This window comes from Elaeis guineensis, chromosome 12 (genome assembly GCF_000442705.2).
Source record: "Elaeis guineensis isolate ETL-2024a chromosome 12, EG11, whole genome shotgun sequence".
Classification (NCBI taxonomy): domain Eukaryota; kingdom Viridiplantae; phylum Streptophyta; class Magnoliopsida; order Arecales; family Arecaceae; genus Elaeis; species Elaeis guineensis.
Genome location: NC_026004.2, coordinates 27195870 through 27256817, shown reverse-complemented (window position 1 = coordinate 27256817; position 60948 = coordinate 27195870). Strand labels below are relative to the sequence as shown.

The 60948-nt window shown below is 39.4% G+C and overlaps 1 protein-coding gene across 9 annotated transcripts; it reads left to right on the top strand.

Annotated features, from left to right (window-relative positions):
* Nucleotides 1–1326: 1326 nt before the first annotated feature.
* Nucleotides 1327–28815, top strand: LOC105054599 (probable transcriptional regulator SLK2). Of its 9 annotated transcripts, none has more exons than XM_029267447.2 (12): nucleotides 1327–1456; nucleotides 1797–1836; nucleotides 1925–2899; nucleotides 3010–3117; nucleotides 9079–9127; nucleotides 12137–12351; nucleotides 12489–12557; nucleotides 17446–17546; nucleotides 19136–19229; nucleotides 19322–19391; nucleotides 25282–26124; nucleotides 28269–28815. In XM_029267447.2, exons 3-12 carry the CDS (start codon nucleotides 2183–2185, stop codon nucleotides 28331–28333), a joined length of 2331 nt encoding a protein of 776 aa, XP_029123280.1. In that variant the 5' UTR covers nucleotides 1327–1456; nucleotides 1797–1836; nucleotides 1925–2182; the 3' UTR covers nucleotides 28334–28815. The 9 variants fall into 9 exon arrangements, with proteins under 9 accessions (XP_029123280.1, XP_029123278.1, XP_073102440.1 ...); XM_029267445.2 differs by having other exon boundaries at nucleotides 3010–3144; XM_073246339.1 differs by having other exon boundaries at nucleotides 1913–2899; nucleotides 3010–3144.
* Nucleotides 28816–60948: the final 32133 nt, after the last annotated feature.

The window sequence follows — 60948 nt, the reverse complement described above, 5'->3', positions numbered from 1 at the left end:
GGGTTATACTCTTAAATCTTAGTATAATATAATATAATATAGTATAATATAATATAGTATTATATAATAAAATATAATAATACAATATATTATTATAATATAATATATCATATAATACAATACTTTGATATAAAGTATTATTATTACATATTAATATATTATTACATGATATAATATTATTACAATATATTCATATGATATTATAATAAATATCAATATAGTCATTTTCACTTCTCTATACATTTTAAGTATGTCTCCATGCATCTGTGTATCTTTGCAGTTGCTATTTCCTTTTTTTTTTATTGTGCCCACAGCATCTCTCTTGGATCCATGATGCCAATGGATAATTTCAACTCATGTTTGACTTATGAATTCCACGGCTATCAGAGAACAGTATTCTCATTTTCTTTTCAATGTTCCTCTCTCAACTGAAAATAAAGTAGCACTTCTCATTGGTTTGTTAAATAATTTCTAAGAAAGCGATCACAATGGTTACTTCTAGAAGAAGACTAGACAGTATAGAATATTTAAAACCCTTGGAAAGATATTATGATTATTGAATGTATTAAACAATAGTGTCTTGTGATGGGCATTGGCTAATCACATATTATTTAAAGATGGAGCAATTTAATAAATGCATTATGTAGCAGAAAATTCCAATGGTTCACAAATTGGGACCCTCCACATAAATTTTAAAAGGAGAACCTTCTCCTAAGCAATCGGTCGGTCCTTAATCATGATTGACAGAAAATAATATGATTGTCTATGTTACCAATGGATAAAATACTTCTTTAAGATTCTTTTACAATTTACAAGCTCTTCTAAACACAATATCCAATGCCTATTGAACAAAATTAATTAATATATCCTCCTGCTATCTATCCAGATTCTAGAGGCAGATCTAGGACAAGAAATATGACAAAATAAAACAGTTAAAATCTGGAACCCCTAGTATTGAAAAAAAAAAAAAAAAAAAACTGAACTCCACGTGCGCAGATATGCTTGGTGAAAAAGACCGCAGGCCCCAATTGTGCACCCCTTTACTTCTCCGGGGGCGCCAACTGATGTGGTCCCCACAGTTCTAAAACAGGGTTTTCGTTTCAGTCACAAAGTGTGTCTCTATCTATTATCGGATTCACGTGGTACCGTATCGTTCTCCCGCTCCCGGTCGGTTTCCATGCCTTTTTACCCAGTTACTGATGTCCACGTGTCAACATCTGAAGTGGAACTTGCCGCATGGACGTCCCTTGATCTCGACATCTCGTAGATGACTGGTAACTGCCGGTGGTATAGGGCGGCTGAGGCGGTTGCTGCCGGTCACCCCATCGGCTATATAACGGCAGCTCGTCGAACGAAGCTAGCCTCAAGAAAAGGGGCGAGAAAAGCGAAAGAACCGGCGCGACGTCTCCGCAATTCTTCATCTTTTGCTGCAAGAATTCCGGCTCGAACTTGAAGGGTAAGTAGAGAAATTACTTCTTTGATACAATAGATTTGTGTGGTATTTTTTTCAGATAATTTTCTCTGTTTTTGATCAAGTAGCAAAAATTGCGATCTTTTTTATTATTTGAACGGTAATTTGCATCTTTCTGTGAGTTCTTGGAATTGAAGATGAGTTTTTCTTTCTGTTTCTTGAAATTTCTGTCGATTTTCGGAATTGGTTTCAATGTTTTTTTATATAAAAAAAATTGAATTGGAAGGAAATTAGGGTTTTTCCTTTCATTTTTTGGGTTATTGCTGTATGGAATTTAATCATATATATTTATATATATATTTTTTGTTATTTTGCCTCGTTTCAGCTTCTGCTGGTTGGAATTAGAGGCTTTTGAGGCGATTAAGGTTCGATCTTTCTCGATAGAAATTTAAGGGTACTGTTTCATTTGCTTAATTTGGTTCGTTTTTTATTTCACCTTAGTTTTTGGTGCAGTTGGCAGAGGAAAGACTTGATTTTTATTGAATGCGCCAAGATTAGGGCTTGAATTCTTTCAGCGGAGGGTTGGTTTTTGTATCTTTTTCCAGGGTAACGCTGGTTCTTGATAGCTATCTGGATTTTAGCCCCCAGTTGGGAGCCACCCCCTCAGTGGTCCTGTCACGGATCGCTGGGGGTGGAGGCTAGTCTCAGTCTTCCTCGGCCTCTGGAATATTATCTCAAGGCGATTGCCGGAGTCTAGCCCCAGTGAACTCCATGTCAGGGACCGGGCGATCTGGTCTCGGTCTGGCCTCTGGAGACATGAACCATGGGGTTCTCAACAGTGCTGCAAACTCCTCTGGGCCCAGTGTCGGTGCAAGCTCGCTGGTTACGGATGCCAGCTCGGCACTCTCTGGCAAGCCTCAGCTACAGAGGAGCGCCAGCATCAACACTGAGTCCTACATTAGGCTACCTGCCTCACCTATGTCCTTCACATCAAACAACATATCAGGTTCCTCTATGATGGATGGTTCCTCCATTGTGCAGCAGAGTCCGCACCATGACCAGGTGCAGAATCAAGTGGTGTCCAGTGCAATGTCTCAGCCGACAGCTCAGGAGGTGGGTGATTCATTGAATGCCCAGAAGAAACCACGCCTTGATATGAGGCACGGGAGTAATTATCAGCAGCCGGTAATCCAGAAGCGTATGCAGACGCATGAGCCATTGCAGCTGCAGGGGCATCAGAATCCAGAATTACAGGCTATGATACAACAGCAGAGGTTAGCACAGCGTCAAGCTCAGCAGCAGCAATTGCTGCAATCCTTTCCACAGATACAGCAAGCCCAGACAGCCCACCAACAACAACATCAGGTGAGACAACATCAGCAGCAGCAGACAATGCAGCCAGTTACCCTTGCAAAATGCCCCACGGATGGAGGGATATGTGCTCGCCGTCTCATGCAATACATGTATCATAAGCGTAATCGACCAGCTGTGAGTTGATTGTTTCATATGCACTGCTAATCTGACATGTTTGTTTGGATGATGTTTCTAATGCTGTTTTCTCATAGCCAGCTTGTCTAACGGTACTTGCTTCACTGCAGGATAATTCCATACATTATTGGAAGAAATTTGTGATGGAGTATTTTGCACCACGAGCTAAGAAGAGATGGTGTTTGTCGTTGTATGATAATATAAAAAGCAACCATGACGTAGGTGTTTTCCCACAAGCTAGTATGGTTAGTGTCTCACTAATATTGTTTTCTGTATTCCTTTTTTACTGCCTTAATGCATATTCATAGAGTTCTTGTTGCACCTGATGTATTCTGTATCCAAATTGTAGCTGAATCCATCAATCACATGAACATGCATACATATGCTGATATTCGTGCTCTTCCGAATGCTGTATTTAGAATAATGATAATGCAAGTTGTGTCTATGGTTTGTTCTGAGGATAGCATCATTCATAAAAGATTCTTCGCCTCTATTTCTGCATTTTTAGACTGATATCTGCCTTCAGTAGAGTGAACTGGATTTTCGAGCTTTAAGAATATGGCAACTGGTGGGGATGGTTGATGTGGCCAACTTCTTGGAGCCCTCTGGTCCCTTGTTTGGAACATATAATCTTCTATAACATGGTTCTTTAAATTCTAACTATGTTCTTTATGTTATTCTTCTATTTGGGGGGTTGAATTAGGCGGAGCTTGGTTTGGGAGGAAGAGGGCAGGTGGGGCCAGGAGCATGGCCCTTCTGGAATCTAGAATGTATAATATACTAAGTACATGGTCCTGCTGTGCAACTTACCTTCCTATTAATACTAGAGTAAAGAAGCAGCTCTAGCATTAATGTTCCCTTTTTTGTTTTGTGGATCAGTGAAGCTGGGGCAGAGTGGGGAAGGGGTGAGATCCTGGTTATCCAATGGATGAGAGAGATGTCATGCATTGTGGCAGATTAGAGAGAATCATGGTTAGACTTTGACAGAAGAAGCTGCAAGAGTTAAGCAATGAAGACAGGAGTTTTGCAGCCAAAAGAGAAAGAAAGGATCATGAGGTGTTATCTTAGGGTGATAGGGTGAAAGTAGATATGGTGTGGGGAGCTAAGAAACAAAAGGTGAGGAAGGCTATGGAGACATGGGAGGATCTTTTCCCCTCACGACCTCTCCCATGTCTCTTTTGTTTGAGTGATTCCTCCATTGTTTCTATTAGACAAAAACATCTTCATAAGTGGTAAAATGATTCTAGGTGGTTACTCTTGCAAGGAGGAGCAGAGAAATAATTTTCTATATTAAATGTTGTTTATGAAAATGCAAAAACTTTTTCTTCTTTCTGCAGCAATTCATTATTTTTATATTTTCACAGACCAAATATGTCGTTATTTTTATATTTGAACTTTGATTTTTTTTTTTTAATTTCCTTTGCATAAATATGCTGATGAGGCCTTATATTGATATGTTAATAGCTTTGACCTTTTTAATAGTGTTTTTAACTTTTCAAGCTCTCCATTTTACATGCTTCATAATGCATGTTGATCTAATTGTGGAGAGTACATAGTGAAAAACTGAGACATGATATATAATACAATTTCTGATGTAAGGAAACAGTTGTGGATCCAGAAATTTTATTTTATGGGGTGAATATAATAAAAGAAATAAATGAGTTATGGAAGAAGAAAGAAGAAAAAAATTATATAAAAATAATAAAATATATAAAAAAGGCTAATGTGTAATATCTTAAATATCCTTTATAATAAAATATTATAAAAGAGCACCATAGTAAAATCCTAGATATTATTAAATATTAAAATTATGATGGCTAACCAAAAATTATTCTAATCATATATATTTGATATGAGTGAAAAAAGGAGGAGACCGAAAAAACTAAAAGAATATTAAAAAAAAGAAGCTAAAAGAGGCATACGTAGTTCAGGTTGAGAAGAGAGACAAGAATAACATATAGTTTTCTGTTGCATTTGGATTGATTAAGATATAAAAAAATAAATTGATGTAGGATTTTACGAGGTGGATGGGGATCATGGGATTAGGGTGGAGCATTAAAAGATAAATAGAAAAATAATAAATAAAAAAAAAATGGGGAAAGGGGGAGAGAGGTCAAAGTGGCATAAGAGAAGGAGAGAGAGATAGGATATATGAATCATTAAAGAGAGAGAATGTAGGTCATAATTACTCTTTTTATCTTTTGATGCGGTTCTTTTAGTGTATAAAAAAATAAATTGATGTGGACTTTAAATATAAGAGGTAGACAGATAGAGTTGGGGTGGGAGATTAAAAGATGAAAAAGTAATTAATAAAGAAAGAGAAAGAAGAAGAGAGGGAGGGAGAAAGGTCAAAGTGGTGAGAGAGAGAGAGAGAAAGAAAGAGATAGGACATGTGGGTCATTAAAGAGAGAGAATGCAGGTCATAATTACTCTTTTGATGTGGTCTTTTTCTATCATTTATTTCTTCAAAATTTTATGAGTTACGAGGCAATTTATAAAATTAGTAAGATCAATTTTGACTTTTTCACTGTCAATATGGCTTTTCTTACTATTATATATATATGTGTGTGTGCGCGCTCGTGTGCGGGCGGGCGGGCAATTTTTTTTATGGGGTCAATTTTTTTTTGTGTGTGGGGTCTTTTTTTTTTTTTGGTGTGGGGTCAATTGTGTGTGTGTGAATTGTGTGTGTGTGTGATTTTTCTTATGGGGTCAATTGACCTCATATTTCTCCACTTGTATCCGCCAATGTAAGGAAACTATACAGTTATAGCAAGCAACAGTAAAAATATTTAGTATCGAACCAAGGATGTGAATGGTGTGGCAACAAATTGCACACGACAAGGTTGGCATGCCCCTAGCTCATTTTATCTTCTGAAAACTGGGACATGATACATAATACAGTTTCTGACAAGGAAACCATACAGTTATAAGCACCATTAAAAATATTCATATCAAACCATGGATGTGAATGGTTTGCATCGAATTGCACATGACAAAGTTGCTAAATGCCCCCGCTCCAGCTTATTTTGTCTTCTGAAATCATTGTTGTTGCCTTTTACTTATGTTTTTTTATCTTAATGTTATGTTTTAAAAGTTGTATCGAAAGAATATTGATGTAAATGCACTATTCATGGTTTTTGTACCAATATTTTGTCTTCCATGTAGATGACATTATATCACATAACTTGGACTTGAAGATACATCTAGAATGTGTGCTAAAACTAGTAAAGATACCATGCATTTACCATGCAAATGCATATGGAGAGGAAGACTAACATAAAATTGAATCCTGTCTTATACAGATTCAGATTTGCAGTTCTAGAGGGATTGACTTTTGAAAAACCACTCTGAATTAAAATTAGATAATCGACAATTTTTAGATCTAAATTCTGTACAGAAAGTGGTAGAAACTAGTTGCTTAAATTTGGCAAAGTAAGGGTGCTAATAATTTATCTATAATGAATATGTGAGGCAATCAAGGATTTTTTAAACTTTAGAATTAATTTATTTTGTTTACACATTAATAACTATCTAAATAATTAAGATTTTTATTTAGTTGGACAAGTGAGACCCCAATTGCTTCCTTGTTCCTCATTTAAGAAAAAGAGGACAACCAGTTCCATACCAGGAGGCTTTAATATTGGAATATGGTTAAGAGGTTAATGGGAGATGTTGATCACATTCAGTACATGGCCATGGAGGTATTTTAAGGCATAGACACATCCAATGTACATGATATTGGAGTGTTCAGTTTGGATCTCCGCTGGTCCAATATTTAGAAAAAAGTCCTCCTCATGGGCCTGCTTCCAGGTTAGTTGTGATTAGTTATGATCTTATCTATAGATCTCCATGCAAACTTTCATCTTTACCCATCATGTGAACCAGAGGGTAGTGGGTGGATTCAATAATGTGGTTGAGGTGGCAACAGCATCAATCAAGAGTCAAGACAAGGCAGGTCATAACTTTGTGGCCGAAGAGGGCAAGGAGGAAGGGGTTGAACATGCTTTCAGGCAGTGAGTGGTTTGAGCATGACAATGCTAGTGTTTGAGGTAATAAGTTCCAACAGGGTAGTTTGGGTAGAAAAAGGTGTAGGAGAAGGCAATAGGGGACTGTGTCCAATATGGATTCCTCCTTGTTTTGGGATTGTGGAAGTAAATTCATTTTCCGTATAAACTATTTGAAAACACTCTTGGAATCCAATGGTACACAGAGATTTATTCTTTCTTTTATACATACCATAGATTAGAGGTCATTTTGATGCTCCAATTTTCCTTGGTTTTGACCTAGGTTCATGCTCCAGGGCATGAATCCAATGATCAAATGCCATTAAACCCTCCAACAAAGCAAACTGCTATGATTTTTCAATTAAACACTAATTTGTTCTTAGATTTGTGAAGAGATTAAAAAAGAGGCCAGTGATGTGATTTACCTAGCTTGAATCTTGTTCTAGCCTAAAAAGGTGATGGACTTTTTCTGAATCCCATGGAAAATGGATTTGAGCAGCTCCTGGCTTTCCCTCGGCTTGTACCCCCCTTGAAATGGTGGGGAACAAGCTAGAAAAGTAAAGAGCCATCCTGGATGGTATTTGGTGGTACCATGCTCAAACAACATGAGTCTGATAAACCATGATTTGGTCCAAAATAGGTGTTTAGCAGCTGGTTTGGCTGATTTCGTAGCATATGTGCTAATACAATGCAAACACACACGCGTGCGCGCGTGCATGCACAGAAGATCTCCTCTCCTGTACTGTCTTATTGCCCATGTATGGGACTAGTTCTACCCATGTTTTGATGCTTGATAAGAAACATAATTTAAATTGCATCATAATCATTTTTAAGTTCTTTATTCTCCCAAAAAACATTATTATAGCTTCTTTTGAAAATGTCAATGAGACTTTTTTTTTTTTGAAGTTTTGTTGGCAAAAGCTTGGACTTCTTTAGAAACAAACTCTTGTCAACTGTGTTTCCTCCTCTCCCCAAATTCTGGTTATGCCTCTTATTCTGTTTATTCTTCCCTATTGTCTGCAGTTGCTGATCTGAAAGCTGGATCTCATAGCAGCCCAGGCCACCCTCACTTCCTTCTTAAACTCTCTATAGAAGCAAAATTATTGTGCAAAGTTCACCATAAACATTCCTGTTTACCCCTCTGTCAGTTTCTTCCTATTCCCTTCTCTGTGATCTGATTCACTCTCACCTCTGAACGTCGTAGCTGTGATGTCTGTTGCAGCAGCAAGACTTAAACTTTTGAATTTGTCATGACCTCCAATTATATCACGGAGGCCTAGACCTTTATCCTCAATCCTTTGATAACAAACACTGCATACCATTCAGCGCATTTCTTATTTTCTCTTTCCTGCTATGCTGCTTTGCCCCTTGAAGTTTTTCATGTGTTCTATTTATTACTCATAGCCCTGGACCTCTGTCCTCGATACTGGGAAAAGACATATAGTCCATATTATTTGACTCCTATCTTTTCCTTTATTTGTTCCGTGCTGTTTTGCTACATAATTTCTGCAATTATATCTTACTTTGCTTGTGAAGTAGCTTCCTACATCATTGATGGAATTCTGATTGGAAATTAGGGTTTTGTAGTGGATATCATTCAAGCAGCCAGCTGGCTGAAGTAGATGTCAAAAATTAAGAGGACATTCAAGCTTTTTGCATAAAGCCTTAGACAGTTAGACCACTAGCAAGACTCATGACCTTGGGCTTTACCTTTTTGCAAATTGAAGCCGATCAAGGAAAAAAATTCTGCTATCCTTCTTCAACTGTAAATATCATTAGCACAATTGCGCTGATATGTTAAGGTTCCTAGAGCTTGCCTGATCTAAAGCAGACCTAAATAAGACTCTTGAAGAAAATTCCTGCTTGAAATAAGATCATTTACTTTTCTACTAACACATAAAATTACTCCAATCTTATAATTTTGATGTTCATTTTACTCAAAATTAGGATACCTTCACCATACTATTTAGATCACTGTCACCATAGAACTTGAATCTTGAATTTCCACCATTGTCATCACCATTCTGATGATCTTGGATTTCAACTATATCATTGTCCTTGTTTGTAAATAAAGTTTCAATATGGAGCAATATCATGTTCTGAGGTTTAAATGCATAGGGCTATCATTATTCCATGTATATTGATATATCAATCTATTTTATTTACTTATTGCAGGGCGCATGGCAATGCAGCATCTGTGGTTCTAGATCAGGAAAAGGATTTGGTTAGTAGATTCACTAATTTTAAACTCTGTTAGCAGGATACTTATTTTACCTTAACAAAGGAATTTTCATCATCTTGGTGATTATGGAAATTGTTCCAACTCTATATGTGTATACCTGGCTTTTGCATGGCTGCTGTTGCTTGTTTCCTTTTAGTGACTTTATTATGCAGCGGTATGACATGTTGTTTTCAGAAGTTAAATGGTACCATTGCTTGCTTATAGTGAAACTCCTGTCTTCGCAAATGTGAAGTTAGCATTGTTTTCTCAAAGCAAACTGAAGTTTGCGTCCAATATTGTCACAAGAGGTTCAGATAAAAGGGAATATAATTGGAAATTTCATGATCAACAACTAACTTTCATCAGGTTGTTTCAGATTGTGGTTTATGAATCTTACTTACCATTGCTCCCTACCCAAATTATTGGTTTTAAAATGGAAATATCTTTTGATATCTGTGAATTTTTTTCATCTAAGGGAGTTTTTTGTCCTCACTTTACTTTTAATCAGCTCTTTCCAGAAATCACTTGATCAAAATCACTTCTATGTGGGTTAAGAAACAGTAATTATTAATTATCAGTCCTATGGTTTTGCAAGTACATATTGCAGAAGTTATGATATGATACACTGACAGATAATTTTATGGTGTCGGAGTGATTCTTAAAGTTAATTTGTCAAAAGTCCTTCTGAGTTCTAGTTTAATTCACCTTTTAAAAAATATAAATAATGGAATATAGTAAATAGAACATATGTATTAATAAAATGTGTGATCATTTGCTTTCAGATCAAAGGCAAAGTAGCTGATTACCATAGAAGGAAAAGGGGATAAAATAAATTTCATACCTAACTTCTAGGAAGTCGAACAGTTCACTAAAATGATGGCTATTACCTAATTATGGTCCCGGCAATTTGGGGTCCTGGTAGGGGCAAACTGGGATTTGCATAACCTTTGGCATTCTTGTTGGCACAAAATGGGTGCCCCTGGACTCGAACCCATGCCACTGCACTTGAGCCCAATCCTTTTGCCATTGCACCAAGAAATGACCCCTGAAATTTCATGATTTCAATGATGGGATAAAATTTGTATTGCAAACAATATGGGCACGTGCATTTCTTATTAACTTGCATACCAAACTGACATAAAAGGAACTCGTAAGTAAAATAAACAAAAGGAGAAGGGTATGGGGGGAGGAGAAGCCAAACTTAAATGCACCAATCCTCTTATATTGTGGTACTTTCACATATGTAGAAGGATACCCCTCTCTCTCTCTCGCTTGCTTGCTCATTCTGGTGCTGGGAAAGAGAGCTTTAGGAGATAGAGTGAGGAATTCGAAGTGCGATAAGGAGATAGAGAAAGAGGGGTTTAGAAGGCTCGTATAGGAAAGGAGTTTAGGATCTTTGAGGGGTTAAGAAATATTATAAGATTTGACCTAATGTTACCTGGACCCTTTATTGTCAGTTAAACATCTGCCACCAACACTTAGGCATGTGTTTCAGTATGACATGGGTTCTGGTCCATAGAAGAAATTCTTAGATATCACTAGGAGGCATTTCATTTGAAACTTCAATGTTCAAACCATGATCTGTTTCTAAGAACAATCTCTTATCTGATGTTAGAAATTATTGTCTTCTGCCTTTGGATCCTTGTGAAAATATATGTAGTTCTCATTTAACAACTTTATATTATAAATTATGGAATCTATCTGTTTCTTCCTTTTGTTCATTTCCCTATCATTAGTTAGCCGTAATGAAATGTGTTCAACCACTAGTTTTCTGTTTCTCATAGTACTAGATTAGTGCATCTCTGTGGCCAGTTTTACACTTTTCATTCTCTAATCTAGACTTCAGAGTTCCTTTATATAGATAGTTTTTTGTTGACACTTACCACTAGCATTTTAAGTACCGTATCATACTGCATGGATTTCTTTAACCCGATAGGTTAGTAGCAGTGTGGGGCTTGTGCATTCCCTCCCTCCCATTCCAAAAGAAAGAAATTAAAGGAAAAAAAAAAAAAACCACTACCACCCACTGGCATGTACCATTTGGTTCCCCTGTTCCAAGATTGAACCATGTGGTGGTTGGTATGAGGGGATTCTGTACTTAGGGTTGTTAGAGGCTGCTGCCTAGGCGCCTAGGCAGTCCCATGTAGGTGTTTAGCTAACCAAACTGCCTTCCAGGCCTTAGGCAAGGTGGTCACCTCAAGTCCCTAAATGGGAAGTTGGCATCTTGAGGTTGGCTCAGGTTGAGTGCCTTGTTTATTGATTCATCGAAATAGTTGTGTCCAATTATAAAGTGTTCCCTGGTACACTAATTGATATTCAAACATGTTCCGCTTTTAAGAAGCTTTAACAGAAAAACCGTTAAGCAAAAATTAAATCCAAGATTGTTTTTATTCCATAGCTTAAGCAGTTGACAGCCTTACCATTTATTACTATGATGTACTTTGATGCACTCTGTATGAGCTATGATGGCTATTATTAATTTTTTAGGAATAATTTTGCTCGGGTGCCTGCTTGGCTGCATAGGAATTCTGTCTAGGCCTTTAAAGGAGTCAACGCTTAGGACCTAGGCAATTTGATAATCTTGACTGTATAAATCAGATCATACTGCATTTTGTTGTAATTTACTACTGGTATGTGGTCCAATATTGAGACTTAAAACATTGCTTACAACTCTAAATTACCAACGGACGTTGTAGTAAATATACAAATATGCACATTCAATTTTTTTTTTAAAAATATTGTCTTTGATGCTTTCTTACTGTAGATAAACTCACCAACATTCTTGCTTTCAGTAGATTTGAAAATGGCTGCTCTAAATTGTGTTCTATTTCATATAATTATCTGATTGTGAAGTTGTATTTACAAATAGTGAAATAGGTGTTTAGGTCATGATTTGATCTTTATCCTCACTTATTATTTTAATTTCTAGTTTCTTTTTCCTTTAAATGGATGTATTTTATTGCTTGTGCCTGATATATTTTCTTTTTTAATTTTTTTTGTGGGGTTTGACAGAGGCAACTTTTGAAATACTTCCAAGGCTTTCTCATATTAAAATTGATAGTGGGGTTATTGATGAGCTACTATTTCTCAGCATGCCCCATGAACGCCAGTTGCCTTCAGGAATAATGGTTTTGGACTATGCAAAGGTTGCTCAAGAGGGTGTTTATGAACATTTACGTGTTGTTCATGAGGGACAACTCCGAATCATATTCACAGCAGAATTAAAAGTATGCAATTAATATGTTCCCCATGGCATTGGAAAGTTGCCTATGGGCTTATATTTTGCAGTTCTGTTTTCCAACGTGGATGTTGTAATGTGCATCTAGCTTATCTCAGTGACTCTGTTATTCTGTCTATGTTTCAGATTTTGTCTTGGGAGTTTTGTATACGACACCACAATGAGTTTCTCCCTCGAAGGGTGTTAGCACCTCAGGTACATGATTTACTTGTATGCCCATGTATGTCCAAATGCATGCACTTTTTACTTATCATTAGTATTATGACAAAAAGCAAGTTATAGCATGTCCATTGTGTCATTTATTTCAAGACAAGTTACACTATAAACTTAATAAGATTTTATATCATGTTTTGTTGGTATTTGATGAATATTTGGCCCTTCTAGAGTAACATGTGTAAGTTAGCCTAGAGTAAATGGGTAACTCCTAACCCAGTTTAATCTTTAGCAAACTATCCACTTTATCGTGTAGAATAGTTTGTCCTAGGTCAAATTTGAAAAAAGTAGCATTAGATATCCTGTTAAATGCGTTGTGCTTTGCTAAAGAGTGTTTGGAGGGTTAATGTCGATTAAACAAGGGCATTATTCCACTTATCTTCCCAACCAAAGTTTTGCCTTAAAAGTTATTAAGGAAATGTTTATGTATAGAGGTTCTTTGACCTCACCTCAGGCACTTGTGTTCATCACATTAGGACCTTGTCAAGGATCGCGGAACAAGAATCAGGATCTGTACCGGTTGGTTGGTGGAACGAGTCGGCATGGGTCCGTACCGGATTAGATTAGGGTGCGAACTAACACAGAAGAGAAGAAAGGAACCAGAAAGGAGAAATAAAGAGAAAGAGGGGAGGAAGATGGGGGAGGGAGGGAGAGGGTGGTCGGAGGAGATGCCGACGGTGGCCACAGATGGGTCATGGGCACGCTCGAAGGGCCGCAAGGTCTTCACTTCCTTCGCCAAATCTCGATCTAGAGAGAGAGAGAAGGGGGAGGAAAAAAAAAAGAGGGAGGAAAAGTCGGTGGAGAAGTTGCTGGAAGGCCTTCGGCTGGTTGCTGTTACCATTAGATGGCGATATCGTGGGTTGCGGCGCCACGGGCATGAAATAGGGACGATTGTCCCTGTTTCATGGGATTTTTTTAAAAAAATTTCAACCACAGTGAAGTTAGCAAACCCCTATAGTAAAGTTGACAATGGTTGTGCCAGCTTCACCCCATTGCCGGCTTTACTGTTTCTTCCTTTGTTTTAAAAATTTTTGAAATATTGAAGCCAGCAATGAGTTTTGCCGACTTCACTTAAGTGAAGCTGGTAAATCCATTACTAGCTTCACTATTCATCGTCATTTTTAAGTGAAATCGGCAAATCTATTACTAGCTTTACTATTCATCGTTGTTTTTATATGATGAAGTATGAACAGGGGTGATCACTCCTATTCCATAGTCGTGGCTCCGTCCGTGCATTTTCCACTATCTGGTGGCCACTGCGGCTATCTGGCACCTTCCGTCGGCTTCTCTGTCGGTTGCGCCTCCCTTCTGTACTGTCACTCCTCCCCTCTCTCTCTCTCGATTAAATGTCCTATTAGGCAACATCGAGCCGCGGAGATCTCCGTGGCCCTTTGGTGGTCTCGGCGGACTACCGTCGGTTTTCGATGGCATCGTCCTCTCTTTTCCTCTTCCTTGTCCGATGTTTTGATTGTCCGGTCAAATTGTCTCAGTTTGTCGTCGGTATGGCTTGGAATGTCCTGAACCGCTCGATTCGGGATGGTTTGGTGAACTATGGACCTTGTTATTGTTATATTGGCCTTCATGTAGTTTTGAAAATTGTAAAAGAAAATCTCTGAAAATAAATATATTAAAAATAGAAATTTATGTTATACTGATCATGGAATGCCTGAAAAACATTTGATATTTTTTATCTCAACATCCTTTAGAATATGACTTGAAACAAGCAGAATGGAGGAAAATAATTTATGTCGCCGATGTGGGACGAAGTCTTGTTTAGTATAAAAAGACTGTTCTAATGCACAAGGCTCCTGCCCATTGTAGGTCTGGGGATTGGATGTACATAGCCTTAACTTTGAGTCCGGAGTGTTAGTTTCTGTATTTCAAACTTGTGACACATAGGTCATCATAGAGCAAACTTTGTTGATGTGCCAAAGCCTGTCCTCTTATTTGAGCATATCTGGGTAAAGCCATAAATAGATCAAATGAGAATAATTGAAATAGACCAAATGGAAAATTGAAATAAGTTAAAAAATAACAATAAACAATATAAACATTAAATAAACAAGTAAATAAAATAAATTGGAAAAATGATACACAAAATGAATGCTAAAATAAAATATATAAAATATAAATACAAACAGAAAGTAGTTCCATTGATAAATGAAATAAGTATTGTAAAGATTATTAAAAAATAAACAAAAACATAGAATACAAAAAAAGGAAAGAAAAAATTGAAAAGGATAATAAGGTCTGAATAGCAAACTGCAAATAGAAAACAAGACTCAGAAATCGAGAAGAGTTAAATTTAAATTTCTAAATAAAAATATAAAATATAAAAAAAAGGAGGAACAAATAAACTAAGGCTACAATGTAAAATAAAAGATTGGAAATATAAAATAAAATATTAAAATAATATAAAGGTTTGAAAAATATAAAATATTAATAAAAGTTAAATTGAACTAATTATTTAAAAATGAAAACAATATGGTTTCAAGAAGGAAGTCTGGGATCAGGATTGGTAGAATTAGAATGATGAAATGATGTGGCACCATATAGAATGGGATGGGGGATGTATTGAGGGTTGTTTGGGGAGGGAAGAGGAGGGAGAGAGAAGGGAAGATGAGAGGAAGAGGTCTTTTGGGTGGTTGGGAGAGAGATCAATTGGGTGAGTGGTGGGAGCTAGGGATGAGGGGTAGATGACAGAGATATGTGGGCGGAGGAGAATCTATGTGAGAGGGGGTTGGTTTGTTGTTGGGGTGGGGTGGGGGGCGGGGGAGAGGGAATTGGTACAAAGATTTTTTTATTTTTTTGGTGTTACGGTAGAGTTTAAATCAACAAGATTTAAATTAGAAATGTCTTGGGATTTAAATTAGAAGTGTCATCAAAATAAAATTTGAAATTATTGTTAAATTTTTGAAAAGTTGGAAGATGGGAGAGATGAGAACCATGAGATTAGAGAAAAAAAGTGGAATCGAAATCAGAGTGGTGTGGATCTTCCAATTACATAATTCCCCTTTTATGATGGAAAGTAAGGTTCCCCCTCTTAGTACTAGATCCCATACTGGTACTATCCTATTACAGTATTGGTACATGGTTCGGTACCGTACAGTTTGGTGTACCAAGTGTCAGTATGGTATAGCATATTGGTTCGGTACTAGTATAGTATAGTATGGTGTGTCCGATATAGTATAGTATTGGCCAATAAGGAAAACCTTGATGGAACTATACATTATTGTTTTAATGAAAAGCTAAGGGCCATATGGATGACAATTTGACAGTTGGAACCTTTCCAACATATTCCTCTCTTTTGAATAATAGGAGAGATTTTAATTTATGGGCCATAAAGGGAATTTCTCTGAATATGGAAAACCTGAGATTTATGGGTTGGATGGAGATCAAGTGGGATCATAATCGAGACAGATTCAGATGGAAATTGTCTAAAGGAAGAAAGCCTACAGGAAGGATAAAAATGCCTATACAAATATGATTCACAAATAAATTCATAAGAACTAGAGGAATAAGAAGGAAGAAACTGGAGGAAAAAGATATCATAGAAGATTAAAGTATCACACGATATGGCTTTTCTATTAGGCATTTAAATTGCCATTTATTCATCCTTATGCATAGGACGGTATCACTTCATAGCAAGGTACGTCATATCATAATTTGGCCAATAACACTTCATGAATAAAAAGTTCATTGTACCTTGCCTAATGTTTGTTGCCATATAATGAGGTGCACGCGGCCGATGGGAATAACAAGACTGTATGGCTTAACCAGTTCCTTCCCTGCCAAAACCTTGTACCTGATATGGAAGGGATACTGACTCCTGGTATGCTGAACTGGCCACCATATCAGGTGTACCGATACAGTGATAAGGTGGCACTGGTATGGGGCTTAGTACTGAGACGTTCTACATTGCTTTATAGACTATTAGGCAAATTGGATTTCAAACAAGGGACTAAATGACCATATATAACTTATTTAGTAACCAGCTAATCTGTTTGTATTTCAACTAGTTCTAGTCGGACCAGGATGTGTGGAGGCTAGCCCAGTTGATGTAGTTCCTGGTTGGTCTCTGCTGCTGCAGTCTAACAATATTAGAAATATATGACACCAGTAATATATAAATGACATTCAATGCTATTGTGACTCCAGAAAAATATAAATGATATTGGATGCCATAGTGGTAAATAAACAATCAAAACCTTTGTCTCAAGTCTTAACTATAACTAAAAACCAGCTAGGTGTTGATGCTTCTAATGCTTGAATGCAAGAGTCCAGTCCAACAGCGGGTGGGTGGATGAAGGCAAGCTTGTCTGAATATACAAGTATGGATCAGGATATGGCTGTAAATGTTGATGAATTTTTGATCTTCTTTGCATTCAATTTCTAGTAATCATCTGCACATTTAAATTGGTTTTAAATGTTTGGTTTTGTCCATCCCCTCAGCTGCTTATTGGAATGTTTCTTATATTTGGCCATTGTGTCTGAAGGTTTACCTAGTTTTTATTCCATAGTTGGTCTGACTTATTTATTAGCCCAATTGTTGCTTACCACCAATATTATTGTTAATTTCAGCTAATATTGATGGGGATGAAACAGTGATCTTGTAGCATCCTCATAATTTAATAATCTATACCCAACTTTGTGTGTAACTTTGCTCTTGTTATTTGGCATTCTAAATCAGCTGTGAGTTTTGAATTTCCAACTACATTCTTTCCAAGCTGCCTTGCATGACATGTTTTACCATTGCTTTCAATTGTGCATATTATAGTAGATTTATTTCTGAAGGAAGTTACATAATTGCTTGAAATTTATTGTTCCTATACATTTTCTGGAGCTGAGCAACCCATTTTTATTTTTCCAGGTAAGCCAGTTGTTGCATGCTGCACACAAGTATCAAACTGCTGTAGCTGACAATGGTTCTGCTGGAGTCTTACACCAAGATTTCCAAGCCACATGCAACATGTAAGTGAACATACTGATGGCATGCGCCATGTCTTTAAAACAAAAATCAGTTCTGCATAGATGCAGATGTTGACAATCACGCTTAAAATGGGAACCATGCAAAACAATTTCCTATTTGAACATCTGTAGTTCAGTGACCTAACGACTGCTATCTTGGTTTACATTAGCCAGTTTATAAAATGCGATTGGGCTACATTACATACTCACATGGCAAATAAGTTGCAAAAATATAATTTTTGCTCTCTTCATTTTTGTCTTCATATTATCTTTTTTTTGAAATTACAAAACTTTGCTTAAATCAGGTGAAATTTGAATTTTCTAATTATTTGACAGAAATTAATAGATGAAAATGTCTGTTTGGCACCTCAGACTGTTAAATTATTGGATTTTTTTTCTTCTCCCTATGTTTGCATAGTCTAGTAGTCTTCCCAATAAACTATTGTGAATTAATCCAGAAAGTTACCTTAATAATTCTATGATGGCCACTGTTGTCATAATCCAATTATGCATCTATGCGTCCTTTAGAGTCGTTAGTCGTTATTGAAAAAAAAGTTCTTCATTTTACTTGTGCCAAATAACAGCCATAATAGAAGTGGACTTGCTCCACGAGTGTTAATTTTTTTTTTTTTTTTTAGTAGGATGCTAATGTGTAGGGACATGATTGAAGCTCAACCTTGTGATGAAAATGTTAGGTCTTAGGATTCCATATAAATATAATATCTAGAATGCATCCTCCCAAGTCCTGAAAAACAATGCTTGAGAGTTAAGAGTCTTATTTGCTTCACTAAATCAATTCTTTAGGTAGGCAAAACTTCAGAAGCATGGATTACTAAAATATGGTATCAAGCTTATCCTTGAATCATGCTGCTGCATCTATCTGCCACTTAGCTATGTTTTCGATTAGTGTTTATTGTTATCTCCACCTAACCTCATTTCTGCTCCCACACCTTGCTTCTAAGGGTGGAAGAGTATCTATGCAATACGAGTTCAGCCTAATAAGTACCAAGTATACTTGTGGCATTATTTTGATAGTTTTGATGCTTACAATTTGTTAAATCACATGTCTAAGAATATGTACCATTTGAATATAGGATGAAGTATTATAAACACCTAGAGAGAGCACATTATTTTGTAGTGTTATGTGACAACCACATGCCTACAAATTATAAACAATATTAAGAATGTTATAAAACTAGAGGAGCTTAAGTTGTGTTTGGTAAGAGTGGTTAAGGATGTTGTCTTAGGTGACAGTCAAAAATAAAAATATGGAAAACTTCTTGCAATTGGTCAATATTTTCAACAATAAGAGATATTTAAATGAAGAATTGGTTACTCCATGCAAGAAACGTACCAGCAAAATATGTATTATTGCCTCTTTAACACTTTTTCATTACATATGGAACTTGTGTTCATTCAGTATATTATATTAACAGATGAGTGTTGTTTCCATGAGGAGTTCCTCATTGTAGTTATTGTATTATTTTATGTTTTCTTTTCTCACAAAATATATATACATATTCTCATTTGCAGTGATGGGTGATGATTATTTTGAGTTGCATTTATGAGCTTCCTCTCCATTCTTTTTGTAGACTTGTTCAAACAACCTGTCAGGTGGCAAAAAAGCTGGAATTACCATCCTTAAATGATTTAGGATTTTCAAAAAAATATGTGCGATACTTGCAGGTAGTTATCATGTAGTTCGGTAGTTTGTTTCATTATCTGGAAGAGATTATGGTCCAATATTCACTTATCTTATGTATGTCCACTTTCTACAGATGTCTGAGGTGGTAAATAGCATGAAAGACCTGATCGATTTTAGCCAGGAGCACAAGATTGGACCCTTAGGTATGATCCTTACAAGTTCAGAAATAAAGAAGTTTAGGATTGTTTTCTTAGCTTTATGTCATGTAAGGTGTTGCCAGTGCTATTTCAACTGTCCAATATATTGGATGAAGATTGCTTGTTTAACTGTAATTTATAGTTTGTGACATAAGATAAAACGTCATGGAGGACATCTCTTCAAACTTTTAATTTTGCTGGTGAGCCGTGGATGGCAATACTATATCCTACCAGTATGCGTCAAAATTCTAGAACATTGACATAAACCATAGGCTTATGAGATAGGATTTTAGGCTTTTAGCTGTCACATTTTTTAAATGTTACAATTCTTTCTGTTCTCTGGACGCTTTTGAAAATTACTAGATCTTAAAAATGGAAGAATTTTCTGGTACTAGTGGTTTCCAGGTACTAGATCTTATGAAAGACATTCTAGTTATTTTCTGGTATATAATATAAGATGGAAGAGTTTCTGCTTTCTGGTGGTAGGAGATAGAATCTATGGCCTCAACACCCCATGCTTGCGTGAATTTATGATTGGAGAAAGTGTAGTTTTGATTCCATAAATCAAATTAACAAACAATTAAAAGCATCCTATCATAGAAGTTTTGGAATTTATAATGCTTAGTTTGGTCTGCCTTTTAGGTTCCAATTTGTTGCCCCCTCAAAAATGGTATCTGATTGCTATAGGGTTTTGTAAATCAATCTGATTTAAATTTGGCAAAGTAAGCTAAAAAATTATGAAATACTTTCTTTCTTTATGAGGTTAAATGGAGATCAAGATTCAAATTGGACTAGGATTGAAATGGTTTGGCTAAAACAAGATTTTGGCCCAAGTCAAAATCCATTGATTACTTCTACCATGGAAAAAGAATTTGTTTAAATTGTTGTTAATTGAGATAGAATTAGTATTACAAAATATTTTAAACAGTTCTGAGTTTTGATATAAAGTTCAAATTATAAGTTAATAGTATATTTTGAATAATTCGTGGACTATTTGTGTCATATGTTAATGGTTTTAAGATGGTATAATACCTGATGTTTTAAAACAATAAATATTCACCATGGTGTGGTATGTGAAATAAACTATAATGAATAAGGCAGCAATATGATCAATTCACAGAAAAGAAGTAGAGATAAACAGCAAATTTATGATAAAGAAGAAGATTAAGGGAGATGAGAAAAATAAGCAGAAATGAAGAGAAGTAGAGGGCCGAACCTTGGCCAAAAGGTCTCTTTATTTCATCATTAAGAAAAGAAATTCCAGCATACTATAGCATATACTGTTCATACTACAGTGGTATGGAAAGTAACTGACCTCTTATTATCAATCAAAAAGTAATCTGAACACACCATTCAAAAAAACTAAAAAATCGAACAGCGACAAATTGTGGTTGTTGGATGAAGATATGGTTGCGAACTATTTCATGCATATTCATTGCAGCAGGATGAGGTTCTAAGATGCCTCCATTGACACACACCCCTCACAATGGCATGGGTATGAATAGCAATCTGTTGCTTTGGGAACTCATTTTCACAGCCATTGCACCCTTCCTTAACCTTAAGTAGTTGATCTCCAATAATCGCTGCATCACATTAGCAGAAGGTGTTGATGCTAGACCTTTTTTTTTTTTGAAGTGTCATGCAGGGGAAACTTAGTTTCAAATGTTGGATATTCTAAGTGTAAAGTATTATTGTATTTTTGATCTAAAGGCATCACAGTTATCAATTAAATACTGCAAGGCACGTTAAGTAACATTAAATGTACCCATGGAAAGAGTAACATAAATAACTTGCAGATTCATGGTTTATTCTTTTATTTTTTTTGTTAGATAACATTCATCTCTTTCCTTCCCCTTTTCAGTTTCTTTTTTTTTTTGGACAAACTTCAAAAGATGGTTCTACATTACATGCACACATGAGTATGCTTTGTTTATCCTGTGTCCCTGTGCCTAGATTTTTGGAGGCTGTTGTGTCCAACATATAGCACACATGCCAGTTGTCCACCTACTGATGCTGAGAGTCTGGGCGATTCTGGACAATCCTAGGGAATCTAAAATTGATGCCACATAAGTATCATAAATCCCAATCCAAACTTATGCAAACTTAAATGCTATAGATGTAAATATCTGAAAATATGATGCTATGCAACACTAAATGGCAATTTCAAATTAAAATATAGAAACTGTTAGGCTTAGGACTCAAACTACAACCTATTCTATTGCAAACAAGATGCTTGACATTGATACTTAAAAACCACTTGCTGAAATCAGATTCAGAGAATAGCTTTTCACAAATCAAGCATATGATCTTGTAGCAAAAGTATCAATACTTACCATAATTGTTTGAAGGATGCAAAGCAATGGATCTTCATTCACCTAGGTGAATACACTGCTATTGCCATCCATATCCAATCTGTTCCTGTTTCTTGGTTTAAAATCATGTATGGCAGCCCAAGGTCTGAGACCTTTTCAGTTATAGTTGGAACTTAAGTCTTCCAAAGACTAGGTTTCAGATTTGCTGATTGACTGCAAAGTCTTCCAGAACCAGAGATAGAGGGCTGACAAGTCTGCAGATATTGCAGATCTGATTGGACCCATGCAAATTATGTTTTAGATTGATCAAGTACTGAAATAGGTGTTGGTTGATTGTCGTAAAGAATAGCTATAAGGGAATGGTAACAAGCGTAGAAGAGTGTTTACTTTAGGCTGCAGAATGTCAGAAATGAGGAAAAGAAAAGAAAGAAAACTGAAACACCTTAAGGAGAGATATTTGAGAAGGAACTAGAAGAGAAAACAAATTGATATCACACCATTCTACTAGGGAATCACTCCCTTGGGGCTCACACTCATATCTCATGCCTCATTTGCAGAGAAAAGAGAGAACTTTGATTTCATTGCTGAAATATTCTGTATACATTGTCCACAAAGAAGTCCCTAAGCAAAGAAGCCTTAAAAAAAATCATGTTACTGTAGCATTACCATTCACATTACAGTGCCATGAACAGTATCCCGCCCCTTATTTAATTCCTAAAGTCCCTTCTTGACTCTTTAATAATGCATGTGACTAAACTAGTCACTAATGGACTAGAACAGAAAATGTAATTTAAATAAAAAACAAAGCTCCTGTCATGGTGCCAGGTTTTCAAAAATCCAAAGGCTTGGATGGTTCCTTGCTCCCCTTATATAGACTAAAAATCTGTCACGATCCCCATCACCAGGTTAGACTGCAGAGGAGGGAGATCTCGAGGGTTAATGGAGGTGGTGGGATAAGCTTTTCATGTTGAGTAGGGTCTATGACTCGGATACTGAATTGATGGAAAATGGTTTGTTTTTCATGCTTAAGAGTGCATGGTTTCATGCAAGTATGTATTACTTGTGCAGTTGTACCTATGCTTTCTCCTGATGTTGATAGATGGTGTATGCCTTTCAAGATGAGGTGGGCAGGCTTTTGGGTTAACTATGATTCATTAGTTGAGGAATAATTGGGACAGAGGGGTCAGTTATGGAAGCTCAAGAATGCCAAGAGATGTTTGGATTTTTTTGTCTTTTTGAATCATATTGCACAAGTCTAATAGATTAAGATAGTTTCCAATTATTATGGAGCTGAAAATGCTGCAGGGGAAACTTAAAAGAGTGAATGCCAAAAATGTGTATTGTGTTTTTTCCTTTAGATACTTGCAAAAGGACAGCATTTTGTTTCAACAGAAGATGTAGCGAAGTATGATGTTAGGGGTGTATTGTAGAGTTTCATCAAAAAAAAAAAAAGATGGTGTATTGAAGAGTAAAGCAGGAATAACTGTTTCTTCTTTGCCTTCAATCTTTAGGATAAATATATTCTAGAAAGTGGTTATGGCAAATAAATTCTAAAATCGACTTTAGGGACCAAGTGTAGGGATAAATTCCCAAAAAGGGACTTCAGCAATTAAGTCTAGATGGGTTCAAGTCTGAGGGAGCAAAGCCTCATAATGTGAATTTTCAGGTTGTCAGACTCAAAAAAACAGTGAGGGTCTTTTTTAGGCTTTAAGAGGAAAGTTGAAGGGAATTATTGATCATGATTTACAGTGTATCATTGATGAGTACATAAGAGAGCATTGAAAATATTAACGCTTCAGAATGTATATCAGAAAGTTAACCCTAAAAGTTCATTTTATGTACTTTTATGGATGGCATCTTCCTTTTTTGATGAACAGAGGCAACTGATCAGCAAGTATCGCTAAAGAAAAATGAAGTCATTAGCCATGCTTGATGAAAATAGCAAGGCCATTAGGGTTCCTTGAAGTCTCACCTTAATTTTGTTACATCTTGTGGTTTTGCCATACTGGATTATGCTGCCCATACAGGGCATAACATAATATACTAGTAGCAAACCGATTCTCGGTATGGGGGGTGTACCAAGTGCTTGTACCACAAACTGACCTGCTCTAACACTGTACCAGAATGGTACATACAGGTAGCGAAACTAGTGCTGTGAACCTTGGTTACATCCATCATGCCTCAGAAGTCAGGTATCCAGACTCACCTAATGTCATGCCAAATCTCAAATTCTCATATGAGCTACTTATCTAAACAAAAAGCATGAGGAGTACCGAACAGGTTACAAGTGAAAGAAACATAATGATTCAAAAAATATGATGATTTCAAGGCTTCTTTGATTCCTTAAAAAATCATATGACAAAACTGTACCAAACAGATATCAGATTATGAAATGGAAAATCTAAATTGATCTTAACAAACTTCTTTGAAGCTCTTCTCTTGCAGTTTACCTCTCCGAGAGTATACCTTTCCTTCCTTTCCCATCATTCACTGTATATGTTAATTAATTTTTGTTCTCTCACTTTGCATCTGAGTAAGCTAGGTTTTGACTGTTTGTTAAGTAATTGTAGCTAATATTCTCATACTTGTATAAGTGTGCCTGCTTTTGCTTCCTTTTCTATTTTACAGAGGACTTTAACATATAGAGACATATCTTTCCATGTGAGATGGCGACTATAAACTCTAACCTCGAATCCAAATGAAGCTTTAAAAAATTGAGAATAGATAGCTTTTCTTCTATTGCCTTTACTTTAGTATTTGCTGGTTCCCTTCATCTTTTTGTAACCATCTAGTGAGTCATTAGCAGGTCTGAGATATGAACAAAGTGCTTGTTGTATGTAGAAAAGCTACATCTGATATTCCTGTGGCTTTTTGATTATCGAACATATTAAGGTACAAACCCTATGTTCCAATTTCACCCACTTGATATACGTGATGCACATGAAGCATGGATGGCTGTGGATGCCCATCCTCCTAAAAAAATTTAACTATTTTATATGACACTTGATATATGCATTTCCATTTTGGACTGGTTCACTTCTTTTGTTTCTCGTGCAGACATGGAAAGAGAGAGTTGCATGACCATAAAAGAGATTGAGTCATATTTAAATGCTTAAATGATTCTATAGACAGAAGATGTCTACATGATCTGATCTTGTCAGTTAATGGAGTTTTTCTCAAATTTATAATTTGGTATTTAGATTCTTCATACAACTGTTTGATGCCAAAGCATTTCCTTATTGTTGATGCTTGATATGGAATTTGTTATTACCTGCAATTCTGCAGTTTACTGGATTCCAAAGTTATCAATATCAGTTTGGCACATAATGATATATGCTCAGAAATGAGCCTGGATATCACATTTTACATGTGAAATCTTTATTTTCTTTCACTTTTGTTCTGTTTTTTTTATTTTTATTTTTATTTTTTACTCTCTAAATCATAAAGCAGATCCAATCCTGGGCATTTCAATATAATTTTACACAGCTTTCGTGAACTGCACTTTAGCCTTTTTTCTTTCTCATACTTGAATCACTGAAATCAAGAGTAGTTCAATTTTAATGATTGAGGAGTTCTGTTTGCAGAGAGCTTCAAGAATTATCCTCAACAGGTTGCTGCAAAGCTTCAAAACCCAAAGATTCAGGAACCAGAGCAACCGATGACTGCTCATGGTCTGCCAGCTGATCAGAGTTCCCTGAGTAAAATCATTGGCATTCATCCTGGGAGAAGCAGCAACATGAACAACGCAATTGCAGCGAGCCGAGTTCACAATAACATCCCGCAGAGCTCCGTGGCTGGGAACAACTATCAGAATTTACTGAGGAACCATGTGAACACAAGCCAAAATGAATTTCTGCGGGAAGCATCAAGTACCATCAATGCCCCCAACCATGCAAAGCCTGGGCAATTTCAAGGCTCTGTTTCTTCACTTCTGACAAACATGTCTGTTAATGGTTTAGCAGGCGGACATCAACAGCATGTATTGAGTGGTACCTTGCATCAGCAGAATAACCTGCAGCCTTCACAGGTGAACCAGAACTTGGAGCAACATGTAATTCAGCAGTTGCTGCAAGAGGTGTTCAATAACAGAGGAACACCGCAACAGGCTGTTGGTGGCCCTAATGCAAATGGTAACATGCTAACTGGTGAAGGCTTTGGCAGTGGCATCACTGGCACAGGAGTTTTGCCGGCAAGGATGAATGTTGGGTCAGTCAAGAATGGAACAGAGTTGGGGAATATCCCTGCCAACATGTCCAGCAATGCCTTGGGACCCTTACCGAGCAGGAGTAACAGTTTCAACTCTGTTGCTCGCAACCCAGCAATTAGTGGCAACAGCCAGAATTCAAGACCAGACTTGCCCCAAAGCATAGATTTGCCAGAGCTGGATCAAATTGCTCAAGAATTTGCAGAAACTGGAATATTTAATGGTGAGCCCTGGTGATGTAGAATATGGGATGAAACACGGGAAAATATTTGTGAAGTTGACAATTTAGTAAGCTTAAAAGAGTAGCTCTGATAAATTTGAAGTCATTTAAGTTGGTGGTTTTGAGCTTTTAGCCATTTCAAACCGAATCTATTACTGTTCTGAGAACAATTTTAATGTTCTTTTTTCAAAGCTTTGCTCCGTATAGACCGTTTTCATAAATGTGTTGAGACATGGGTAATTGCAAATTTACCTCTCAGAACTTGCTAGGTGCATATTTTCCTTGAAAAAATCTTACTGTTATCACGGCTCATTACTTGATGTTACTGAAACTGATTGATGCTGCCGTTAATGATCATTTATTTAGTGAAATAATTAAAATTTCCTTGTTGGCTATTTAGTTGGTTTTAGTTAACGGTACTTTTGTAACCACTTGTGGCCGATAAGCTAAAACCATGTTACTTTGTTCTTTCCATTCCTTCCTTTCTCTCTCACTGATGAATTTGAACCACCTAGAATGCTTGAAAATCTCCTCATCACAGCACCCCACCAACAACAACAGAAAAAAAAAAAGCCCACCAACAAAAGAAAAAAGGAAAAAGAAATAGTCCTCAAAACCTTAACCCTCTTCTCCTCTATATGCTCAAAACACCATCTTTTCCTCTCTCTCGTCCTGCACTCTAGATCTTTGAGCGTGCACTGTTTTATATCTCGAAACTTCCATCTCTCTCTCAAAAGATCTGGGGACCCTAGATCTTTAACCTTAGATATGTGACGCTCACCTCTCTTTTTAGCTGGAACCCTTACCACCTTGTATTGGGTGGTTTGTATTTGTAAGTTTGATCAACCGTGTGAAGTATTCGGATTGGAGTATCAGTCTCAAGGGTTGGGAGGATTGTGGGACTCAAGTGGAGCATAGTGGGAAATGTCTGTCTGTTATAATGCTTGCTCTCTTTGCGTGCTTTAGTAGATTATTGATGTGCATGGCTTGGGTCTTAGGCACTGAAAATATCACTAGAATTATCAGCCTTCCATTCTTGTCCTTGTTATTTGTAATCTATTTTTTAAAGTTTGATTTTTGTGCTTCTAGCTTATATTATTGATGTGCCTGGCTTGAGTCTTAGGCACTGAAAATATCACTAGAATTATCAGCCTTCCATTCTTGTCCTTGTTATTTGTAATTTATTTTTTAAAGTTTGATTTTGTGCTTCTCTGTGCTAGCTGGCTTTAGTACTGAAGATGCTTTGCCTTATAAGTGATTTTAATGTCAAATTATGACAAAGTGTTTGTTAGTTTGATTTTTTGTAAAAAAATAATTGGTTACGCTGTATTACCTGACTTTAGTGGCTATTAGCTTCCTTCAGTAAATAAGATGCTATTTATTGTCTATGCCGACTTACAACTATATATAAAAAAGTTAATTTACTTCAACATGCTCTTCCTTATATTTTACTCTGCTCTACCTAGCGTTAGTGACTATATTTATGTATTTATTTATTTAGATTACATTCCAAAGATCTCTATCTTGAGCTTATGGATCAGACAGAGGATATATACGTTATTAGAACCACTTTTTATGTTATCTTTACTAACTTTCTTGAGTGGTTGAAATGCTTTCTTAGTTCTTCAATTTATGTATTTTATCACTTCTTACCCTTTTCTTGTATGCTAGTTTCTCTATCTCTTCATGATAATTTCTGTTTTCTAATGTGATATATCTTGTTGCTAGCAGGATATATGCCTTTTTATGGCTGATCTACCTATGTAAGTAGAGAATGGTCTATTCTAACAAGAGCAGGGTTTTTGACTCGGTTACAAGTATGGTGATTGGTGACTATGGTTAATTGTAATTATATTTTCACTAGACTAAGTTCAGTTACAAGTCTGATGCCTAGACTAATATTGGCTAATCTTAGACCATATTTGAAGCATCAAACTTAATGGTCTCGGAAGTTTAAATGAGATGCCTGTAATTTGCTGTCATTAATATTTAAGCTTTCTGAGTATTAAATCAATTCTGTCAGATTTTTTCAGTGGAATGAATGCATTCATGTTGTGTACCCTATTGTCAACATTGTTTGATCCTCCTCCAGCCCCTAAACAGCCTCTGAATCAAAGAAAAAGGCTAACTTTAATTGGAACATGCAGGGTATATTAAGCAAGTGAAAAACTTGAACATGAAGTGCTGGGTAGATAGAAGAATGGAATGGTAGATGTGGACTTACTTTTCATTGCAGAAGATTATCAAAAAAGTTTCATCTTTTTAAATGGTGATGAAATCAAAGTATGAAGGTATGGATCACGGTGAAAGATGCCCACTTGCAATAATTTGTACTAGTGGAGATTGATTGCAAAGTTGTTGCATGCCTTTACAAAGATGTGAAGCATCTTGCATTGTACATCTATCGAGGATGATGGTCTGCAACTAAATTAGCTAACAGTCTGCCACTAAATTAGCTGCTAGGAAATGGCAATGGAAGTAGAAAGTATCAAGGAAGGAGGAAACATCGTAGTTGGATCTCATGTTTCTAAAGAGTGATGCTGAAAGGGTCCCTGCATTCCTGCTTCAAACCTGTTGAATTCACCATGTAGGTAGTTGCTTCTACTTAGAATGACATTGTTTGTATCTATCTTTTTATGTAATTTTATCATCAAATTTCTTATTAATGGAAGACATAGTGCCACTCAAGGAGGAGAACGCATGCAACAGCAAACACAATGTGCAAATGGAAGAGCTACATCGGAGTGTGTGAGCTTAAGGGTGGTGTAGTGGTTGAGGAAAGAGGACGATTCAGCTCCTACCGAATCAAAGAGAAGATTGGGGAAGCCCCATCTAGATCTACCATACCATAGGGTGTAGGGGGAGAAGAAGGTTGCCAGGATTGCTGTTTGTAGAAAGTGGGAGGACAATAATGAGAGAATGGAGTTTAAGGAGGTGATGAGTTAAGGAGAAAAATAATGATGAATAAGAAGTGGCATTATGTCCTCTTACTAAAATGCAGATCGGAATTAGATTTAATATGCAGATTTAAAATGTAACATGGTTCACCACTAAAATCATAATATAGTGGAATGATAGCTCTCAACATGGATCTGTGGTTCTGCTATTGCTTAATGTAAAAAGACTTGTAGGAAAAATAGTCAAATGAATTCTTCAACTAAGGTTTTGTAGGAATAGCAATACAATTTAGTGAAGGAATCTGGAGGTACAAGCTTGAGATCCAAGTCTAGAGATAAGCTCAAGGTGTAGTATTCCTATAATGAGTACAACTATATTAGATGAGGATGTCTGTAGCATACATAGATAAATATTGGTGGGTCTCTGGATGTAATACTGATGTTGGAGATGTAGTCATAGTCTCCCAAGTGATATGCACTTTAAAGGTGCATGGAAGTCCTTGTCACATTTTACCCAAAATAAAGATTATTTTGACTCCATGGTAAAAAAAGGTGGTTTTGCTTGTGAGAATTGTGGTATGGTGACAATGAAGATCTAAATATTTTGTGAGAAAAAAATCTAAATGCTCGATAGAGCATTGTGCACTCTTTATAGGTGTAATATTTAAAAGATGCATAGGAATTTGATTTCACTTGATGTACTAGACTCCAAAAGCAGCAGATGTTTATAACGAGATAGAATTTTAAAGATATCATCTGTCATTATGGTGCTGATGAAGGGTGAGAAATCTAGTAGCATATTGCTTGATTAGAAATATAGTTATAGGTGTAGTTCTGATAATATTTGTGGTAAGGTGAGAAACATCATACATGAAATTATGTAATTTTCGATAGATGATAATGTACTGTCACTTTTGCTGCACTCATGGATATTATTATCTCAAGGAGTTTTCTTATAATATAAATTCTCGTAGTCAGTGAGTATTTGAGCACTTAATACTTCAGTTCATAGTATGCTAGAAATTGATCGATCTAGCTGATGCATCCAGGAGATAGCGTGTTGTAGACTTCTATTGATTCTCCTAATTGGTTTGGTGTAATCTAGGATAGAGACCACTGGGATGTAAGTATTATCTAGTTGGATCTGGACTCCATGGTACAACCCAAAAAGAAATGTGGGTTTGGTATTATAATTTTATGAAAGATTTTCCATGAAGTTGCTAGTAGGATCATGAGAGAGAAAGAAGGTGGATAGAGAAGAATAAAAAGAAAGAAAGGAAGAGAAAAGGAGGAGAGGAGGGAGAGATATTGGATAGCTCAACTTGATTTGGCTTGGCTCGAATTTGAACTAATTTTGGAATTGTTTTAGTTCCTAGGTTCTTTTTGCTGCTGCTAAGTTTTCTCTTCTAGTTTTTGAACTAAGTTTACCATGCTAATTATCTCTTTTTAGGATATTTCTTTTATAGCCTATCTTGTATGATTTTTTTTGTAAAGCATGCTTATTGAAAGGTAAAAGCATTGTAATTTGTCTTGTAGTTAGTTATTATTGATGATGGGTCTCTTGCTCTTCGAGTGCATGTAGCCTAATTCTTGGATTAAATGTATTAAATCTTATATATATTTATTATTTTCTATTACATTTTTATTATTATATTAGATTGTTTCTAAATTATTATATTTTAAAATAGTTTATTTTCTTAAATGAGGTGTGTAAATTAGTCAAGCATTATACAAATATGACCTCAAATATTTAATAAGTTTTACTTTCTTTCTATAGTCAAATTATATTTTAATGATCCATGTATTACAAGTGGAGAACTAGATAACTATGGATCATCTTGCCAATGAATTGATTAAATCACAAGAGTACCGACAAACTTACACTTTACCTCCATATCCCTAATCTCATAGTATAAGAAATCTTTTCTTTTTCTCTTTTTTTTTTTGACAAAATCGATTAAAAGTTTTTTTTTGCACAATAGAATATTTAATTCTTAATACTCTCAAATAGCTTATTAATTAACTTCTCATCTTCATAACTTTATAGAGGTGTTAAGTAAAATCATCCTTAATGGCTACTCCATTTGATAAGCTTGAAATTAACTTCTATGGAGCAAATTTATGGCAAAATAATATATCTAGTTTCCATCAACTGTCTAAGCACATCATCTTGAAAATAATTTTCTTTATATATATTTAAATTTCAAAAGATCGTTCTGTAATATATAAGTATATATAACAATTCAAAAAATAGAAAAATACTTAGATAAGCATTGTTATGATGATTTGTAACAATAATTTTATATAAAAAGTTTTTTTAAATGAAAATGCAATTGATGAAGATAGCAAGTGACTTGTTTGGATTATCACTATATTGGTTTTAAAAGATTATTTTGGCAAGCATGTAAAGCATCAACATGGTTACACCTTTGAGATGAGATTAAGATATGCAAAATAATTTTTATAAGACTAGCTGATGGTAGACATCATATGCTAATTGTTGGTGCAAAAATCCGCTTACGCCGGAGAAGCTGGAGTCGCGGTCGCCACCGGGACCTGCAAAAGAAGTCTAAATCGGAGGTGTGGTTGCTCCGGCAAGACCCTCCGACGCTCAAGTCAGTTCTCTGCCTCAACAAGAATGGAGTGCTCGAACGAAAATTTTAGCAGAGTTTTTAGGTAAAAATGAGAGCTTAGAGAATAATGTATCTGGGATCCCTCTTTTTATAGGCGGAGGGTGCAACAGACTGATAACGACGTTCGTAACCGTCTGGTAGTGGGCCGCCCATAGTCAGGAGAAATTTATTGTGAAGGGTGGTGGAGTGGAATCGTGGCTATCGCCGTAGCTCGCCACGTGGAATCAGTTGCGGAGAGTGGAGCGACGTCCGTTGTCGTGACTCGTCAGGGAGTTGTGGAATTGCACAGGATCCGCTGCAGGGGGTGGAGCAGAATCGTGGTCGTTAGTACGGCCTGCCAGGGAGTAATGGAGCTGCATAGGGTCCGTCGCAGGGAGTGGAGCAGTGTTGTCCGTTACTGTGGCCTGCCAGGGGGTCCAGACCTGTCGGCCGAAGTTCGGTTGGAGTCGGAAGCGAGGTCCGGCACCTGTAGGAGCTCGGACGAGGCCTTCCCGCAGTCGGGATAGGAGGCGGAGTCCGGCTCTCATGGGAGTCCGGACGAGGTCTACCTGCAATTAAAGTCAAAGGCGAGGTCCGGCTCTCGTAGGAGCCCGGACGAAGTTCACCTGCAAGCGAAGTCGGGGGCGGAGTCCGGCTCCCGTAGGAGTCCGGACAAAATTTACCTGTAAGTGAAGCCGTGGGCGGAGTCCGGCTCCCATAGGAATCCGGACGGAATTTTTCTGTAAGTGAGGCCGTGGGCGAAGCTCGGCTCCCGTAGGAGTCCGGGTGGAGCCTTTCAGCAGCTGAGGTTGGGAACGAAGTTCGGCTCCCGTAGGAGTTCGGACGAAGTCTCCCTGTAGCTGGCGAGATCAGGCTCCCGTAGGAGTCCGGTCAAAGTCTACCTACAGTTAAAGTCAGAGGCGAGGTCCGGCTCTCGTAGGAGCCCGGACGAAGTTCACCTGCAAGCAAAGTCGGGGGCGGAGTCCGGCTCCCATAGGAGTCCGGACGGAATTTACCTATAAGTGAAGCCGTGGGCGGAGCTCGACTCTCGTAGGAGTCCGGGTGGAGCCTTTCAGCAGCTGAGATTGGGAACGAAGTTCGGCTCCTGTAGGAGTTCGGACGAAGTCTCCCTGTAGCTGGCGAGATCAGACTCCCGTAGGAGTCCGGTCAAAGTCTACCTACAGTTAAAGTCAGAGGCGAGGTCCGGCTCTCGTAGGAGCCCGGACGAAGTTCACCTACAAGCGAAGTCGGGGGCGGAGTCCGGCTCCCGTAGGAGTCCGGGCGGAGTCTACTGGCAGTTGGAGTTGTGGGCAGAGTCCGGCTCCCGTAGGAGTCCGGCTGGAGTGTCAGCAGTTGAGGTTGGGGACGGAGCCCGGCTCCCGTAGGAGTCCGGGCGAAGTCTGCTTGCGGTCGGAGTTATGGGCGGAGTCTGGCTCCCGTAGGAGTCCGGACGAGGTCTGTCTGCAGTCGGAGTCGGAGGAGACTCGCGAGGGTTAATCCCGTTGAGAACTTCGGCTGAGGGTATTTTATACCCAACACCAGTCCTCCTACTTTCGAGTTCGAATTTCGAACGAAGAAAGTACAGAAAGATCGTCGCAGCCGAAGTTCTCCCATTGACGTCCGCGCGCGACCGTCCTCAGATATGTTGGCATTTAATGCGCGCATGCTGGAGCCTTTTTCCGATTAGGGCGATCCGAAGAGCCTTTTCGGAACTCCCATCGGGATGTGATCCCAAGCATCGTGCCATGAAAGTTTGCGAACGGTCAACCCCAGATCACGGCGAGTGGGATACGCGGGACACGTGGTGGGCACTGGTTGGCCTAGGGACACCTGCCACCATAATTGCACCAGGCTCCGTTGCCTATTTAAACCCCCCACCCTTCCTCCAGGGGCTTTACTTCGCCTAAGGGACGACATCTTTCTTTCGCTTGAGAGCTTAGCCACTCAGTCACTCCATCGGTGCCCCTTCCGACTCTGAGCGTCCTCCACGCCGGTCTTTGCCATCTCTCTGCCGTCTCCAGTCCCCCGATTCCTCTCTAAGGGGTTCCCCCGCTAGGGCCTCCACCCCGGAGGCCAACCTCAAGAGGATGCCACGGACTTGGAAGAGTGCAAGGAGGAGAACAGCAGTCTGCGAGTTCTCCGGTTGTCGAGCTGCCGCTGAGGGTTCCCGTCGCTTTAAAGGGGGCTCGAGAGAGAATTCCTTCAACAACAGGGGTTTAATAACGGGGACAACCGGTGAAGGCGTTCTGCCTGAGAATTTCGGAGTAGCTGGACGGGGCAACACCGGTCAAGAGGGCAGAGCTGTCGTCACAAGCTGTGGCGGGATCCTTGATGTCGTCGGGGAAGGACAGAAATGGGAAGAGAAGTTTGCAGCTTGAAGTGGCCTCCGGTGTATCCCTTCCGAGCCGTGTTTTCGAGCCTTGTAATAATGTATTCTTTTCTGGCCCTTCGGGTTTTGTAACGTACATCTTGTTAGTTGAAAAATGAAAAGGTGATTTTGTTACCTCGTCCGTGCTTTGCGTCGAATCATTGTCTGCCGAACTTTTTTCTTTACCGTTGTTATTGTTGTATTCCCTTCTCCTCCTTTTTTTTTTTTTTGAGTGGGATTTTTTCCTCCGCTCTTAGTGGGGCTGCGGGAGTTCGGCTCCCGTAGGTGAAGTCGGGGTGAGGTCTGGCTCCCGTGGGAGTCCGAACGGGGTCTACCTGTAATTGAAGTCAGGCAAAATTTGGCTCCCGTGGGAGTCCGGGTGGAGCTTACCAGCGTTCGAAGTCGAGGACGAAGCTCGGCTCCCGTAGGAGTCCGGACGAAGTTTGCCTACAGCCAAAGTTGGAGGAGGAGTCTGGCTCCCGTAAGAGCCCGGATGGAGTCTTCTTATGATCAGAGTCGAGGGAGAAGTCCGGCTCCCGCAGGAGTCCGGACGGAGTTTTATCATGAAGGGGCCGCTGGGGAAGGTCTCCCTTTTTCTCATCTGGTCTTGAATGACCAGACCTTAATTGATGTCGGGGCGAGGTTCTTTCCTTATTTCTGTCGTAACAAGGTTCAGCTCTGGTTAGGGCGAGGTTCACCTCTTGTCCCTAACACGGCTGTAGGGGCACACATGGGCGTCGCTGGGCCCCTCCCCCCATCCGGTTTAAAGAGAATCGGACCTTCGACTTTGCTCAATTTAGGGCGAGGTTCTCCTCCTGTCCCTAACAGGGCTGTGGGGGCGCATATGGGCGTTGCAGGGCCTCTCCCCCCATCCGATCTAAAGGGAACCGGACCTTTGACTTTGCTCAAGTTAGGGCGAGGTTCTCCTCCTGTCCCTAACAGGGCTGTGGGGGCGCATATGGGCGTTGTAGGGCCTCTCCCCCCATCCGATCTAAAGGGAACTGGGCCTTCGACTTTGCTCAAGTTAGGGTGAGGTTCTCCTCCTGTCCCTAACAGGGCTGTGGGGGCGCATATAGGCGTTGCAGGGCCTCTCCCCCCATCCGATCTAAAGGGAACCGGGCCTTCGACTTTGCTCAAGTTAGGGCGAGGTTCTCTTCCTGTCCCTAATAGGGCTGTGGGGGCGCATATGGGCGTTGCAGGGCCTCTCCCCCCATCCGGTCTAAAGGGAACCGGGCCTTCGACTTTGCTCAAGTTAGGGCGAGGTTCTCCTCCTGTCCCTAACAGGGCTGTGGGGGCGCATATGGGCGTTGCAGGACCTCTCCCCCCATCCGGTCTAAAGGGAACCGGGCCTTCGACTTTGTCGAGACGAGGTTCCCCTCTTGCTTCTGATACAATTTGTTTGGATTATCCTGTAGATGTAGGATAGTGTCAAAGACATGTAGATATACAACTTTTAATTAAAATGAGGTTATTGGTAGTACATCCGTAAGTTCTCCGAGCTCCATGGTCACGGGAGGTCGGCTCCTCCGAGCTCCTTAAGATAATAAGTTTCGGGCCGGACTACTTTTTTGACCTCATACGGGCCTTTCCAGTTTGGGGCGAGTTTCCCTCGATCCTGAGGTTGCGAGACAGCGGCTCATCGAAGTACTAGATCTCCTGCTCTAAAGACTTTGTTCTTGACCCGGGAGTTGTAATAGCGAGCGACTTTCTGTCTGTAGGCTGCCATTCGAACCTGAGCTATCTCCCGCCTTTCTTCCAGCAGGTCGAGGTTGGCTTTAAGACCTTGCAAATTTTGATGTTCGTCGAATGCCACGACTCGTGTCGACGAGAGTTTAAGCTCAATTGGGATGACGGCCTCCGTACCGAAGGCTAAAGCAAAGGGGGTCTCCCCTGTGGGCAGCCTCCGGGTAGTTCGATATGCCCACAACACATGATAAAGTTCGTCCGCCCAAGTTTCCTTCGCCTTTTCGAGCCTTGTCTTAATCCCCTGCAGGAGGGTTCTGTTAGTTACCTCAGCTTCGTCGTTCGCCTGAGGATGGGCTACTGATGTGAAGTTGTGGGAGATGTTCAGATCTTCGCAGAATCTGGCGAATTTTGCTCCCGCGAATTGCCATCCATTATCAGTGATTAGGGTCCTAGGCAGATCGAACCTGCACACGATCGACTTCCAGATGAAATCTTGCACTTTTGCTTCTGTAATTTTTGCTAGTGGTTCGGCTTCAACCCATTTGGTGAAGTAGTCGATCGCTACATGGAGAAACTTCCTCTGCCCAGACGCTATGGGAAAGGGGCCAAGGATGTCCATCCTCCACTGCGCAAAAGGCCATGGGGCACTCAAGGGTGTGAGCTCGGTGGCGGGCTGTCTCTGGACGTTGGCATATCTCTGGCATCGATCACACTTTCTGACATATTCAATCGAATCATGATGCATTGTCGGCCAGTAATATCCTTGACGGAGCAACTTGTGGGATAAAGATCTAGCCCCCAAATGGTTTCGCAGATTCCTTCATGCACTTCTCACAAGGCGTAGTCGGCTTCCGAAGGCCGGAGATATTTTAAGAGGGGCAAAGAGTATGATCTCTTGTACAATTTGCCCTCATAAAGGATGTATCGGGAGGCTTGATTTCGGAGCTTCCGAGCTTCTTTCGCATCCTGGGAGAGAACCCCGTCTCTGAGATATGTTATCAGTGGGTCGATCCAGCTGGGCTCGTGGTCAATTTTCATAACGGGCCGTGATTCTTCCGTACTCGGGCACTTGAGTACTTCAAAGAGAACACCTTTGGGTAATTCGATCGGAGCCAGCGTTGTCAGCTTGGAGAGAAGGTCGGCCCTGGTATTCTCCAACCTCAGAATCTGCCTGATGTCAAAGCTGCCGAAGGCGGGGATGAGCTCTTTTACCTTTTCAAGATATTTAGCCATGCTGTCCTCCCGTGCTTCGTAGTTTCCATTGACTTGTCTCACTATTAGTTGAGAGTCGCTGTGGACCCGGAGCCGATCTATTCCCAGCTCTTTGGCGATCCTCAGTCCTGCGATCAGAGCTTCATATTCCGCTTCGTTGTTCATTGCGGGGAACTCGAAGCGCAGAGCGTACTCCACGATAATTTCCTCCGGACTGATCAAGATCAGGCCCGCACCTGCACCTGACATGTTGGAAGAACCGTCCACATAGAGGGCCCAAAAGCAATCAGAGGGATCTGCTTTTTCTTTGGGGGAGTTCGATGGGGTTTCAGGCCGTCAATTTCGCCTTGTTCAGGCTCGGCCTCCTCTGGGATAGTACACTCCACTATAAAATCCGTCAATATCTGGGCCTTCACTACCGGCCTGGGTCGATAGTTGATGTCAAATTCTGTGAGCTCGATCGCCCATTTTGCCGTTCTCCCGGAGGCATCCGCCCAGTATAGAATCGCCTTGATCGGTTGGTCAATGAGCAGTGTTATGGTGTGCCCTTGAAAGTAGGGTCGGAGCTTCCAGGCTGCAATCAACAGGGCGTAAGTCAGTTTTTCTAATTTAGTATACCTGGTCTCGACGTCTCTTAGCACGCGACTGACGTAGTAGATTGGCCGTTGGACTTTTGCTTCTTCTTTGATAAGGACTGCCGCGAGAGCCATAGGAGAGACTCCAGGTATAAAAATAGTTCCTCCCCAAGCTTCGGCCTTGCCAGCAGCGGGGGTGAGCCGAGGTAGCTCCTCAGTTCTTCGAACGCCTGTTGGCACTCAGAGGTCCAACAGAAGTTCTTCGGCTGCTTGAGGATTTGAAAGAAGGGTAAGCACCGTTCGGCCGACCTTGCGACAAAGCGATTCAGGGCTGCTACCCTCCCTGTAAGACGCTGAACCTCCTTTATCGACTTTGGGGCGGCCATCTCCTGGATGGCGCGAATTTTTTCTGGATTGGCCTCAATCCGCGCCCCGACACCATGAAGCCCAGGAACTTTTCCGAGGCTACTCCGAAAGTGCATTTAGTCGGGTTCAACTTCATTCTATATTTTTGGAGAGCGTCGAAGGTCTCCTCGAGGTCGGCGACGTGATCCATGGAAGATTTATTTTTTACGAGCATATCGTCCACGTAGACCTCCATGTTGCGGCCGATTTGCTCTTTGAAGATTTTGTTCACCAACCGTTGGTAGGTTGCGCCTGTATTTTTGAGGCCGAAAGGCATGACCCTGTAACAGTAAAGGCCACTGTTAGTAATGAAAGCGGTCTTTTCTTGATCTTCCGGTGCCATCTTGATTTGATTATAGCCAGAGAATGCATCCATAAAGGTAAGGAGCTCATGGTCCGAGGTCGCGTCCACCAGTTGATCGATTCTAAGAAGGGGGTAGCTGTCCTTCGGGCAGGCCTTATTCAGCTTTTTGAAGTCTATGCACATCCTCCACTTGCCGTTTGCCTTTTTGACTAGGACAACGTTGGAAATCCAATCAGGATAATTGACTTCCCTAATGAATCCGGCCTTAAGGAGTTTGTCTACTTCTTCGGCTATCGCCTTCTGCCTCTCTGGTGCATGACCTCGGATTTTCTCTTTCATCGGTCGATGCTTTGGATCGACGGCCAGACGGTGCTCCATGACTTCTGTGTCAATTCCCGGCATGTCTGCTGGAACCCAAGCGAAAACGTCCGCATTCTTTCATAGAAAATTGATGAGATGCATCCACACCTCCTCCCCCAAGTTGGAGCCGATCATCGCCACATGCTTCGCGTTCCCGTCGTTCAGAGGGATCGGCACTAGATCTTCGATTGGGCCGCCCCTCTCTTCAGTGAGGTCGTCGCGGGCATCCAACCCATCAACTGGACAGGCGCTTCTTTGCAAGGCTATGTTGTAGCAGTGTCTGGCCAAGGCTTGGTCTCCTCGGACCTCTCCGATCCCCTGGCTGGTGGAGAATTTCAACTTCAAATGGTAGGTTGATATGATGGCTCGGAGAGCATTGAGGCCGGGTCAGCCGAGGATTGCGTTGTAGGCTGACGGCGCCTTCACCATCAGGAAATTCACCAGAGCCCTGGATTGCCTTGGATATCGACCTGCAGCCATAGCCAAAGTTATTATTCCCTCCGTCAGAACAGCGTCACCAGTAAACCCTACCAGAGGTGAGCTAATCAGCCTCAAATGGCCGTCAAGGATGGACATTCTTGAAAAAGCATCGTAGAACAAAATGTCGGCCGAACTTTCATTGTCGACAAGGACGCGGCGGACGTCGTAATTTGCTATATTCAAGGAAATTACAACCGCGTCGTTGTGAGGGAATTGAACTCCCTGAGCGTCTTCTTCAGTAAAGGTTATGGGCTCCTCAATCTTTTGTCGCTTGGGGGGTACGGCCAGTGCATCGGTTGCTTTTTGCCGGGATCCTCCTGAGATGGTGTTGGCGAAATCCGTCGGAGGCTGATCGTCCGACCGCTCCATACCGGCGACCATTGCCGGAGGATGCGAGGCCTGGGAAACCAGAGGCGAGACCGGGGCCCGAGACATGGCTGCGGGGGCCGTGGGTCGCCGTGTGGACGCTTCGCGAGAAGACATCGGGCGCGGATCCAGTGGGGGGAAGGAGGAGCGGATGTCGGAGAAGATAACCAGAGGTGGTTCCGTTGAGCGCTCCTTTAAGAACAAGGGTACTGCGGAGGTTCAGCCGGCCCTCCTTCTAGCGCCAATCCTGTTGGTGCAAAAATCTGCTTACGCCGGAGAAGTTGGAGTCGCGATCGCCGTCGGGACCTGCAAAAGAAGTCTAAATCGAAGGTGGGGTTGCTCCGGCAAGACCCTCCGATGCTCAAGTCAGTTCTCTGCCTCAACAAGAATGGAGTGCTCGAACGAAAATTTTAGCAGAGTTTCTAAGTAAAAATGAGAGCTTAGAGAATAACGTATCTGGGGTCCCCCTTTTATAGGCGGAAGGTGCAACAGATTGATAGCGACATTCGTAACCGTCTGGTAGTGGGCCGCCCATAGTTAGGAGAAATTTATTGCGAAGGGTAGTGGAGTGGAATCGTGGCTATCGCCGTAGCTCGCCACGTGGAATTAGTTGCGGGGAGTGGAGCAGCGTCCGTTGTCATGACTCGTCAGGGAGTGGTGAAATCGCACAGGATCCACTGCAGGGGGTGGAGCAGAATCATGACCGTTAGTACGACCTGCCAGGGAGTAATGGAGCTGCGTAGGATCTGCCGCAAGGAGTGGAGCAGTGTTGTCCGTTATTGTGGCCTGCTAGGGGGTCCAGACCTGTCGGCCGAAGTTCGGTTGGAGTCGGAAGCGAGGTCCGGCACCTGTAGGAGCTCGGACGAGGCCTTCCCGCAGTCGGGGTAGGAGGCAGAGTCCGGCTCTCGTGGGAGTCCGGACGAGGTCTACCTGCAATTAAAGTCAAAGGTGAGGTCCGGCTCTCGTAGGAGCCCGGACGAAGTTCACCTGCAAGCGAAGTCGGGGGCGGAGTCCGGCTCCCGTAGGAGTCCGGACAGAATTTACCTGTAAGTGAAGCTGTGGGCGGAGTCTGACTCCCGTAGGAGTCCGGATGGAATTTTTCTGTAAGTGAGGCCGTGGGCGGAGCTCGGCTCCCATAGGAGTCTGGGTGGAGCCTTTCAGCAGCTGAGGTTGGGAACGAAGTTCGGCTCCCGTAGGAGTTCGGACGAAGTCTCCCTGTAGCTGGCGAGATCAGGCTCCCGTAGGAGTCTGGTCAAAGTCTACCTACAGTTAAAGTCAGAGACGAGGTCCGGCTCTCGTAGGAGCCCGGACAAAGTTCACCTGCAAGCGAAGTCGGGGGCGGAGTCCGGCTCCCGTAGGAGTCCGGACGGAATTTACCTATAAGTGAAGCCGTGGGCGGAGCTCGGCTCCCGTAGGAGTTCGGGTGGAGCCTTTCAGCAGCTGAGGTTGGGAATGAAGTTCGGCTCCCGTAGGAGTTCGGACGAAGTCTCCCTGTAGCTGGCGAGATCAGGCTCCTGTAGGAGTCCGGTCAAAGTCTACCTGCAGTTAAAGTCAGAGGCGAGGTCCGGCTCTCGTGGAAGCCCGGACGAAGTTCATCTGCAAGCGAAGTCGGGGGCGGAGTTCGGCTCCCGTAGGAGTCCGGGCGGAGTCTACTAGCAGTTGGAGTTGTGGGCGGAGTCCGGCTGGAGTGTCAGCAGTTGAGGTTGGGGATGGAGCCTAGCTTCCGTAGGAGTCCGGGCGAAGTCTGCTTGCGGTCGGAGTTGTGGGCGGAGTCCAGCTCCCGTAGGAGTCCGGACGAGGTCTGTCTGCAGCCGGAGTCGGAGGAGACTCGCGAGGGTTAATCCCGTTGAGAACTTTGGCTGAGGGTATTTTATACCCAACACTAATAATATTCTCTCTTTTTTTTTGTGGATTAGAAACTCTCTTCCTTATGTCCTTATAACACCATCTACTTTGATCTCTTGATTGCATTTAATACTAGTCTATGTTTTTTAAATTTTGAATTGGAATTGTGCTTTATGGCATCGCCACCCCATGTGAATACTAATGTGCATATCTTTGTTAGAGCTTACAAATTTTGGGGATATTTTAGTTATATCAAGCTAAAGCTTCTCCATAAAATGAACTACTAATAGAATTTGCAACCCAAAATTCAGATGCACATATGCCTTGTAGTATATATTGGATTTACATGAAAACATAGAGCCATAAGCATTATTTTATTTTGTATCTCCATGCATTTAAATGCCCTCCAAAAACATGCAAATTAAAGTGAATACAATGAAAACTTAACCAAATATGAAAAGAATAAATATACAATACAACCATAAGAAGAGTTTTGTTTTACTTGAACCTTATTAGCGCCTCATAATAGCCACTGTAGAGTTAATTTTTGTTAATGATCTATAGCTCAAGCTAATCAAATTAATCCCTTATTAAATAAAATTGATAAAAAAAATGAACTTAAATATGATGTAAGCATGTGTTTGTTTGTTTAGAGATAAATACATATAGATGGTTACATATATGTGCCTATGTCTGTCATTTCAGTGCAGGCAATGGGAGACAATATTTACAAAACATCAGATATATTTAATTTTTTACAAAAATAATATCAATCATAGCTCTACGAATTCTTGGCTTCTCAATTTGAATTGTTACTTGATTTCGCTATTCAAAAAGAAGCCAAAATGACTGACTACCACATTACCAAAGGGTATGACTTGATATGGACACTCACGTATATATATATTTTTTGATAAGATGAAGTACTTATACAAATCTAATATGAATACATTCAAAAAGATCAAAAAAAATTATGAAGTGACGTTGGAAGATCAAAAACATCAATCCACAAGATCTCTCTGATATACTTCATAACATATGAAGCTACTAAATTCACAATACTATTCACCTTCCGATGGATATGTCTGATAACTATCGAGGTGCACTCTTCCTCTAGTCACCATATATCCTATAGGAGTAGATGCACCATTACATCTTTGGATTGTTTTCACATTCAGCCAACCACAGTGGCCAAATCTCCCTCAAGAATGAGCCTCTAAGCTCCCAGTGTCGTCCTGGAGAAGATAATATTCGACTAAGTTGCTCGTAGCTCTGCTCCTGAAATAATATTGTTAAAGAGGTGGCTCTCACTTGCTGCCATAAATCTTGAGTTAGAGCCTCAAATGATGAACCCTACTCCTCCCTTGTACCACTAATGTTGCCATCAAAGTTGATTTTGAGAAAACTTAGAGGTAGAGGCTCCCAAGTGATAAATACCAGGCAAGATATTGAAGGAGCAAGCAAGGAGCCCCACGTGTCCCAAGTCAACAAAGCTGATCCAGTTGATGATAAGTGATGGAATTTCGTGCCCTAAGCTTGCATCCTCTCTAAAGTGAACCTCATCGACTACCACCTCACCTCAAAGATGCCACTATTCCTAGCCAACCATATGTGACAAGCAATACAGACAACTTTGGTACCCCACATCTTGGAAGACTATGATCTAATACTCCACCACAATGCCTCAAGGAAAACTTGAATCAGTGACACGGTACGAGGAATCACGGGGAAGAATCTAGCATTTGCTAGGCCTATATGGCTCTCGGGCAATGGAAGAGGATGTGGTCAACTATCTCATTCTTCGACCTATAGCAAAGATAGGTAGATGGGAGATCCATACCTTTGGCATGCAGAACTATCCTAGTTGGAAGATGGCACCAAGCAACCTTCCATAGGAATAGATCGACTTATGGATGAACATGAAGCCTTCAGATCTAGACCCTATCTAAGCTTTTGATCGACACCCCTCTATACAAATCATTGAGATCCTTGGTCTCCACCCTCAATGTGCAGGCTAATCCTAGACTCTTAAAATCTCGGCCTCTATGTATAGGAATAGCAAGGGACAACACCTTCTTAGCCAGTGGATCTCCAAAGAGTCTAGACACCAAACCAGCATTCCAACCACTTTCCCTTGGCTGGATTAAGTCACATATTTGCATTGAGTCGGTCACCTTCATAGTACTGACAAAAGTTAGCCATCTAGTCAGTAGAAACTAAGCAATCCATATATCCTGAGAGAGATCCACTATTTGCCTATCACTAATCAACCATCTAATCTAGGCCATTTTCTCAAAAATTTGAGAGCGGACATCCCTCTACATGAAGGAACTATTCTGACTATGTCGGGCATCAATGCCGAAGGACCATGAGCCATACCTGGCTCTCATCATAGTGCTCCAGATGCCATCTGGATGGAGAAAGAATCATGTAGCATGTTTAGCAATCGGAGCATTACGCATTGCCATAGGGATTAGACACCCGACCCCCCATCACCAGTTGACAAACCACATCTCATGCCAAAAGATGCACCCTACTTCTTCTCTGGTGCGACCCCCACATAAAGTTCCTAAAGCACTACTCTAGTTCATCAGTGAGGTCCTCGAAAGGATAGTGTTGGACATCAAATGGACTGGGTCTGAGGTAAGTACCGATCTGACTAGGATAATCTTTTCTATCATGGACAATGATCTAGTCTGCCATCCCTCCAACTGCTTTCAGATCGCCACCTCTATCCTAGAGCACTCGACCCTCCTGAGTCTCTTCCCTATGATAGAAACCTTCAAATAGTGACAAGTCCTGCACTACTTAGCAATCCCTAGATGCTCCTTAATCACCTACCTCAGTTGAGCTTTGGTCTTCAAGTAAAATACACCTTTCTAATCCAAGGCTTTATAGTACTCCTCTAGAATCCTCCTGAATGTGGTAGCATTCCGAGCAATCGTCTGGCCTAACAGAAGGCAATCACCTACAAAAAGAAGATATAAGATCAGTCGAGCCCCCAAGATTGGCACATATAGGTCTAAAGCCCATCCCAGATTGGCCACCTACAAGGTCCTAGACAGAGCATCAACATAAAGGATGAATAGATAAGAAGATAAGAGAAACCCTGATGGAGACTGATCATTGACTAAAAGCATTCCGTTAGAGTGTCATCGACCAAGATGGTGAAGGACAATGATTAGATGCAGCCCATGATTCGATCCATCCACTATTTGTGGAACCCAAGCTTGACAATGTATGTCAGAGGAACTTTCAGCTTATGTGGTCATAAGCACTCTTCATGTCAAGCTTGATGGCCATAAGATAGTGGCATGCTGGTACTCTCTACAAATCATGCATAAACTCTTGAATAATTATCACATTGTTAGAGATGTTGCAACCTCCAATAAAAGTACTCTACTCTAGACTAATCAAATGATGAAGAATCGGCTTCATCATACCCACAAGGATCTTCTTACATGCTTTGTATAAGATAGCGCAAAGATTGATTGGTCTAAAATGACTTGACTCCAAAATATCTTGCCTTATTGGAAATAGGATGATGAAGTCCTTTTTCAAGCTCCAAGCATCAATCTTATGCAAAAGAATTATTGAACTACCACCACCACCTGATCTCCATTGATCTTCTAGTACATCATGAAGAAGAAGGATGGGAAGCCATTTGGTCTGAGGACCTTATCCTCTGCCATGGACCAAATGGCCCCCTTAACCTCATCTACCGACACCGCACCAATCAAGACACAACTCTCACTAGCCGAGATCTAACTAGCAAGAGGGGGCAAACTAAATAATTTGTCACCATCTAACTTGGCTATCCATTTATCCCTAAAGAAGTATAGAATCTTTGGCTTAACAGCCTCCTCATCCTCAATCCAGTACCCTTAGCATTCCTCAACACTCTAATCTAGTTTTTGTACTTTTTGATGATGGTATATTTATGAAAAAAATTGATATTTCGATCACTCTTATTGATCGATTGAAATCTGAACTTTTATCTTTAGAGGACCTCCTACTACCTTAGTAGAGAGTGGTGCGCGGAAAGCTTTCCTTGAAAGTCGGCTAGGCCATCCTCAGCCAACCCACCCTTCTGATCCTCTCTCCACTGTAAATTGATGATAGCCACCTCAATATTCTCTAATCTTCTGAAGATGTCTACAATTTCAACTCAGTTCTACCACCAAAGTCTTCTCCTTGTCAATTCCAGCTTGTGGGTATCCCAATACATAGCATTCTCATGGATCGATAGCCTCTAAATCTTCTGCATAAATATCCTAGGATTGGGGATAGAAAAGTCAAAGCTTCTCGAATCAGAAGGGCCTCTGATACAATGAAACCATATTGGTGGATATCAGTATTGGATAATGGTCTGATGCAATCTTTAGAAGACAACGTACCTAGTAGTTGGAGAATGCCTGAATCTAGATCACAGTAGCAAAAGCTCGATCAATCTACTCTCATACTTTGGCCCACCCTATCGGTTATTGCATTAAATAAATCTGGGCCCAAAGAAGCCTAGGTCCATAGGACCATTCGTCCGGATGAAATCTTGAGCTCTCTAGATTCAATGCTGTCAATGAAACGCCTTCCACCATTTCTTTTGGGCCTCATCTATATAGTTGAAGTCCTCAGCCACCAATGAAAGAACTCCCTGGTCAGTCAATATAGCCATCTCATGTCATAATATCTGTCTTTTTCTGTAATTGGTACTAGCATATACATGCAATAAAGCCAAGAAAATCCATTCGCTTTAGTGATAACCATAATAACATGTTGGTTACATTTGTGAAACACATCAATATTAGTTACGCTAATCCTCTAAGCCACAATGATCCCACCCATGCCAATCTTTGAAACCTGATGGCATATAATCCTTGGAATACTGGAAAGCGATGTTTGGCATAGGTGAGACTATTGCCTGACAAATGGATCTCTAGAAGCACACGTAAGTCAGATTTGTGTTGCTGCACAAGCTTTCTAAATATCGAAGCAAATGAGAACTTGCCTACTCTCCAGGTACTCCATATCAAAAACTTCATCAAAGAATTGGTCAATAATAGGGAGCCAAGTCCCCATAGCCCCTGATACACCTATCTCAGATTGGATCAATTCCTTCCTTTTTTGCAGACCTGGCACCACCATCCTCCATGTTCAAGACCGTCTTCAACTTATCCACCATCATAACATGGCCTGCACCATTGGGTGGCCTAGCCCACTTAGGCCTATCCCTTTCCCCATTTCCCTCTTTCCCAGATCCCCCGTCCAGCCAACCATTCATCCTTCCATTTCATGGCCACATCACCCATTAAGTACTGCCCCTCCTGATTGGGCCCCTCGCCATCGATTTCCTCCCATCTCCTCTTGATTGAGACCTCCTCTGTCTCTTTTTCATGGCTGGTGAGGGAGGTCCTTAGTCTATTTAGATGGACCAAGTTCCTCTTTAATCAAAGATTTTTCTTCACCTTCTCTTGTGAAGTTACTGGATGGTGGCACACCAACTCCACTGCTACTTTACCCTCCCTCGATGACCTAGAATTAAGTTTCAGTCCCAAACCCATCAAAGTGTTGGCCTCACTTAGGAGCCATCGATGGTGAGCTTCTATCCCATTTCAATTGATGGGCCCTTGTTGGGCTCTTGGCCTGCTTCAATTTGGACAAGCCTGCCTCCCCTATTACTATATCATGCGGGCTTGGACTCTTCTCATGGCCCAAGCCCACCGACTCATCAGATGGTCTGATCTCCATCAGGATCCAAAATGATGACCTGACCCCCATTTTGACTCATTCGAGTTACCTCGTCTGAGTTTGAGCCCCCTAAACTATTGATCGAGTGATTTACCCCAGGCTACCTTGATGGGATCTGAATTGGGTGGCGAGTTAGTTGAGCCCAGTTGCTTTATTGATGTACCTAATCTAGATATAGATAAGTCTGGGATAGACTCGACCTCCTTCCTCACCTTCAGTCTAGCTTTGGATATCCTAAGTTTTCAGATTCGAGAGGTAACTAGCCAAGGGCCAAGTCATGGATGCTTACCGGTTGCTAGAGTGCCTTCTCCCTAGTCATCCTCCAATGGATCGGCCCTCTTCTTCACCACCATCAGTGATGCCCCATGGGTTTTGATCTCTATGAAGTTTTCGTTTGTATTGGGCAAATCACTGCCCCACAAGCTCAACTCCATCTATGGAAACCAGCAACTAACATTTGAGTGCCCCAACTAGTCATAGATATAACAAGTAGCTAGAATGTTTCCATACACAAAGGGTTGCCGAACATCCCTTTCTTCCCTCTAATGGATATTCCTGGCTTCAATGGCTCCGAGGAATCTAGCTAGATCCACAATCTGGCGTAACCTACTTCCATTGCTATCTCTAGTTCCTATGAGATTTCCAACATTTAATCGAAAAGCTAGGTATTTGCATCCAAATAACAATCCGGTGAACAATGTTCGGCCTTGGGACGAAGTCGACCATTCAAGGCTTCATGGCTAATAATTGGTTGGTGACAAACCACGGCCTTGCTTCATAGTTTGCAACCAACCTAAATTAGAGCAAATGATTGTCCTCCATCAAGGAATAGACCTCCATGTCGTACTATAACTTTCCCTTCTTCACCTCCTTTGCCACTCGCTCCATCGGCACCCTCTGGCCTAGACTCCAGGTGGTTACAATGATGTGCTCCCATATCTCTCTTGACTCCATCTCAGTAGGGGTGGCAATGGATCGGATATGGGTCATGTCGACTGATATCTATACCTGACTCATCAGTAAAAAATTCATATCCATACCCATCCCGTACCCACCTTAGGTTAGGCCGAGCTCCAAGAATGGATCGGATCAGGTCGAGTCGAATATATCTGAAATCCCCATATAGTTTTTAAAAAAAATTATGCAATGGAACATAGCCCCATAAATTAAAAATTTTGTAGCCAAAAAAGAATCTTTTCGATCAAAAATCCCCAACCCTATAAAATATCATGCTCCTACCAAGATTAAGCTCTCAAAACCTTAAGGAACCAACTCACATTGCCACAACTCGGATAGAATCCCATATACTTGAGAGAAAAAATCCAATCATAACCTCAAAAACCCCTCTAATCTCTCTCAAGTGCTCTCCTTTGCCACAGATATTTGAAAAAGATAATGAAAAGAAAAGAAAAACAAGCAAAAAGAAAAAAAATAAATTTGTATAGGAAAAAAACCTACCTCTCAATTTTTTTCACTTTTTCTTTATTTTTCTTTATTTTTCCTTCATTTTCTCATTATTTTTTCTCTACTTTTTCCATCCTCAAGAGTTCTAATCGGGTGGGAGGCTTGGAGTAGCCGAATATGGAAGCTTAGGGGAGGCAAAGCAGTCAAATACAAAAAGCTTAGTTGGCTAGGGTTTTGTATTGGGTATTTTGATGTGTGTATATATATATCAGGTTGGATTTGAGGCAGAGCATACTATTATGCATACCTAATCCGTACCCACTTTGGATTTTTTTTTCTAAAACCCATACTCGCTCCGAATTTTAATTGGGTTGGGTAAAACCTATCTCATTCGAATCGGGTTAGATCAAATACCTGATGGTTGGATCAAATTGCCACCACTACATCTCAGCCTTCGAAAACTCAAGAACATTGGTGAACTAGCTTGAAGCTTCTCCACCTCCTCCTCTGAAATCTTGTGAGATGTCCATAATGGCCACCAAGGAGGCCCCTGAGCCACCTTCGCCCACGATCGATTTTCCTCATCAGGGCCTAAGAAAGACCAACTACCCTTGCTCCCAGCTCCTTTACCCTCCATTCCCTACTATTCCACACTCAGTGTATTCGACAAAATGCCTGACTATTGCATGGATATTGATACAAACCCACATAATTGCTCATACGGTGGACCTCTATGGTCCTTATGCAATTGATGATCAATTTAACCATTTTTTTTTTGGTAAATCAGTTTAACCAATTGTTAACTTGCATTCTTTTGAGAATGGATCAAGATAAAGTTAGGTGGAAATGGTCCTTAATAGGTAAGTTCCCAAAAAGAATATATGTAAAACTTTAAATTATTTAGTTAAGGGTGTCTCTTTGGTAGACATGGGCAACGAGTCAGGCCGCCCATTACACGGCCCAATCCGGCACAAATCGGATCATGCCTAGCATGGCTTGACTACTGTAGTAATGGGCTGTACTAGACATGGCTCATTAAAAGAGGTCGGACTGGGCTGAGGGTTTGCGATCTACGGTCCAAGCTCGACATGGCCCATAAGGGCCTGGGCTAGTACGGTCCGTGCCAGATTTGGCCCAGCCTGCGAGCCTGGCACAGCCTGGCTCGGTCCAGGCACGGCACGACCCGCATGCTGGCGCAACCTTTTTTTTAATTTAAAAAATATGATTTTTTTTTATAAATTAAAAAAAGATTAAGGACCAAAATTAAATATAGATGTTGAATTTTTTTATAAAAATAAATAACCATCTTATAATAGTGAGGGGGGTTTGGTATGGATCCCTACCAATTTATTAATAATAATCAAAATAGTACAAAAGAGGGAGGGGGACTAGGCCTGACCTCTAGCATACAATGAAAGAGAGAAGAAATAGAGGTAACTCACCTCAATAATTAAAAGATAAAAAATTAAAAGTTACAAAGATAAGAAATTAATAATTGAAAATTTTAGTAATCATCATTTGTCAATAGTGTTTATGTTGTCATTGTCATCGGATGTTATATCATATCCATCTTTATCTTGAAGTCTCATCTCGACATCTAACCAATCTTTGAAGCAAAGTAGGATTTCAATTATTTTGTCAGTCATCCAACTCCTTTTTTCATCCAGAATATGTTGACCTACACTAAAAGTAGATTCTGATACTACTGTGCATATCGACACAGCAAGATATCATGTGCAATGACGAACATTATAAGATGTTGATTTTTAACACTTTTTCATTAGGCTAACACATCCAGACTCTCTATTTGATAATCATTTGCAGATTAAAGATCATTTCATAAATAAAATTTAAGTTCTCTATTTAAAGATGAAGATGTAGATGAACTTGAAAAAGCATGTGTAAGTCTCTTATATGTAATAAATGAAAAAATAGATGATGAATGAAAAGTACTAGGAGAAGAGGTAGAGGTTCATGAATGAGAAGTATTAGATCCACAAACTTTTTTATCATATAAAGTATAAATATCATAAAGAAGTTAGTTTACCTCAGCTTTAGCGGGTTCGGGATTTTGATTCTTGTTTTCATAATATGCATCAAATAAAATTAGCACATCACTTAATTTAATACATGGATCAAATAGAATAGCTAAGTTATGCGTAGGACATATCCTGTCCTAATACTCATTCCATTTAAATTTTATTTTATAAATAATAGGCTCTAAAATATCATCATATCTATGTAGTTCAAATTTTTAGCTAATAAGATATGCTTGTGGTAAAAATGAATAAAAGGTTGGATAATGAACACTAGAAAGAATATTAGTGGCATTATAAAATTAACTAAAAATTTTTCAAAATTTTATCTTTGTTCCAATCATTTTGAGTCAATGTAAAACTTAATCTATGATCATTAATATATGTACTTAATAAATTTTTATATGGATATACATCATGTATCATAGTATATATTGAGTTTCAATGAGTAACTACATCAAGTTTAAATTTTTTAAAGTATCTACCATGATCTATACATATTTTTTAAAATTTTTGAAGTCTTACTCTTGAAACATGAATCAAAGAAACTGTATATCCAATTTTTACAATAATATCTTGAACCACACCCATGTCAGATTGAACAAAAAGATTTAAAATATGACATACACATCTAATATACAATAAATTTTTATTTAGAATGGGATGCAATGAATCTGTCAATAATCTAATAGCAGAGTTATTATTAGATACATTATCAAAAGTAATAGACATAATTTTATCATTAATACTATTTGAACATGTAGTTTGATAAATAGAGTTAAAAATTTGTTATCCAGAATGTGAAAAATCAAAAGCATAAAAAGTAAGAATATGTTTATTTAATAGCCAATCATTATCAATATAATAAGTAGTAACAGTAATAAAATAATAATTACCAATAGATGCTGTCCAAATATCAGAAGTTAATGATACTTTTGAATTTAGGATAAAAAAAATTCTAATTAAATTTTATTTCATTGTTAAAAAATTAGTCATAGCTATTTTTTTAAATGTACATCTACTAGTTCTTTTATAAGCAGATTGTAGGGCTAATTAAATATACTCTTCAAAATTAAAAGATTCATATAAGATAAAAGATAATTTATCCTTAACTATCTATTTTATCAGTATTTTTTTTGATTTTTATGATAATATGTAAAATTATCTATAAGATTATCCCCTTGTATATTAAAGATGCTTTGAAGATGAGCATCACTCATCATATAGTTCTCTTGATGTCTCTTTAAATGGTCAGTTCTCCTATTACTAGCATAACTATATAATTTGATATATTTTTTATATATTTTTTTAAAACTCCATCTATCATGACTCTTTCAAAATTATTCTATATAATACTAATCCTCTTATGGAAAGAAGAAGCAAAGCCTTGACCTTCGATATTGGTTTCAGAGGGAGCAAGAATGGTAGTTTTTTTTTCCTCAGAAATTGAAGGAATGCCAAAATGAGACTCATCAAAAGATGCTATATCTAAATATGAGTTATGTAAATAATAAAAATTAATAAAATATCAAATGGAGAAATTGAGTAGAGGTAGATAGAGATTTGTGAGCTTTCTTTTGTGCTCCTCAGGACCGCAACAAAGACCTCCAAGGCTCCAATAGGTGGACTAATCCTCTTCTTGTGTAGCACTTGAACACTTGCTAATAGCTAATTGCTAAATATTGAACACTTGTTAAGTATTGCTAGAAGAGTAGTAGTAGAGAAGGAGAAGTAAATTGATTTGGTGGGATGAAAATGAAAGAAGAGGCGGGTATCTATAAGAATCCTAATATTTTTATTTTTTTAAATTATTTCTAAAATTAGCCATTTTATGACTGTTAGGAGGGTTAAAATGATAAAAAAATAAAGACTAGCCATTATCCAATCCAAAAAATAAATAAAAAAATTAAATTAGTCGTCACAGGCCTTGTCTAACCCATAATGGTACTAAATGGACTATGCATGGCACGGCCCGTAATAGTACTAAACGGGCTGTGCCTAGCATGGTTCATAACGAGCTTAAACAAGCTATGCCAGACAAGGTTTGTTTGAATTTTTTTTTTAAAAAAAAAATCACCCATTAGGCCTGCGGGACTGACAGGCTATGTGCCATGCCTGGCACAGCCCTCCAGACCTCAGACTTAGGGCCATGCCAGGTCAGGGTTTGGGCTAAATGGGCTGTGCCTAGCATGGCCTATTTGGACCCTGGCCCGGTGGGCCTCGACTAGGCTGTGCTAGGCACGATCCAATGCCCATGATTGCTCTTTGGAGATGCCTGCTATTCATGAAGAGACTCAATATCTTTGCTTAGTTAGCACTTAAGAATATAATTATTATTATGTAAAACTTCAGAAGAGAGGATGATGTAGACTTTCTATTTGGTATTTTATCGGTAGAATGAGGAGACTATATTGTAGTTAAATTATCCCTTAACTAGCAACTTGCGGCAAATTTTTGCATCTAAATAGAGTTTTTCTAGTTTTCCTATATCCCTTTTTAACTACTAGTTGCCATGGCATTATAGTTGTTTGTAGAACGAGTAGAGGAGGAGATAAGATGTTAAAGTTTCTATTATTACTTGGAGTGTCTGGTTAAAAAGAAACTTTAGTTTTTGATTATACAATAATATGATAAGAAGTAGTGTTTGAGAGAGCTATCTTGCCTTTTATATATCTTAGTCTACCTTTTAATGATAAGAAGCTGCATAGATAAAGTTGGTTGCCTCTTCTAGAGAAAATTAGTGGTAGACTTGCAGCATGAAAAGAAAAATAATTATCTGTGTGAGGAAGACTCACTTTGATAAATTCTATAATGATAGCCCTTCTAACCTATCTCATGTTAGTCTTCATGCTTCCAAAATGAGAAGGGCATTCTTATGGAAAGGTAAAGAGTTCACTTCTGAGTTTAATTGCCTTGTTAGATAGGATTGTATATGCCATGACAAGAAGGGAGGAAGACTGTACATTAAGAACATCAAAAATATGAATTTCAACTTGTTAGCAAAATAGGCTAGGAAGCTTTAAAAAGGACTCGAGGCACTATGGATAAAGCAAATTAGGTATGCTTATTGTGAGTGTAGAAAGCTTGGAGTGTGGGTTAGAATATCATTGGTAAAAGTACCACTAATATGAAAGGATATTTACAAGGATGTGAATGCTTTCTGGAGTTGCAATACCTTCAAACTAGGGCATGATAAAAATATCAAATTCTAGGACACATGTTAGTAGTGTATTAGTTTTCTCATTGCTTAGTGACCTCTTCCACAAAGCTATTAGAAAAAAATGCATCAGTGGCATCTTAATGGAACTGGAGAATAATAATATGAAACATCAAAGTATAGAAACTGCTTTCCTTATACTCAGCATACTGCAACTTGAAAAGGTCTGATGTTGGCTGTTTTTAATTCAAAGCAACCTAGGTTTGTTAGAAGGAGATTTCTTCACTATGATAGCTTGGATTAATGGTGTGGTTAAAGCCCTTGTTTTTTGCCCCTTATTAAAGGATATTTTGTAGATGAACAAGGCTACCCATATTTATCACAAAGAAAATCATGTGGCTGGTTGATTGGCTTCAAGAGGAAGAATGGGAGATGTGGCGAGTTCTTCTATTCCAGAATAGTTAAATTTGCTAATTATGATTGATGCTTATGGTATATCCTATATTAGATGTTAATTATAACATTATATATTTCTTTATTTTTTGTTTGGATAATAACATCCTTTGTAACTACTAAAAAGAACTGGTTCCTTTGCATCAAGGAAAACAACTTGAATAGCTCATGAACTTCCTTGGACCACTTAGAAAAAACAAAATGGCTAATATATATGCTAGTGTAAGAATTAACAAACTATGGTAACTTTTTGCATGAGCTCTTATTACAAATTTATTAATTAGAAGAATCCTTTAGCACTATTCTAAACTTATTTGGAAGATAGTGGATCCTGAAAAAGAAAATTCTTCTTATGTCTCCTCCTCAAGAATAGGCTCTATATAGAGATGCTACTAAAAAAAGATGGAATGTAGGCTCAAGATACCCATTATGTGGGACAAATATTGAGCTTGATCGAATAGTTTCATCAATTGCCCTTTTGCAAGAGCTGTTTAGACATCATTGAAGATAGATATCAAGGTGGCATGATGGTTGGCAAATTTGTAAGACCTTTGGACCTCATAGCACCGTAGGATGATAAAATCTTCTATTCAAGAAGCTTAAGATTAGCTTGCCATTGCAATATATAGGTATATTTAGTTGGAGAAAAATTCGAGAATTTTTTTTGAAAAAAAATCCTCTTCTCATATAGTACTTCAAAAAACTCTCCTTGAATTCCAACTATGATGGCAATCTTTGTAATAGGAAGGCAAGGGATAGCCATCACCGGCTTATGAACCTCCTATATGCCTTATTTAACTTAACATAATTTTCTCTTTTATATTTTTTTAATTTTTTTATACATTAATCTTTGATTAATAAAAGTGGGTGAAGCAATTCACTTCCTTCTTTTCTTTTCAAAAAAAAAAAAGAAGATAGGACTTTCTCCCTCTTATGATGGGCTAGACTAAACTCATTCCTCTAAAGAGTAGAGATCGTCTATTTTGTTATGGCTATTATGTTGAAGAGACTCAGGCAAAGTACTACAAAACTTATTGGACTCCCTATCTTATCCATATTGTATACAAATGATGTAGTAGTTTTTTTTTGAATAAATGAGTCTATGTTAATCACATAAGATTCCACGGTTGTCTCTCTATAAATAAAGAATGGGAACAATCAAGAAAAAAAAAGCCTCCATGTTGAAATACCTTTCTTATGGCTGCTTATTGTTCTAATATAATCTATATGATGACTTCTTATGGCTAAGTGCCAATGTATTAGCCCTATTGTGATCCATATAATTATGACTGATTCACGATCCTAGGAATAACCCTATCGAGAGTTCATTAGAAACCAACAACAAACCACTTAAAGCCTTGCCTTGTTCATAGGCCAAACACTGGAGACTATTAACTCCATAAAATCCAATTTATATCATGTTCTACATGAGTTTCTCAAAAAACCTTATCACAACCCATTGCACTTCTACAACCAAAGATGTATTAACCTTTTCACAATCCAATATTTTGAGTATGTGAGGACTCATGGGTATAGAAATAGGTGAAACTCAAATAACACCTTCTTGTTAGCCATTTTGGTGAGGTATTGGATTGTTACAAATGATATCAAAGAGGATCTATCTTATGATCTATGTGGACTATAGAATATTGCAACATGGACTTATTTGGTGTTGAGCACGAGTTGATCATTGTAAAAATCCATGCAAACATGCATTTAGTCTTACATGGATAGATATATAGGGCTAGAAAACTCAAATAATATCTTCTAACTAATTTTTTTTAGTAAGATCCTAGATTATTATGAGTAGCATTAGAGAAAATTTGATCTTTGATATATGAACCTAGAGACTATAGCACAAGCTCATTTAGGACTAAATTAATTATGGTGTTTATAATTCAATTTAGATGCTTAACCTAGCAAACGCACCAGGACTTAAATGAAAAAAGTATATTAGGATATATAGAGGCATTAGGCTCGACAAAGATGATCTCACTAAAGATCTGGAGATGTTGAGGGCATTGTTTGATCTATGGTGATAGAAGATGATCTACCTTGAAGAGTCATAAATCTATGCACAAAAATAAAAAGCTTGTTGGATCGGCTCCGCTGGACCCTTTGATATCTAAATCAAGTCAGGCTTTGGAACAACAGTAGTAAAAAGAATGCAATAAATGAGTAGAGTGTATTACTTTGTTCTGGTTGCCCTAGCTTGGATTTGATCGATGTGTGGTCAATCTCGAGATGGTCGACCTAGTTTGGATCTGGTTAGCTTCTGATCGGTCTAGAGATGATCGGCCTAGTTCTAATCTAGATGAAGAGGTCGAGAGTATTATTCTTAATAAGGGTGTGGCATTGTCCTCGAGGATCTCTTGATCGGTAAGATCCTTGAGAAGGCTAGGATGTCAATGGCAATGCTAGTGTAATCGTGGCTGAGGAGATCAATGATGACAGCATTAGGGGCAATGAGATTTGGTTAGAGCTTAGGATTGTGGCAAGGATCGCTTGATTTCTTCATGGAGTTCAACCTTGGGAGTTAGTGAACTTCGGCTGGTCCTGCATCATCATGATGAAATCCAGTTGTGGCACCCATAGTGATAGGATCCGTCATGAGCTTGGCCCATAAATCCGACCACTAGAAGATCTTCTTGACAGATGAGGAACTTAGTGGTGGGGTGTGGTTGCAAGCGGCATTCGTGAGGACCTTGACATAGTGATGGACAGAAGTATAGACAATGGAGTAGTTGGAGTAGAGGACTTGCTCCATGAGGGTGAGCATGATCGCTTTCCTGAAGTGGCAAATGACTTTCTTCAAGCAATCGATGGAGAAGATCAAGTTGCTCTTGGCTTTTTCGGCATCAACCTTGGGAGATAGAGGAGGAGGCGATGAGCCTACCCTCAAGTACTTGGAGGGGACAAGAGGGGCCCAGGAGGCGAGTGAGGCTATGAAATTTTAGAAATGCCAGATTTGGATCTTCAAAGAGAAAGGAGAAAGAGGTGATAAAGCCCCATGGAATGTTGCACAAGCGCCTTTTTGAATGTCAGACGATTCCCCTTCTTTGATCATCTACAATCGAGAGAAGGAGAAAGATATAGTAGGATGAGCCCATCCCCTTGTGGGGTGGAAGAGGATGGAAGTTATAGCATGGAGGACTCTTCTTGTACATACCACCCTATATGGCTATTATTGGCAAAACATCTGGATGGAAATTGACTGTTTTGGTAAACAAAGACCTCCTAATTTGTTGCAGCCTACTTTATTTGGATTCCTTAGTAACTACTCAAATATTTGAATTTATTTGAAATTACCCACCACATATCCTCCATGATAGATGGGTTTGTTATATGCCATATTATATACCCCCCACTTTTGAGTTCGAGCCATATTCTCTAACTCAGATGAAGAAAGTAGTCGGATTATAATTGACCTGTTCGTGATCAAAAAATTTAAGTATTGTTGGAAATAATTTTTGTGGTGCCTATACTTTATTTCTTTTATTATGCTTGTATTTGAGATCAGCTCAAATTTTTGCCCTTCCTCCACTTATCAGTCGAATAGAGATCTATATTTGATCTTGTGTTTAGGTGATCATATATTCAAATCTAAGCTTAACTTTTTACTATATCTTCTCATCAACTCATAGGTCGGTATTTTATAGGCCCCAATCAGAGCTAAGGTATCTCCATAAGGTTGGCTGGGACCAAGCCACCTTTAAATTCGAAGGTCCCAACTAGATTGAGGTATCTTCATAAGTTTGGCACCAATTCTTTTCTAAATTCAGAGGTCCCAATTCATATCGGGGTGTCTCTAGTCAATTATTCTCATTGATTTGGAAGTCTTAGCTGGAGCCATTGTGTCTTCATGAGGTTATCCACTAAGATACTTGAAGATGCATTGATGATGAAATTGTTGCCGAAGATGTTCATACTCGGCAAAGAAAGAGTGGGTGCACTCATATCCCACAGATGGTGCCAATTTGTTACTATCAAAATCTGGCTTGATGATAATGATCTCATTAAAGATCTAGAGATATGGAGGGCACTATTCAATCCATGGTGGTGGAATATGATCTATTTTGGAGAGTTACAAATCTACGTACAAGAAGAAAAGGCTCATTGGGTTGGCTCCAACCAAGCCCTCCAATGCCTAAGTTAGGTTGGACTTTGGAACAATAGTTATAAAGAGAATATAATAGATGATTAGAGTGTGTTATCCTATTCTGGTTGGCTTAGCTTAGATTTGGTCGGTGTATGGCAGATCTAGAGATGGCCAGCCTAGTTCAGATCTGGTCAGCATGTGATCGATCTAAAGATGATTGGTCTAGTTCCTATCTGAATGAGGAGCTCAAGGACATTATTCTCGATGAGGGCGTGGTATTGTCTTCAAGAACCTCTTTGCTAGTGAGGTCCTCAAGGATGCTAGGATGTCTACAGTAGTGTCAGTGTCGTTGTGGCCAAGGAGACTGAGGATGATGTATTGGGGGTGATAAAATCTGATGAGAGCTCGATCTTGTCATGGTGTTCGAGCTTAGAGTTGGTAAACTCTAACTGATCCTATATCATCTTGAAGAAATTGGGCTATGGCACCCGTAAAGATCAGATCCATTGTAAGCTTGACCCATAGATCTGGCCTCTGAAATATCTTTTCATTGGGCAAGGGCCCTGGCAGTGGGGTGTAGCTACAGGCGGCATCAGCAAGAACCTTAGCATAGCAATGGATAAAAGCTAGATGATAGAGCAGCTAGAGTGGAGGACTTGCTCCGTGGGGTGAGCATGATTGCTTCTGAGAAGTAGCAAATGGCTTCCTCGAAGCAATTAATGAAAAAAACCGCATTGCTTTTGGCTTCATCTCATCAACCATGGGAACTAGAGGAGGAGGTGATGAGGCCACCCTCAAGTACTTGGAAAGGACAAAAGGGGCCATGGGAAGTGAGTGAGGCCATGAAATTTAAGAAACATCGTATTTAGACATTCAGAGAAAAAGAAGAAAAAAGAGATGTAGCCTCATGGATTGATGGGCTACTATCTTTTTAAATGTCAGATGGGCCCCCTTTTTTTGGTCATCCACGATTGGGAGAAAGGGAAAGATCTTGTAGGATGTGCCCATCCTCCCCTTATAGGGTGGTGTATGAGGATGGAATTTATAGCATAGAGTACTCTTCTCGTGCATGCTATCCCAAAGGCTATTATTTATGCAAAACAACTGTATGGAAATCGACCATTTTGGTAGACAAAGGCCTCTTGATTTATTACAGCCTACCTTATCCGGATTCCTTAGTAACCACTTGAACATTTGAATTTATTTGAAATTGTCCTCCACATGTCCCTCCATGATAGGCAAGTTGTTATATGCTATATCAAATATATATTGGGCTAATGAATTCAAATAATATCTTGTGATTAGACTTGCTTCTATTTTTTTGATAGAAAGACTTGCTTCTATTTAGTTCCCATGTCACTAACCTCATAGGATCCATCTCCATATGAAACCTGATCTAATGGCAGCATAAAAAAGATTAGAAAGGTTCATGATTTGGACCTTTATAAGGGCTTGACCTATAATGAAGGAAGCCTCAATGATGGTGTTCTCATTGAAGATGATGTCAGAAGTGTAAATGTGGCGATGCATTTGCAGGGTCTTGATTCAATCTAAATCGACTAACTATAAACTAATGTCAATTTGCCTAAAAATCCTAATATAAATTCAATATCGTGTAACTTATTCGGATTGGATGCAAGTCTACCTATAATCTGGTTCAGCTTGTGGTGGATACTTGCTAGCCATGAGTTGGTGTTAGGATTCAACTTTGTATATAGTAGGATCGATCCTTTGTGATGACTTGGTTGGGTTCAATCAGCAATCTAATACAATCTGAATCAATCAAGTCCCTTATGCGTGGAAAATAAGGCTGTTTTGTCATTCTGATTGGGTCTAAGTTAGCTCAAATCAAGTCAATCTAAGCTTGATGACATCAGATTGTATTTATTGTTGGGTCTAATTTTGAACCCAATAGAATTTTAACCTATTGACCCAAATAAATTCAGATCTAGCATGATCCAATTAGGCTCCATTTAATATTGAATTTTGATTAAGAAACATGCTTGATAACCTACAAGCCTGAGTTGGACAAGCTCTTCAACATCTTGTTAGATTTTTTGTTTCAGATAAATCCAAATAGGTCTAATTCTAGCCTGATTATGCCTGATATATTAATTTCATCTAATATGAGTTGATTGGTCTAATTTTAACCCAATGGAACATGATTTAACTATGCTAATCATTTAGTTTATGTTGACCTAAAATGAGCAGAATGAAAACCTAATCAGGTCAAAATTATAGGTGCAAATAGGTCGGGTCGGACCAGGCCATGAGTGATCCCGATCCGATCCTATTTCTTAATCGGGTCTAAATATTGGATCCAAACTCAACCAAACAAAAGATTGGGTTGGGTCAAGTTGGCTCCATGATTAAATTTTTTGACCCAACGGGTCATTTGGGTCGGTTCGATTTCATGTATAACCCAGCCTTCTATGAAATACGGATCCAGTCAGGTTTGGATCTGGACCGATTCAGGTCTGAATTATAAATAACAAGATCAATAAGTAGAAGATCTATAAACAAACCTTATTTGTACTATAAATTTTGATCTTGATATATGAGATTATTAAAGCCTCCATATCCTACACTCTTCACTCAAGAATTCAAAAAGTCTAATCACATTTTCTTCACCATTTCTCCTAACTTGGTTAATCCAAATTCAAAATATTTTAACAAAATTTTAAGAGATAAGGATCTAAAAATTAATAGAATATTTTTTTTAAGAACAATAAATATTAAAGCAAGCTCGATCAAAATTAACATCCATATAATATAGGAACGAAAAAAAATAAGGGATGGATGCAGATCAGGTCGGATCGGGTC

Excerpts from the sequence above, each read along its gene's own strand:
- LOC105054599 (XM_029267445.2), top strand. The coding sequence starts at position 2,183 with ATGTCAGGGACCGGGCGATCTGGTCTCGGTCTGGCCTCTGGAGACATG. Across the intron at positions 3,145-9,078 it reads TTTTCCCACAAGCTAGTATG|GGCGCATGGCAATGCAGCAT; the intron begins GTTAGTGTCTCA and ends TACTTATTGCAG. Across the intron at positions 12,352-12,488 it reads TATTCACAGCAGAATTAAAA|ATTTTGTCTTGGGAGTTTTG; the intron begins GTATGCAATTAA and ends TCTATGTTTCAG.